Source organism: Kogia breviceps, chromosome X, assembly GCF_026419965.1.
Source record: "Kogia breviceps isolate mKogBre1 chromosome X, mKogBre1 haplotype 1, whole genome shotgun sequence".
NCBI lineage: Eukaryota > Metazoa > Chordata > Mammalia > Artiodactyla > Physeteridae > Kogia > Kogia breviceps.
In genome coordinates, this window is record NC_081330.1 from 27,312,016 (window position 1) to 27,384,104 (window position 72,089).

At 38.9% G+C, this 72,089-nt stretch overlaps 1 protein-coding gene across 2 annotated transcripts; it reads left to right on the forward strand.

Annotated features, from left to right (window-relative positions):
• The first annotated feature begins 7,793 nt into the window (after positions 1–7,793).
• Positions 7,794–40,691, forward strand: CUL4B (cullin 4B). Of its 2 annotated transcripts, none has more exons than XM_059050060.2 (21): positions 7,794–7,979; positions 8,719–9,270; positions 11,345–11,460; positions 21,413–21,516; positions 22,505–22,574; positions 23,331–23,404; positions 24,204–24,366; positions 24,646–24,735; positions 25,036–25,118; positions 25,750–25,817; positions 26,737–26,855; positions 27,460–27,652; positions 28,973–29,077; positions 29,571–29,681; positions 30,112–30,203; positions 31,315–31,422; positions 32,275–32,388; positions 33,335–33,440; positions 34,546–34,718; positions 37,039–37,191; positions 39,298–40,691. In XM_059050060.2, exons 1-21 carry the CDS (start codon positions 7,952–7,954, stop codon positions 39,391–39,393), a joined length of 2,718 nt encoding a protein of 905 aa, XP_058906043.1. In that variant the 5' UTR covers positions 7,794–7,951; the 3' UTR covers positions 39,394–40,691. The 2 variants fall into 2 exon arrangements, with proteins under 2 accessions (XP_058906043.1, XP_058906044.1); XM_059050061.2 differs by having other exon boundaries at positions 7,795–7,979; positions 30,112–30,197.
• The last annotated feature ends 31,398 nt before the right edge of the window (positions 40,692–72,089 follow it).

Here is a 72,089-nt window from a genome sequence, read left to right on the forward strand (position 1 = left end):
GCACAAAAGCAGCCACAGAAAATATGTAGATGAATGAGTATGGCAGTGTTCCAATAAAACGTTCTTTATAAAGATAGGCAGCTGGCTAAGTTTGGTCCACTGGCCATCATTTCCCAAACCCTGCTCTAGTTCGTCTGAATTCCTGTAGCACTGTCCGATATTGCAGTCATACATGCATCTGTATCATCTCATTTCTTTCTCATTATCTTATTTCCCATGCCTCATCACCCCTTCCTCCTGCCCTTTGTGATTCTAAGCTCCTGTATCTAATGATGAGCCCACTTGTCCAATGCCTGAACCAGTGTGGCTCAAAGCAAGAATTATTATCAGTAGACACAGCTCCAACAGCAAGTAGGGTATAGAAGTAAGGCCCAGTGCTAAGAGGCCTAGGAATTGCTGTACCAGATTTGAGACTGGGATGCTGCCTTGATTTCTGTCCTGAGCACTCCAGGGTTTCTGGTTAAGACTGAAACTACTCCCGAGAACTAGTCTCCTTGCAATTTCCTGAATATGCCTTATTCTCTCTCACCTTCAGGATTTAACTGTGCTCCCCATTTTCCTTTTTTGTGCCCCCCCCTGCTCCTTCCCACTCCCCTTTCCTGGCTAATTCCCACTTACCCTCTGGGATTTAAATTCACTTTCTCTGGAAGCTATTCTTAACTCCCCACCCCTACCCTTTCTCCACCCCACCACACCCTACTTCCTAGGCTGTGCAGGTGTCTCTCCTCTGTGTTCCTATTACCAGCCTTTATCTGCTCTGTCCTGTAGTTGTATGCCTCGCCCCACTAGGCCAGTTGAGAACTGTTTGAGGGCAAGGATTGTCTTTGTATACTCAGTGACTGCATCATGATGGGTCCTTGGGCAAGGTTTGTTCAGTGTTTGCCTGGATTTGGCTAGGAGGAGCTGGATTCAACCTTTGGTGAAGACCAGCCACTGGCTGAGGGTCCAGCCAGGGAATGGACTGATTTTCTATAACCAAATTGCCACTCTCTCTTTGAAGGTGCATTGCTTGGTGCTGTGTTCTGTGTGCTTGATGATGGCCTGAACTAAATCCAAGCTTGGGCTCCTTTTGGGCACTGTGCTTTGGCTCATCTCCATAAAGGAGTTGTTTCATTATTCCTCATTTTTTCCTCCTGGTGAGTGGGGCTCTGAACGTTTTTTCCTAACTTGTCTATTACTTGAAACATTTTTATGGCATGTCTCCTTACTAAATTATTAACTATGGGAAGTACTGTATTTGGAGTTAGAGAAAAGCTGGGTTTGGTTTAAGTCTGTGCTTTGTGACTTTGGCAAGTCATTTTAACCTCCTGCCCTGAGCATGTTTCTCATCTGTAAAATGGGGATGGCACTTGACCTATTTCACAGTGTGGTTATGAGGATAAAATAAGATTGTGTGTGAAAGTGCTTTGAAAAACTATAAAATCAACTGCAAATGGAATTTCGTATTAGTTCTGTATTCCCTTATGACATCTAGCACCATGCCTTGACCAGAGTAGTTTGCTCAATACATTTTTGTTGAATGACCAAATGAATTGGCAAGAGAGATAATGCTATCTGTGGGAATAAAGAACATTTAATAGAATCAGGAAAAACAGATCATTTGGCAATAGAAACATCCATATGGTGAGTGATAATTCAAAAATTGGGCATTTATGGATAGCTCCAAACCTACATTCCCAATGTCTGCTCTTTGTTTTGCTTATTTTAAAAATTTAAATTTTCTTTTAACATGATTTTGGCAGCTGAGATAAGCTGTCAAATTTGACTTGATGCTAAATATGCAGTGCTCTCAAAGCAGGGTTGCCCCCAGGCAATACTGTGAGGTCAGCAAAATGTACTCTCAGAAATCTTTCCTCCCTTGATGGTAACTTTCCTCCCCTACCCACATTGCAGTGCCTACACATAGTTCTGTTTACCTCCAGGCACTTAGGACTTTTGTATTATCCTTTGTTCCCAAGAAGCATTCACCTAAAAGGGTCAGGAACTAAGTTTCCCTGGCTAATTTGCATTTGAAAAAAGGATTCTTAGAGAAGGCGGCTATTTTTATCAAAAGGAATGAATAAATAATTAATTGTGAAATTTCAGGCATTAAAAGGAATACAAAGGCTTATCAGCCTCATTCAGATCACAGTGGTACTTATTTCACCTACAGCTGTAGCCTCAACCCTGGAGTTATGTAGAATCACCCAGACATCTTCTTAAAAAAACTGATAATTGAGGCCCTACTCACCGAGATTCTAATTCCGTTGGACTAGGTGCAGACCTGGGCAAAGGTGTTTTTTAAAAAACTGCCCAGGCAATTCTGTTGTGCAGTTAGACTTGGGAACCTCTGATTTAAACCTAAATTGGCCCTGCTCTTAAGAAAAGCTGAAGCCATTGGAAGATCAAACCTTAAAGCAGGGTGGGGGTGGAAGGGCTGTGAGAGTCATTGATAAAGTGAACAGAAGGTTAAAAATAGGCCCAGCAACTCCATAATAAGCAAGTGCTTGGCAGCACCAAAGGAAGAAGTAATCTGTGACTGATCTGTCCCCCACTCCCAAACCCCCAGGGGAAACTGCCTGCCCCTAACTGTTGGTCCTTAAAAATCTACTTTCCAGATGGTTCACAGGTTATGACAGTAGATAAAATCTCTGAGATAAGGACATAAGTACTCTAAATGGTTGATGTACCCAACTCAGTAAATCTTCAGTTGATGAGATAACTTTACATAGAAGAGAAATGATTTTGTTAAAAACATGAGATCTGTGTTATTTATTTACATTTTACTGAACGCCATAGGTTCAGCATTTTTTTGTTTGTTTGTTTTATTTTGCGGTACGCGGGCCTCTCACTGTTGTGGCCTCTCCCGTTGCGGAGCACAGGCTCCGGACGCGCAGGCTCAGTGGCCACGGCTCACGGGCCCAGCCGCTCCGCGGCATGTGAGATCTTCCGGGACCGGGACACAAACCCGTGTCCCCTGCATCGGCAGGGGGATTCTCAACCACTGCGCCACCAGGGAAGCCCTCAGCATTTGTTTTTAAGTTCCTTGCTTTATAAAGCAACTCCAGGATGGACAAAGGGTGAAGTCACATTGTGTAGCTGGATCATCATTGCTTAAGCTTTAGCCTCCTCGGTCATCCCCTAGCAGTCCCTTGCTACTGATAGCATAACAAAACCCTTATTATGGTATAATGTTTACTATGTAACCACTGCTAGGTTTGACTCCTCCGTATTTCCCTCCTTCAGAGATGGTGCTTCCGAAAAGTGGGTAGAGAACATGGACCAGCTTTTACCCAGCAGTTGTCTTTTCTGGACACATTCTTAAACAATGCTTGCTGCAGGTACATCTTTCTGAGCAAGCAGTTTCTCCTATTTTTAAGAAAAATCCCACCCGTGGATAACAAGGCTTCAAGGAGTGACTGTTCACTGACAAGCCCCTCCTCAGAGATGTCTGGAGAAGACCCCAAACCACGCACCCGGGGGAATCTCCATGATCAAAAAAGGGAAACTGGTTACACTCTGCCTTTTTGGAGAGATGCCTACAAAAATGGGGGAATGGACATTAGATAGTCCTCTGTCTTTATTTGTATCTCTTCCTTTATGCATATACTTACCTTTATAAACAGCTACAGATTTATTTATTTACTTGATTAAAAGAAGGCCAATAATAATTGTACCTTATCTGGCAGCACTGTAAAGTTTTATTAATGTTTCTAAGATATGAGTTGAACTCACCAGATGAAAGATTCTGTATATGGAATATGTTAAGTACCCAATCGGGTTTAGTCTGATAATGGCCATAATTGTATGGTGTCCTACATTGCACGACTTGATTATTGTGGTTTCATCGAGTTAACCTTGAAAAATGTATTTTAATGCTGAGAATGTCTTTAATGTTGGTTGGCAAACATTTGGGTATATAGAATATAAGCTTATGTTTTAGCTAGCCCCAATTAGTCAATTCTTGATGTAAAAGATGTTTTACAAAGCAATGTGGGTTTTTCTTCCTTTTAAATTGGTCCAAAGTTCCAAAAAGACACAAAGTCCTGGTCTTCATACATCACATAGTAATACCTAAGTTGGTTTGTGCCACAAAATGTAAATGTTACATTTAAAAAATTATATAGGGGCTTCCCTGGTGGCGCAGTGGTTGAGAATCCGCCTGCCGATGCAGGGGACGCGGATTCGTGCCCCGGTCCGGGAGGATCCCGCGTGCCGCTGAGCGGCTGGGCCCGTGAGCCATGGCCGCTGAGCCTGCGCGTCCGGAGCCTGTGCTCCGCAATGGGAGAGGCCACAACAGTGAGAGGCCCGCAAAAAAAAAAAAAAAAAAAAAAAAATTATATAAATTACATATCCATATTAAGATGTGCTAAATATGTGAGAATTGACCTGGCACAAAATAAATTAAGACTGTAAAATGTCAAAAGGAAGTTTTTTAAAAATAAATAATTATTAATTAATAGAAATGTATTTATTTATTTTATTTTTGGCTGTGTTGGGTCTTTGTTGCTGCGCACGGCCTTTCTCTAGTTGCGGCGAGCAGGGGTCACTCTTCGTTGCGGTGCAGCCTTCTCAGTGTGGTGGCTTCTCTTGTTGTGGAGCACAGGATCTAGGATGTGCGGGCTTCAGTCGTTGTGGCGCACTGGCTTAGTTGCTCTGTGGCATATGGCATCTTCCCGGACCAGGGCTCGAACCCGTGTCCCCTGCATCGGCAGGTGGATTCTTAATCACTGCACCACCAGGGAAGTCCTCAAAAGGAAGATTTTTATTAATCACTAAGAAAAAAAAAGAAAAAAATATTTTCCTACAAAACTCACTTAAGGATATTTCATGGAAAACTTAACTAGTAGGTTAGACTACTGGGTCATTCAAAGTGAGCTAGAGGGCTTCCCTGGTGGCTCAGTGGTTGAGAGTCCGCCTGCCGATGCAGGGGACACGGGTTCATGCCACGGTCCGGGAAGATCCCACATGCTGCGGAGCGACAGGGCCTGTGGGCTATGGCCGCTGAGCCTGCGCGTCCGAAGCCTGTTCTCCGCAACGGGAGAGGCCACAACAGTGAGAGGCCCGCATGCGGGGGGAAAAAAAGTGAGCTAGAGCTCAAGAGTCAAGTACCTGTGCTTTTAGAGCTAGCATGTAATGTGGAAGACTAAAAGGCTTAGATAACTGTGTCAGATTGGGAGCTATTATTACTACCATGTAGTTGAATATTAACAGGATTCAGCTATCCTGTATGTTAGTATAAAAGTTCATCTTTGTATGGTACTAATTTTTGTAATTTTTAAAATAGCTAGCATTTCCATACACCCTTCTAAGGAATATAATTACATGAATTAGAACAAGGCCTACTTTTTCTTTCTTTTTTTTGGTCTTGAAAAGTCCCTGGTTAAAATACAAATCCTCCTAGAAAGGGTACCACTTTGGGCCATTATTAGCTGGCCCATCCATACACCCTTCTAAGGAATATAAGTACATGAATTAGAACGACGTTTATCATTGTCCTGAAAATTAGCCAGTTAATCCTCCCTTATGAAGACATGGCATTATTTTATTCTCATTCAATGAAATACTCAACTCAGTAAGTATTTATTCTGCATTTACACAGTTGTTCAGCACCATGTGAAATGTGAGACACAATAAAAGAGGGTTTAATATTTTCGGATACCTTCCCTGGCCTTAAGAGTTTACAGTCTCATTTTGGACAGGAACAACAACACGGTACATTCAAAACAGGTAGGAGTCCATCTTCCCCCTTTGAGGCCTCTTATCTCTCTTCTCTGTGGCCCTGGGGCCTTAGTTCCATTAGAGCCTTGCTTTCAGCCTGTTGTCATCAAACAGCGCAAAGCTGATAGTGGCCCAAGTTGGTGCCTTTTCTAGGAGGATTTGCTTTTTAACCAAGGACTTTTCAAGACAAAAAAATGAAAAGTGGACCTGTGTAAACAAAATTAAGAAAACTGATTTACTCTTAGGGTTCTGATTTGTCTATCTCAAACTATACAAACTGCTTTTACTCCATCCATAATCCTGTCACTACCCTGCTTTTAAAAGCCCAGTTTGGTCTCCATACTGTCTACTCTAGCCTACAGGGTAGACTCCAAAATTTTTGGCTTCACGTTCCAGACATCCTTGAGCCTCATTTTTCTTATTTTCAACCAGACATACTACTTTCCAGCCTCACTGCACTTTCCATTTTTCCATAACAGGCAGGCCCTTTAACAACTCCCTGCTTTGCCCGTTTCCACTGCCCAGGATGCCTTTCACCCTCTCTCCTCTTGTCTTTTTGGAAACTTCCTCTTTGAGACCCAGCATAAACCTCAATTCCTCTGTGAAGCTCTTTCTATTCCAGAATTCTCTCAAATGTCTTGTTTCACCTGTTGCAGCAGCACTTTGTATGTTAGTTATAGTACTGTTATAGAAATTAGTTTTGAGACTCTTCTCCCTCTGGCTTCTTGATGGCAGGACCTGGTATAGTGTCTGGCATACAGTCTTTCAGTACATGCTCCTTGAATGTTTCTGCAGTTAGAAAGATCAACAGGTTGGCAAATTTAGTTTTATTTGACATTGTGTTCTCCTACCTCCCCTCCCCCCCAATACCTTCAGGTTAAATAAAAACTCCTAACAGGGGATTTACACGGTTTATTGTTGCTAATTTAACCAAATTTAGAGGTTTGTTCTTAGGATTACTTCATTTTAAAATTTGCAGTCATGTACTATATTGGTAGAAAAGATTTGACTTTTGCCAATATTGTTCTCCTAAAATGTCTTGAAACAAAACGTATGAACCAGGATTTGGTAAAAAGAAGTGGCTTTGTTTAGTTTGTAAATTACTGGGTTAATGACTGATGGGGGTTGGGGTTGGTCCTGGGAATTGTGTTAGGGAGAAGTGTTAGTTACCTTCCTGTTTCTTGGCCTTAGAATGCACCCTTAACTCGGGCTTCCCTGGTGGGATAGTGGTTATGGTAAAAGAAGTGGCTTTGTTTAGTTTGTAAATTACCGGGTTAATGACTGATGGGGGTTGGGGTTGGTCCTGGGAATTGTGTTAGGGAGAAGTGTTAGTTACCTTCCTGTTTCTTGGCCTTAGAATGCACCTTTAACTCGGGCTTCCCTGGTGGGACAGTGGTTAAGAATCCACCTGCCTATGTAGGGGACATTGGTTCGAGCCCTGGTCTGGGAAGATCCCACATGCCATGGAGCAACTAAGCCCGTGCACCACAACTACTGAGCCTGTGCTCTGGAGCCCGTGAGCCACAACTACTGAAGCCCTCGTGCCTAGAGCCCGTGCTCCGCAAAAAGAGAAGCCACCATCAATTAAAACCCAACGCAGCCAAAAAATTAATTAATTAATTTTTAAAAAAGAATGCACCCTTAACTCTAGCCAGCCATCTTAGAAAATGCTCCTGGTAGGAAGGTAAAAGGATTTGCAACTACATTACTGAGAAGGGTATCAAAACACTCAGTATTGGGTCAGCTGTGTCCTTGACATAAAAGAGAAACAATTTATATAACTCAGCCGAATGAAAAACTCATTTTTCTTTCTATATAAGCTCTTTTTCTTTTCCTTTCCTATCTTAACATCATGACATTCCTCCCTAGCATTAGGCATAATGGCATGATTCTGTTTTCCTCCATTTCGGGTTACTCCTCTCGCCTTGCAACCCCTCCTTATTCCTTTATCGCTTTCAAAGTTTCCATTCTCCGTTCCCTTACTTTTACTCCCTCCCTCTTTTTTCCCAGCTAGCTCACCCCGCCCCTCACCGTCACCACCTTCCCTCCCCTTCAGGCTCCTTCCCGCTCCTTCTCCCGCCACCACCCCTCCCCGCCCGCCTCGCGTTCGGGAAGCTCCAATCAGGAGCTCCGAAGGTGTCTCGAAGGCCCGCCCCCTCCTCCCTTTCCACTTCTGTGCCCCCCCTTCTCCCTCCCCCACCCCACCCCCACTCAAGTCCTGCGGACCTGGGGGCTTCAGGATCTGGGCGCTATGAAAAGTGTCTGCTCAGTCACTTCCGGTAAGGGCGTTGCGGGGCGAAGCTTCCCGCGGGACCATTTAGGAGGGGGTGGAAGTAACCGGTGGGCCGGGGGAGGAGAGTGCTGCCTGGGAAGGGGAGCGGGAGAGGGAGGGGGAGGGAGAGCGAGCGCGAGCGTCTCCGGCGCCTCAGCGGCCCCTTTCCCGCCGCCTCCCTGCAAGCCAGCTCCCCCGCCCCCCGGCCGCCTGCAGTGCTGCTCTCCACCCCCCACTCTCGCGGACTAACACCGCCCCTCCCTCGCCGCCGCGTGACCGGAAGTGGCGCCATCTTTAGCTTCTTGTGCTATTGACAATAACAAGCTCCGGTTCTCTCCCCCTCCCCCCTCCCCCCAACCACGGCATCTCCCCTCCCAGAGAGAGGGAGAAAAGGAGGAGGAGCTGCAGCCTCACAGACTTACTGAGTCGCTCCTGCAGAAAGGGGGGAGAGAGACCGAAAAGCAGGGGAGGGGGACGGCACGGCCGTTTACCTGTCTGCCTCCTCATTCGCTCTCCCCCCTTGTTCTGCTCACTCCTGGTGTCAGCCTATCCTCCTTCCCAAACCCTCCCATTCCCCCCGTGGAGCCCCCCCTTCACTTTCCTTCTCGTCCTCTGTGTTTCTCCTCTCTTTCTTCCCTTCCCCCTCTAGCATTGCCACCTTCTCTCCTACACGCACTCAGGCATATAAACGTAGGTTTTTGATGCTCGTCTGCCTGTTGACCCCGCTATTTTCATGTTTCCAACAGGTTTTTCTTCCCCCAATCCCTCAGCTGCTGCTGCTGCTGCTGCTCAGGAGGTCAGATCTGCCACTGATGGTAATACCAGCACCACTCCGCCCACCTCTGCCAAGAAGAGAAAGTTAAACAGCAGCAGCAGCAGTAGCGGCAGTAACAGTAGTAACGAGAGAGAAGACTTTGATTCCACCTCTCCCTCCTCTTCCACTCCTTTACAACCCAGGGATTCGGCATCCCCTTCAACCTCGTCCTTCTCCTGCCTGGGGGTTTCAGTGGCTGCTCCCAGCCACGTACCGATACAGAAGAAGCTGCGTTTTGAAGACGCCCTGGAGTTTGTAGGGTTTGATGCGAAGATGGCTGAGGAATCCTCCTCCTCCTCCTCCTCATCTTCACCAACTGCTGCAACATCTCAGCAGCAGCAACTTAAAAATAAGAGTATATTAATCTCTTCTGTGGCTTCGGTGCATCACGCAAACGGCCTAGCCAAATCTTCTACCACCGTCTCTAGCTTTGCTAACAGCAAGCCTGGCTCTGCTAAGAAGTTAGTGATCAAGAACTTTAAAGGTAACCAAGGCCAAAATCCATAATCACCTAAGGATTTGACACTTGAGTGATCACGTGCTCTATTTATGTTAATATATTAAACAGTATAGAGGTGGCCTAATGTTTTATGCATTATCAATGAGGTGGAGGGAGGTCCTTTTTGGGTGGAGGGTTCATTTTCCGGGGGTGTTTAGTATCCTTGTGCTGAAGCAGACACCAGGTGTTTCTGTGCAGTATTTTGAGGTCTATCTCAGCCTATTGTATCTAATCTGTTATTCCTTATAACATTGACAATCGATATGATTGATCCGGATTTTACAGGTGAGAAATTTGTATTCTAAAAAGGTTTATTTATTTCAGGTGCATAGTGAACCTTGGCACTGCTGGGATTTTTATTTTTATCCTTCAGTAGGCCACGTTATCTAGTTCCTAGAAATGCAGGTAGGACTAGTGATTTTTTTCATGTTCAAAGAAGATTTATAATTACATTTATAACATTGAATACTACACTCTTGAAACTCATTGTGGAAGCAATAGTTGGAGAAAAGTATTTATGATGTCTTCATTTCTTTCCAAAGGTAGGGTTTGGAAGTGAAAATACTGTGTATACACAGTAGTAATTCTGTGTAACACTAGTCTAAGGATAGGAACAATTACATCTTTTTTTTTTAATTACTGAAATGGGTCTTAAAGTACTGACCTGCAGCTTTTAGGAAAATTTGTTCAAGTTTTTGAGATATGTGCTTGAGAGTATTGTGAATGCATTGATGCAAATGTAAAATCAACAATTTTTTAAAATGTAATTGAGCTGAATTACTTTTTAATCTCTCGAGTGTGTTTTTGTTTCTCTGAATTTTTCGACACCCTTAACTGGCAAGTAGTGGATGCTAAAATGTTTATTAAATGGGCAAGTAAAATGAATGAACTAAAGTAATATTTACCAGATCAGTGCCTTGTGGCTAAATATTACTATTGAGAAAATTAGATTCTCCATGCTTGTATTTTCAACATTAGTGTGGAAATCAGTAATATGCTCTATTTTGTCTTAAGTATAGTGTTGTTTATTTTTAAGCTTTTCTTTTTTCTATCACTCCTCTCCCACCTCCAGGTTCTCAAGTGTTGTAATCTTTGATTTAATAGTAGACCTTTCTGAAGTAAATATGAATTGTAATTGACTAATTTGTTTATTGTTTTATTTAAAATATATTAATTTAATAGCCAAGGATTTTTAAAGAGATGAGCTATGACCCTAATTGCATTTGTATACTGGTTTCAGAGATTTTGTTTGGGATTTTTTCTCCCCCTCCCAAAATAAAAACACATTATTAAGGTATCTGGATGTTTTAATTAAAAAAATACTCATCACTGGTCAATGAAGTTTAAACTAAAGCCTGGATTAAGATGTTCCTTTCCATTCAGAAAGTGCTACATAGGTTCTGGAGTTGTTTGGATGTTTTAATTTTTTTATATTTCACTCTGCTTATAAACGCAGTTTAAATTAAAACATGAATTAAGATGTTTCTTTCCATTCCTGTAGATGCTACATAAATAAGGGAGTCAAACAGACCTGAGTTAGAATCCCAGTTTTACCATTGACTAGCTATGGTGACCTTGGGCAAGCCTTACTAAATGAGTCTTCCAGCCTCAGTTGCAAAATAGGGGTAGTAATACTTTCCTTAGGACAGTATTAGGAAAATTAAGATGTTTATAAAGTACCTTGTACATAGTAGACACTCAGTATTTTAAATTTCAGGTACAAAATTCATGTTGACTTTGGTTTACACATGATGGAATAGAATCAGGATTGTTATTTTTTTATTTGTCATTCTTGAGTTTTATTTTTTGAATCAATTCAGTCAATAGCAGAAAAAAACCCCTCACCTTCAGTTTTAATTAGTGAGTCAAAATGACTTACACAGTATTCTGGCATTTCAAATTTTATTCGTTATACTAAGTCTAAAATAATGATTAATAGTTAGATATAATACTTATAACAATTTATCCTTAAAGAGCAGTAATACTAGTATTTTATGGTTCTTTTCATTACTATATCCTACATATTATTCTGATTATCAACCTTTTACATATCATCTAGATAAGCCTAAATTACCAGAAAACTACACAGATGAAACATGGCAGAAACTGAAAGAAGCAGTGGAAGCTATTCAGAATAGTACTTCGATTAAGTACAATTTAGAAGAACTCTATCAGGTATGTATTAACTTGGATTACCAGATTTGGTTAGCGTAAATTGAGGTGCAGTGTATATGGATTTTACTTTCTGAAATGGGCGCTTATGTAGATTTTTGGTTCCCTTCTAATTACGATTTCTTGATTAATATATGCACTCTGTTTTATAATCAGACCATATATTCTGACCTAAGCTATGGGTACAGGCTTATTGGTATAAATTGGGCTTATCTTGGACCCTTCTAATTAGGATTTACAGTTAGGAGTACCTTGCTGTAATAAGTTTGACCTATAATAGAATCCTATAGCCTGTATCCCAAAGATGATTTCTGGTGACATGTCATTCTGTTGTGATACTTTTTTTTTTTTTTTTTTTTTTTTTTTGCGGTACGTGGGCCTCTCACTGTTTTGGCCTCTCCCGTTGTGGAGCACATGCTCCGGACGCGCAGGCTCAGCGGCCATGGCTCACAGGCCCAGCCGCTCCACGGCATGTGGGATCTTCCCGGACCGGGGCACGAACCCGCGTCCCCTGCATCGACAGGCGGGCTCTCAACCACTGCGCCACCAGGGATGCCCTGTGATACTTATTGATAAGTGGTATTACCTATATAGGAAAGCCCTCAAGAAATGCAGATATTCTCCATATACTTTATTTTGCGTCTTTGCTGTTAGCATACTTTTGCCATTTCTTTCTGTTTTTCTTTATGTTTGTCTTTTCTCCTGGTCTACAAGACATACCTTAGCCCAAAGGTGATCAGCAGGTTGTAGTTCAGCAACTTGGTCTGAGGTTCAGGTTTGTTTCTTTTGCTTAACAAATGGATCTGTATTTGAAGTGTTGAACTTAAATATACAATTAAGGACGATTCCTGATTTAGACTTCTTGCTACCAGGATACTTTGACCTACTGTATTTTTGCCACAACCAATTCAAGAAGTTACTTTCCATTATAGCATCAGTTTCATATTTTAAAAAAATCCAATGGCTTGAGTTTTTGTATTGATGAGTACTTTGTAAGAAATTATGTTGGTTCAGTTTATCAGAATTCGTAGTTTTCATCTATTCATTTTAGTTGTAGAGATAGTATGGTGACGGACAAATAGTGGATTAGGAGTCAAAAGACAAAGGGATCTAGTTTTGGCTCTATTACCCTTGTGGTGTTGGGCAAGGTACTAAACCTCTCTAAGCTTCTGTTTTCTCCTTTGTAAATGGGGGAAGAACTCCTGCTCTATCTACCTCACAGCGTTGCTTATAAGGGGGAAGAACTCCTGCTCTATCTACCTCACAGCGTTGCTTATAAGACTCAAATAAGATGTTTGTGAAAAGCACCTTGAAGCACTATGATAGAAATATAAGTTGATGTTATCTCTAGTTAAAGTTTTTCATAAGGCACAGTATGATTTTTTCACTTGTAATATGTCAATTGAGATCCCCAGTTTCTGTTGCTGTTTAAATTTAATGCATCAATGCATGCCAAACACACAGAACGGTGCCGAATACATAGTAATGATGCTGTGTAATATTATAAGCATTATAATGTTATGTAAGTGTCAGGTAGTAGTCAGTAGTAGTACTAAGGTATTAAGGATAAGCCCATCTCATATGGCTATGTTGGTATAGTACACATGTGGCTCCTGAGTTGTACAGTAATAAAAGTAGAATTACAGCTGGAAAGGCCTTAAGCGATGATGTGGTCCAGTATTTTTTCTTCGTATAGTGTGACAGCCTACAAAGTAGGATTATCTCATTTAAGCATTTATAGAAACCCTTTGTGAAGTAAATAAGGTAGTAGTTATCATCCCTACTCTATTGATGAGGAAATGGAGTCTCAGGGACTCCAAAGTCTAGAGTCGCATATTGGCAGAGCAGGGGACTTAAACCGAGATGCCCAAGTTTTTAGTCCAGTGCACTTTCACTAATATGCCACAGCACTTCACATACCTCTGTAGTGCAGTATTTGAAGCAAATAGTCTTACTTTAGGAAAAAAAATTCTGTCATCAAAGAAGGTAATTTTTTTTGGCTTCCCTGTTGACGCAGTGGTTAAGAATCCACCTGCCAGTGCAGGGGACACGGGTTTTTTTTTTTTTTTTTTAATTTATTTATTTTTGGCTGTGCTGGGTCTGTGTTTCTGTGCGGGGGATTTCTTTAGTTGTGGCAAGCGGGGGCCACTCTTCATCGTGGTGTGCGGGCCTCTCACTATCATGGCCTCTTGTTGTGGAGCACAGGCTCCAGCTGCACAGGCTCAGTAGTTGTGGCTCACGGACCTAGTTGCTCCGCGGCATGTGGGATCTTCCCAGACCAGGGCTCGAACCCATGGCCCCTGCATTGGCAGGCAGATTCTCAACCACTGCGCCACCAAGGAAGCCCCGGGGACATGGGTTTGAGCCCTGGTCCAGGAAGATCCCACATGCCGCGGAGCGGCTAAGCCTGTGTGCCACAACTACTGAGCCTGCGCTCTAGATCCCACGAGCCACAACTACTGAGACCCCGTGCCACTACTGAAGCCTGCATGCCTGGATCCCGTGCTCTGCAATGGGAGAGGCCACAGCAATGAGAGGCCCACGCACTGCAGTGAAGAGTAGCCCCCACTTGCTGCAAATAGGAAGAAGCTCACACGTAGCAATGAAGACCCAACGCAGCCAAAAATAAATAAATAAATTAATTAATTTTTAAAAAGAGGGTAATTTTTTTTCATTCGTGCATGTATATGGTGTTTCTTTGGATATGCTGGTGTACAGCATCTTTAATTTCAGTAATGTGTTACTTTACGTATTTCATATTTCTGACATTTTAAAAAAATTTTATTTATTTATTTGGTTGCTCCAGGTCTTAGTTGTGGCAGGTGAGCTCCTTAGTTGCAGCTCACGGGCTCTTTAGTTGTGGCATACTAACTCTTAGTTTCAGCATGTGTGTGGGATCTAGTTCCCTGACCAGGGATCGAACCTGGGCCCTCTGCATTGGGAGCTCGGAGTCTTAACTGCTGCGCCAACAGGGAAGTCCCCATATTTATAACATTGATTGTAGTTGCTAATGAACTCTATTTACTTTACCTTGAATATTTTTCTAGAGCTTTTGGGTTAAAAAAATATTTTTCCTGATAAATTGATTCTGTTAAATCCCTTTGTGTTTCAAGAGCTCATAGCTCACATTTTTGTGTTTTTCCTTTCTTGTACTTCAGAATTTTTACCTGCTGTTGTTCAGTTGCATTTCTTTAGCCTAAAGTCAGTGTTACAACTTTTCACTCTCTGCATTTTTCATAATATATTACTTCTGTGATGATAAGTTCCAAAGCATTTGTTTCTAGCTCTTTCGCTGTTTTTGAACTTAATTTTATAAATGCTCCTTGGGATTGTTCTCAGAAAGATTATTTTGAGGTGTTCAAGTTCAAAAAAGAGGATAAAAGGATAAAGGGAGTAAAATTACTTGATACCATCTGGATTTCAGGTGCTTGTTTGATTTTTAAAAGGTTGAAATGTAATTTAAAAGTACTCTTCTAGGGCTTCCCTGGTGGCGCAGTGGTTGAGAGTCCACCTGCCGATGCAGGGTACACGGGTTCGTGCCCTGGTCCGGGAGGATCCCACATGCCGCGGAGCGGCTGGGCCCGTGAGCCATGGCTGCTGAGCCTGCGTGTCCGAAGCCTGTGCTCCGCAACGGGAGAGGCCACAACAGTGAGAGGCCCGCGTACCGGAAAAAAAAAAGTGCTCTTCTAAAATTGAAACAATATAGAAGTATGTAGTGTACCAAACAAAAGTTCTCCAAACTCCTCATCACCCCCCACCCCCCCACCCCCCTTCCCTGAAGTAAACACTTACTTGGCATATGTCTATGCAAAACTTTTTTCTTTGAGTGAAAAACCATTTTGCTTTAAGGCTTAAGCATGGAAGTCTTGCCTAGTGTGGTTTGCATATACTACCTCATAAGTTTTTAATTTCTAGAAAAGAATGTGCTGTTCTGAGTATATTTGCAGTAAGTAAACGTTGTCTTTTAAAAGTGATTTAGGGCTTCCCTGGTGGCGCAGTGGTTGAGAGTCCGCCTGCCAATGCAGGGGATGCGGGTTCGTGCCCCGGTCCGGGAAGATCCCACATGCCGCGGAGCGGCTAGGCCCGTGAGCCATGGCCGCTGGGCCTGCTCATCCGGAGCCTGTGCTCTGCAACGGGAGAGTGCGCAGCGGTGAGAGGCCCTCGTACCGCAAAAAAAAAAAAATAAAATAAAATAAAATCTTTCCTCCACAACCTTGAAATCCTGTTAAGAGTGAGGCAGTTGTTCGTGTTGGTTTGGGTTTGTTTGTTTGTTTGCTTGTTTGTTTTTGACTACAGATAGGAGTATGGTTAAATGCACTGACTTTTTTTTTCTTTCTTTAAAATTTTTATTTATTTATGGCTGTGTTGGGTGTTCGTTTCTGTGCGTGGGCTTTCTCTAGTTGCGGCAAGAGGGGGCCACTCTTCATCGCGGTGCGCAGGCCTCTCACTATCGCGGCCTTCCTTGTTGTGGAGCACAGGCTCCAGACGCGCAGGCTCAGTAGCTGTGGCTCACGGGCTTAGTTGCTCCACGGCATGTGGGATCTTCCCGGACCAGGGCTTGAACCCTTGTCCCCTGCATTAGCAGGCAGATTCTCAACCACTGCGCCACCAGGGAAGCCCAAATGCACTGACTCTTGAGTTGTTCAGCCTGCCTTAGATTTGAGATCTGCCACACATGATAACTTTGGGTGAGTTACTTCTCTAAACCTTGGTTTCCTCATTTGCAAAATGGGGAGACTACCTATATGGCAGGGTTGTTTAGTTGTAAATAAAATACTGCAAAAACATACTTACAACACTGCCTGCTGTATGTCCGTGTCATCAGTGATGATGATGATAAGTAGTATTTGAGTCTTTAAAAAAGGTATCTTTAAGATTATGTTTTATTATACAGCTCTAAAGCCACACATGTTTTTAAATTCTAAATCCACACTGGGCCAGAACAGCTGGCTGATAAATAGATTACATCCCAAATATGCATCAGGAAACATCATTAGCCAAATTGAAAAAATAATAGAAAAAGAGAACTGTCTAGGAACAGTGTCCCTCTGCACTGCTCAAGGATGTGTCTTGTTTTTATATGTGGTATCTTAATAGTTGGAACCTTGGTTTTGGCGTGTGACTTTTTTACTAAGTGATATTTTAAGTAATGGGATTATTTTCCTCATGTTCTCAGCCTTGTGTGAATAGCTGTATAGTGTTTTTAAATTAGCTACCTTTTTTGGAGCTGGTTGGTTTCTGTATGAGTGTTACAATTATTCTTAGTATAAATTTTTAGCTATTATCTTTGAAGGTAAGCTTAGTCCATACTTCAATTCCGATGAAAATAATTTCATCATTAATAATGAGAACTCTTGTTTGGTTAGCTTTTTTGTGAAATAAATGTTAAATAACGGAGCCTTTCAATTAATGATTCTTTCATCAAGTACATGACCGCAAGACTGGAAGCAAATAGTGCATCCATCTGAGTATAGGTTATTTTCCATTGTAAAATCGGGTTTCTTAAGCAGTCAGTGGAGAGCAGGTAGTGAGATTCTTAGCAGAGGTGACAAGCTATTATATTCTATGTTGATGACTAGGTATTGTGTTCTGTAAGTTTAACCATTGATGTGTTTAAGCTTAGTCTGTCATGTTACTATTACTCCTCTTTTTACTGAATTATTAATACTATCCCTGCTATTTATCCCAACTACAAATTCTTAGTTCTTGATAATTTGTCTTATTTAAGCTCTTTTTACTAGATGTAAAAAGAGAAATAATTTAGGTTTCATTGTTCGGCTTCCTTTCTGCGAATTCTTAGTTTTTGATATATTTTGATTATCTTTTTTTTTTTTTTTTTTTTTTTTTTTTTTTTTTTTTTTGTGGTACACGGGCCTCTCACTGTTGTGGCCTCTCCCGTTGCGGAGCACAGGCTCCGGACGCACAGGCTCAGCGGCCGTGGCTCACGGGCCCAGCTGCTCCGCGGCACGTGGGATCTTCCCGGGCCAGGGCACGAACCCGTGTCCCCTGCATCGGCAGGTGGATTCTCAACCACTGCGCCACCAGGGAAGCCCTGATTATCTTATTTTAGGCATTTTTACTAGATGTAAAAAGACATAATTTTGAGTTTTATTGTTGTATCAGTTGTTGAAAAGTTTTGTGGTATGCTTTTCTTTCTTTCTTTAAACATTATGGTTTGAAAAATAAGCCCCAACCTGTTAGGCCAGTGACCAGAGTTCAGCACCCTGGTGGGAATTTAATTTCTTAAGTGTCTGTTGTTGCTAAATCAGAAAATTTTCCAGATTTCCTCCCTTACCATTTATTTTCACATGCTTTGTAATTTTTTTGTATTTTTTATCCTTATTTTAATCCTCTTCATTTTTTTATTCTAGTCTTCTTACCCTCATTTCCACTCTTTTCCTTGTCCCAAATGCAAGCTTATGTGCCTTTGCTGTTTCTAAATCTTATATTCTGCAAATTTCAGGAACTATAGTTTTGCTATTTCATTTGCTACACGTTTATATTTTCTTAGGAGTTTTTTTTTCTTCAGACAAACGGGTTTGATGCAATGTATGAATTTTGGAGGGAAGGGGCTGGGATTTGGAGGAATAAAATTTAAAACCTTATTAGAATATTTTTATCTTATATCTGACTACCTGCAAAAAGGATTTAAGGCAGCATATTTAACCAGTAGTGATTGGGAGCTTAAGTAAAAATATAGTTTGATTTAAGAGACTTATAGAATTATCCAGAATGTTTAATACAAGTAGTTACCTGTGAAACAAGGTTATATTAGTAATAATTATACCAGATCAAACTTCCAGGGATTTCCAGGGTGTTTAGTCAAATGTAAAATGATACATTTCTAAAAGTGCTTTTCAGAGATCTGGAATAAAATAGAGTTTACCTCAAGCTCCTCGGTAGTGATTTAACACTTATTCATGTGTCTATCCCAGCGCCTAACAGGACAGAGTACTTAGTAAACACCCCATTCTTGTTGAATCAGTGACTGCGTGACTTCTTACTGTGTGCAAAGCTGGGCAAATGCCATGGGCATATAGGGATCACTTAGTCCTTGCCCCTAAGACGCTTATATTCTAGGAGGCTCATGAAATTAGTAGTTTGTGACCAGCATTTTTTAAAAAAGGTAAAATAGAAAATATTGGAGTACATCACACATAGTAATGGTAAGTACAGTTTCATGAAGATTTTGTTTCAGTTACATAAATTTTATGTATAATGGATTGTGACATAAAATGTGTATCTTACTGTGGCTTGTCAAAAACTTTTGGAAGCCACTGTTTTAGGCACACATGATTGCTCCAAACAAACCTTGCTTGAAAGTTAGCAAAGCAGAGTATTTAGATCACGGGGTATGTGGAAGATTATAGACAGACATGAGAGTAAAATAATGGTAATATTGAGCCTTGAATGCCATGCTAAAAAGTGTGGTGGTGGGGAAGATAGGGTTTTATTGGGGGAGGCAAGTACTTAAGTTTTTTGAATAGTTAGTATATTCATCTGGTTCAAAGCCCCAAAAGTATTACAGAGCATGTAGTAAAAAGTTTCACTTCCACTCCATCCTCCAACCCTGCTCTCCAAGCTAATTCCCCTCTTGACAAACATAATTGGGAGTATCATTCCAGAAATGATTCATGTGTGTATAAACAACTGTGTGGAGTTTTAAAAATTAATTTTCTTTCTCTTTTGTTTACATAAATGATAGTAGACCATGCACCACACCATTCAGTCCTTTGTATTTTTTTTTTTTTTTTACCACTTACGGGATTTCTCCATAAATGGTACCTGAAGAGCTTGACGGAAAAGTTCTTAAGGAATGGAAATTACTAGATCTGATCTATATGTTAAGCAGTCAAGGCTAAATTAGAGAAGCAGGATATTCTCTTCCATCTTGACCTTCAAGACTCACCTTAGATCCTCCTGCCTTTCCCTTTCCTTCTGTTGTTGCTTCTCATATCTTAAACCACTCTCCAACTAAACACAGGTGAAGCTGTATGCATATGAAGACCAGCTTAATTCTCTTATTCCTCACTATTCCCATAAGCTCTTTATTTCCCCCTGGGTCTTTGGGACTCCACCTCTTGTGCTCTGGAAGCCTTTCCTGACTTGCCTCTGCCCTAAAGATTGGGTTAGGGACCTCACCTCTATCTTATCCCCATCATAGAACCCAACACAGTGTATTGTAATTATATGTTTTCTGACCAGTTTTCTCCTTATGCTGTAAGCACCTTCTGTGTGCAGGACACATTGCTAGTTATAGGTACATTAGGTTTTTTAATATTTACTATATTCACCTGGTTCAAAGCCCAAAAAGTATTAAATAACATATAGGTGCATGAGCACATGGTCTCTTTCTGTCATTAAGGAGAGTTGGGGGGACAGGATATACACATTAAGAGATACAATATTGACTGAGGGACAAGTCAGTGTGGTATGATTGGTGATAGTGCCAAATGAGTCACTGGTAGTCAAGGCAATTAAGGAAAGCTTATTGGAAGAAGTGGAACCTAGCTGAGTAGTAAGGGAATATGGTATCTTGTGTAAGAAGATAAATGATGCAATGAGAACTAATATATGGAAGAAAGAATAACACAGCAGAAGGGAATGGTGAAGTAGGACTTGGAAAAGTACTGCAGGTGGGAAATGTGGAGAAGGTGAAATACAAAGACAGAATCTAAGCAGGAAAATGAGAAATGCTGAGAAAATTAGTCACTCAAAAGGAACACCAAGATACAATGAGAAGACTACTAAAGGAGGAAGGGAGAGAGTCCATAGAGGACTAATGTGAACCAGTCAGGCACATGAAATAAACATAAACACACCCTTAGGCATTTGTGGTCTGACCCAAGGCCCCATGGAAAGTGGTGGCCAGCAGAGAGCCTCCTTAGCTGCTATATCTGAGTGGTCTGCTGTTTCCTGGTAAGGTGTAGTGCCTTTCCTCCTTTGGTATAAGTGGTTTCCTTTAAGCTTTCTTTTCATTTGCTAGTTTATTGCTGGACCTGCATGCTGGGAATATGACTTCCAACTACATATTTATAAAATTCCACTCCAACCAACAGGACTTGGATGGTCCCTTAGAGTCAATTTTAATGGAATTTTTGCCTTCTGTTGTGGTGAGAAAAAAATCCTGGTGTTATACTTAAGTCATTACTAGTTGGAATTGTAGATTATATCAGAGTTCATCCAAAGAGTTTTACCATGCCTGTTGTATTAAATTTGAAAGTCTTTTGATGCACATAAGAAACTCACTGAAATCTCAAGTTTGTCCTTTTGGGATCTGAGTATAAAAGACCAATTCAACTATTAGAATGAAGTAAAAATTCAGTATTTCTTTAGTAATTAATGTTTATCCCATTGTGCAAATTTTAAAACCTCTATTTATTTAAATATTCTTAAGCTGCAATGTTGGAGAAAAATCCTTGTGTATAATTATATCATACTCATTATAATACTGCTAGCAATAAATTCTGCATTGCTCTGTTCAGGAAAACCAAAGAAAGTGTAAATAAATTTTATTTCAGTGGTGGTTGGACCACCCAACCCATCTAATAAACAATTGGTGAAATTACTTTCAAACTCAAAATGGAATTCTGCTTATGAAAACAATTAACATTTTTGAGAACAAGACAGAATTTATATGTAGCAGTTGTTACAAATTGGTCTTCACAAGGTGAGAATTTGGCTTGATTCCCTCCATCCTTAACCTGTACTGCCACAATAAATGTATTAATTTGTGTGTGTGTGGGGGTGTTGGTATAGTACACTGGTTATGAAAAAAGTTCACTACCTATGTTGATATTTTGCTATTTTACCTTGTGTTTTAAATGGACGAATAATCCTTTTTAATAAGCTGACATGGTAGAAATAACAAATAATAGGAATTTGATGTAAATAATCAAGAAATCCCCCCACCCCGCCCCATTCACTCTGTAAGAAAGTGTGTTTAATTTTGCAGGCTGTGGAAAATCTCTGTTCTTACAAGATTTCTGCAAACTTGTACAAACAGCTGAGACAGATTTGTGAAGATCACATCAAAGCACAAATTCATCAGTTCAGAGAATATCCTTTTAAAAACAAAAAACCTTGTATTTTCATCTATCCCTCCCTCTCTGTCCCTCACTTTTAAACCCAACTTGAAATGGAATGCCTGTGTTTTGTAGGTTTATTTTTGTTCATCTTGCCTCTAGAGTAAGAAGATGCAAAATTTGACTTTTTATCTCTAATTAGGGTCCAAATCTACATTGTACTATTAATGTAAATAAATAAAATGTCTTTACTCTTTTTGAGGAAAGATAATTGGGAAATAATAAACTGAAAACACAATGCTCAGTTATGTCTAAGACTTGTTTTTTGTTGTTTTGGCCTAGCGGCTTGCAGGATCTTAGTTCCCCGACAAGGGATTGAACCCATGCCCCCTGCAGTGGTAGTGCAGAGTCTTAACCACTGGACCTCCAGGGAAGTCCCTAAGACTTGTTTTTTTGTTGTTTGTTTATTTGTTTCGTTTTTTTTAAAGACAGTTTTTTTGTTTGGTTTGGTTTTTGTTTTTTTGCTGCTTTGGGTCATTGCTGCACGCGGGCTTTCTCTAGTTGTGGTGAGCGGGGGCTACTCTTCATTGCGGTGCTCGGGCTTCTCATTGCAGTGGCTTCTCTTGTTGTGGAGCACGGGTTCTAGGTGTGTGGGCTTCAGTAGTTGTGGCACACAGGCTCTAGAGCGCAGGCTCAGTAGTTGTGGTGCACGGGCTTAGTTGCTCCACGGCATGTGGGATCTTCCCGGAGCAGGGATTGAACCCGTTTCCCCTGCATTGGCAGGTGGATTCTCAACCACTACGCCACCAGGGAAGTCCTACTAAGACTTGTTTTTAGAGGTATTTTTTTTAGTGGGATCTAACATGTTTTTACAGTTTAAGAAGTAGCATTTTGTTTCATAATTAAGTGCTGTTTAGTTTATTTAGTTTGTAGGGCATTCTGTATTTAAGACAAATGTGCTCTTACATTGCATATATTACTTGTACTAAGCACTTTAAAAATATCCTTAACGTATATCTCACGGATTCATTGGATAGTGTTCTTTTTCTAAAGAAGATCGATAGATGTTGGCAAAACCATTGCAGACAAATGGTAAGATGGAAAAAGCATTACATTTCAGCTAAGTATTGTCGTTAAAATAAGTTTCTTCAAATAGAGGAATGCTAGTTTTAAAAGCTTTGCAATGGGGGGACTGAAACTAATTTTGGTTGAGTTTTCTATTTTAAAACTGCAAGTTACAGGTAAACCAGTATTTTAGAATGACTTGCACCTTATGATAATTTTGATTTTTGTAACACTTAAGCAAAAAGTATTTATCTCATTTAAAAAGTTACATTTTGCCTGTCAGTCTTGATGGCTATCCCACTCACTATTTGGTTACTTGTGCCTTTTGGTTCTGCATTTTAGCTTATTCAGATCACAACCTTTTCCTTTTCCCCTAATCTGGTATTATTTTAAACCTTATATTCTGCAAATTAAAAATCTTAAAATCCATCCCACCCACCCAGAATCCCATGTATACAATTTAAGGCAGTTTCACCCTGACCACTGTTGCTGAGGAAAAATTGTATGCCCCTTTATTTTGTTTTTATTTTTAGTTGCTTCTCAGATTGCAAAGAAGTCATAGACCATTTTAAGTGTCTTTTTTTTCTGGAAACTACAAGAATTAAGGTTTATTAATAGTTTAATAAAAATGGTGTGGGCATATTCTCAGGTAGATGTGTTTATCTGTATGTTTGATCCTAGTAGTCTAGTATATATACAAGTAAACTCTGCTATCTTATTTTATAAAATATTTCAGCTTCACAAAATATAACAAATGGTTTGATTTCTTTTTTTCATTGGCAGATCATGATCAGGAGCATTTTTTTGTTTCTGGATAGGACTTACGTTCTTCAAAATTCAATGCTACCCTCCATTTGGTAAGGATACCAGAAAAAAATTATGAAAAGATTTGTAACAAATCATAGTCAAATCTTAATTACACTAATAGAAAAGAGTGATACTGTGAATATTCTCCTAAAAATTCATATTTGGCTTCTAGACTTCTGTTTATAGCAGTTTTACCTTGTTAATTATGTTTTGCCTATGCTAATATTGGAGATAGCTAACATTCCCTGGGCATATAATAACTTATGAAGAAGTTTCTTTGTTGGCCAAGGGGATTAAAGTTTGCTCTGGATTGTCTGAGTGTGCATCATTTTGTTGCTGATCAAGAGTTCACTCATTATCTTTTAACATTATTGTGGAAAATTCCATGTATACACAAAAACTTCAGAGTATAATGAGCTCTTCCCCCCACCATGTGCCTAGCATCTACCTACAGCAATTATCAGAGTTTACTGATTTTTGAGTACTGAAGCCAGATGACAAATGAGCAATTAAGCCTTCATTACCAGTACAATGAAGACCATTTTATAGCTTTGAACTAATTTTGCCTCTTGATTTGACCAAGGTAAGAAATCCACCAAAGAAAATAATACAATAAAACTTAGTTATGGAGGAAGATGGGAATTTAGCTTCAGTTTTCATTAAAGACAAAATGAGTTTCCTGTATACTTTAATAATGTTATTTAAAATTAAATGTGTGGATTTTATACTTTTACAATTGCTGCTTCAAAGCCTGGAACCCTAATTAACATGTGGTGAGAAGTTAAGCAAGCCTCTCCAGAAGTGGTATTGTTGTCAATTAATTTAGATTATATATTTTTTTTATTTTAGGGATATGGGACTGGAGTTATTTAGGGCTCATATTATAAGTGATCAGAAAGTCCAGAATAAGACAATTGATGGCATTCTTCTTTTGATTGAGAGGGAAAGGAATGGTGAAGCAATTGATAGAAGTTTACTCCGAAGCCTTTTAAGCATGCTCTCTGATTTGCAAGTAAGTCAACTACTTCACTTACTACAGAGCTGATTGCTGTCCCTAATTTGATGTTTAAAAAGCAAGCTCAGGGAATTCCCTGGCGGTCCAGTGGTTAGGACTCTGTGCTGTCACTGCTGAGGGCCCAGGTTTGCTCCCTGGTTGGGGAACTAAGATCCCACAAGCCCCGAGGCATGGCCAAAAAAATAAAAACCAAACTCATAGTGCTGTTCCCATTAAGGGCATTCAATAAACATTTATTGGATAATTGAACTCTTTTATTTTGTTACCCCTTTCCAGATTTATCAGGATTCTTTTGAACAACGATTTTTGGAAGAAACTAACCGACTCTACGCAGCTGAAGGCCAAAAATTAATGCAGGAAAGAGAGGTATTTAAAAATCGTGATTAATAAATCCACTGTGTCTCACAATAGACCCTACTTTATTGAACATAAGCTGCCCTTTGCATTTATCTTCCCAACATTATGCTGCTTTTCTCTCACTTAGGTGCTCCTTTCTTTTCTCTCTTCTTGAAGGCCAGAATTCTGGATCATAAACTCTACCTATAATTTTACATATGATTCAACCCTGTCACATTTGACAGGGCTGCTCCCAGGATCTTTTGGACTTGACATTTTCTGAATGAGTTATGGGGAGGAAAACAATAATATAAAAAACTATCTTTGTAGGTTCCTGAATATCTTCATCATGTTAACAAACGTCTAGAAGAAGAAGCAGACAGACTTATTACTTACTTAGATCAGACCACCCAGTAAGTATTACATGCTCAGCCTAATAGCCTTAACCTGTGTTATTGAATCACTTAAGGCACTTCGGGCATCCGCAAACATGTTAGTAACTATTTTCAGGTGTCTTGAGTCTTTAACAATTGTTTTCATAATGCAACCTTCAAGTTGTTATTTTCCCTACTTAATTAGCTTTAATCAAGGATTTGATAATTGGTTGTCTATATGTGTTTAGGATGTAACTAAAAAATAGTATTACAAGATGATGTGATCTTTAAAATCTTCAGGCCGATTAAAATTCGGTGGGTGTTCATAGGAGAAAGTATTTCTGTGCTTTCCTAAATATTACCAACCAAGAGTTCCTGTAAGCAGCACAGATAAATTCTTTACTTTCCTAGTGAAAGCAGAGAAATTTGGGAAAAGCCAGCCATAGCAAGACCCTTAAAGTATTTATTTCATGATGTAACAAATTCTGAAATATGCAATGTTTTCCTTCTAGGCATAAAGTAGAATAACTCTGAGCACAATAAATTTATACATAGAAATAGGAATATTGAAATTAACATATAATGAGCTATTTGATTTTTCCCCCCAGGAGAGACTATAAATTTTCAGCAAAGTCAAAGTCAATAATTCTAAACTTTTTTTTCCTTGTAGAAAGTCATTAATTGCTACTGTGGAAAAACAACTTCTAGGTGAACACTTAACAGCGATTCTTCAGAAAGGTAATTGGTAATTTACAAATAGGAGATTACTTTTAAAATGGTAGCAGCAAACAAGTAGAAAAATTTTTAAAGATTGCCCTTTCAAAAGTTTGGTAGTGTGTGGCTGCATTTCTGAGGAGGGACACAACCCCTTTTCCCTATTCATCACAGTAAACTTTCAGGAGGTGCCTGTTTCCTTAACTTAAAGATACGGGGAGTGAGATGAGAGGAGACTACCAACTCCAGTAAAGAAACAGTGGGAATTGGGGAATTCTTGATTTAATTTTTAAGACTGCAGTAATAAGGAAATGTGTTTTTTGCACTAAAATGTTTTTGTTTCTAGCATATAAAACCAAGGACTTCTATAATCCTAAGTGATCTATGAGTATACCCTGAATTTTACTTTGACAATGCTACATATAGGCAAAAAAGTCTTACCTTTCTCTCCAGCCATCTTTTCTTTTGTTTAAGGTATTTTAGCATATTAATGCAGTTGCACTTTTATTTCATTCTGAAAATCAAATACTTTAGAACTTCATTTAAACTTGGCCTATTGATGTATCGTTTTTGATATACCACAGGCCATATCCAATACTTTGAAATATATTGTATACTAATGCAAATATAATGTGGCTATTGCACATATGAGGTATTTATAATGTGTATTTATGTAAACCAAGTTTTATAAGTTGGTTTATACATCTCATCTACTATGCTAAATGGTACAAACCATTACACAATTTTTGTTTTTATATAAAGTTCCCTATAGTTAGTTTTCACTTGGAAAGGTGATTGTTTCTTTGAGTTTAATTCAAAGCACATCTCTGTATTAAAATCACAGACTAGTCATAGTTCAGACCAGTATCATAATAACTTAGTTTTCATTAAAATATCTGACATTTGTGTTCACTTTTTTAATACCAAATGTTTCAAAATTCAGGTTTAAATAACCTCCTTGATGAAAACCGAATTCAAGATTTATCTCTCCTGTATCAACTCTTCAGTAGAGTTCGAGGTGGCGTTCAGGTTCTCTTGCAGCAATGGATTGAATACATTAAGGTATTAACATTAACCTGTTTTTATTTTTCTCTCATGGCTTATAATCTATACATCTAGAGTACATATCAGCAAGAATTTCTTATTTGTTAGATCCTTTTTTTGTAAGTAATGGGCATTTTGAGAACAGTCAACCTGAGAATGATAGCTGTGTGGCAAATTAGCAATGAAACAGTTCTCTTCTTGATGTCTGATGTGATTTCTAGCTCCAATAAAATATAGCAGTGAATTTGGAAAAAGGAAGAGGGCTTTTTTTGGATCCAAATTTCTTTCCTTTCTTTGATCTTACACTGAAGGCAGATTGCTGTTTTTTAAAAATTCAACCCGACTTCTTTAAAAGTAGGAAAAAGACCCTAGAGACTTCTACAATAATGCCCCATTATGATATTATATAGCCAGTGGCCATTACTTATTTTATTACTATAGATGAATGGTATCAGTCTGGATGTTTTATAACCTTATTTTTTAATTTTCTTGACTTCAAAGCCAGCTTTATCTTAATTTTTTGAGATTTTAAAGTATGTGTATCTACTTAAAATATGATTGGGGGGATTGTTTTCATTGCAGATAATTAAATTCTAATAAAGAGTCATTTTTGTTTCTTTAGGCATTTGGTAGCACTATTGTAATTAATCCTGAAAAGGATAAAACCATGGTTCAAGAATTGCTGGATTTTAAAGATAAGGTTGATCATATAATTGATATCTGTTTCCTGAAAAATGAAAAATTTATCAACGCCATGAAAGAAGCATTTGAAACATTCATTAACAAAAGACCAAACAAACCTGCTGAACTTATAGGTATTTCTCCAGTCCCTTTTCCCAGTTCCTTAATGTTCTTCTTTTACTCATAAAATTCCAGTTAACCTGAAATTTTGACAAGGTTTTGTATATTAACACCTAATTTATTTGGAGTTGCATACTTTGTGGTTTCTAAGCTGGATGCAAGGAATAAGTCCTTCATGCTAAAGAATATCTCAAAACCCACATGTCAAACATGGTCGTTCTTTGTAAGACCCTATTTACTTTTACTTATAAAAAACTTGATAGCTGTTTTACAAGCCTCCTGCAATTTAGAGGTGAGGCAGGGTGCCATTTCTTGAGGCCCACACATAGGGCTACAGGAAAGGATAGCACAGAATTACAGTTGCCAGTGAGCAAGGTAGAATGTCCAGGATGAAAATAAACCTAATAATCTGGGCCCATTTAGAGTAAAAGGTGTGGTATACTTCAGTTCTCAGTTTTTCCCACCTGGGTACCCCTTAATGTTGAGGAGGAGGTAGCTGAGAAGGTCCTTCGCCAAAAGGATGAATTTTTTTTTTTTTTTAATTTTTGGCTACGTTGGGTCTTCGTTGCTGTGCGCGGGGTTTCTCTAGTTGTGGCAAGCGGGGGTTACTCTTTGTTGCGGTGCGTGGGCTTCTCATTGCAGTGGCTTCTCTTATTGTGGAGCATAGGCTCTAGGCGCATGGGCTTCAGTAGTTGTGGCACGTCAGCTCAGTAGTTGTGGAGCACGGGCTTAGTGGCTCCGTGGTGTGTGGGATATTCCCGGAACAGGGATCAAACCCATGTGCCCTGCATTGGCACGTGGATTCTTAACAACTGTGCCACCAGGGAAGTCCCAAAAGGATGAAATTTTGTTGGTTTACTACTTACCCTTAAAATGTTTGCAAAATTTGCCTCCTACTCTGTAATGTATCTGGTTTGTTTTAATAGAAAAGGGTTTAAGATTGCCTACCATCAGTGTAAAGTGAATACTCCAGAAGATGTGCCATGTCTTTCAGTGGCTTTGATGACCCCAGCACAGGGCTGTATACACCCCCCACCGCCGGGGTACCCATATCCCACATATCCCATTTTAGTAAGCATCAGTATGGTAGAAAGTACGTTAGATGTGGAGCCAGAAGACTTGGGTTTGAGTTGAGGCTCTTGTATTTTTTAGCTCTGTGACATTGAACAAGTCACTTGATCTCCCTGACTTTGGAGACTGTTTTAAAAATGCATGTATACATGTGAAACATTGAAAAAGTCAAGCATATCATACTCCTATTTGGTATTTATAGTGTGACCAGTACCTCATGGATACCCATGATCACTAAACAACAAACTTTCCCTCCATTTTAGCTAAGTATGTAGATTCAAAGCTTCGTGCAGGCAACAAAGAAGCTACAGATGAAGAACTTGAGAAAATGTTGGATAAGATTATGATTATATTTAGATTTATCTATGGTATGTATTTTTGTTTTAATATTTTTCTTTTAAAACAAAGCACTCAACAGAGAAACTAGCGAGTATAACCAACCTAGAAGGTATATTTATTTGGGGGCTAGCTGTTTCAAATTCTGTACATTCCTTGCATTTAATTTATTGGGGTACTTGAGGAATGTTACTTAATTGCCTTGTGCTTTGACTTTTCCACTATTAAGAGCCTTGAATTTTGCTACTTACTTTAATCTCTATAGTATTGATGCTAAAGCTACTAGTTGACTAAAGCTTTTCTAAAGAAAAGTTAATTCAGTCTTAATTCTTTATAGCAAAGAACTTTTGAAAGGTTTGGCACAAAAATCTACCTCTAATGTTTCTTGAATTTAGCAAGCTTGGATAAAATCTATAAATTTAAATAACTTGGAGTAATGGTACGATTTATTAAGCACTTTGAGCCAATTTTGTCAAAACCTTATATTGGAATATTATGAGAGTTGTGTTTTATTATTTAACATAGGCAAGGATGTTTTTGAGGCCTTCTATAAGAAAGATTTAGCCAAGCGCCTGTTAGTTGGGAAGAGTGCATCTGTGGATGCTGAAAAATCAATGCTGTCCAAACTTAAACATGGTATGTTTGTCATTCTTTCTGTTCCTTTTCTTCTTTGATTTCTGAGAGAAAATGTTAGCTTAGTTTTTACTCTTTTCAGTCAGTTGCCTCTTTTGTCAATCATTGCATGTTCTTATGATAAAAACGTAAATTGAGTAAGCTCATTAGGTTTCCAACCTATTTACATGTGCAGAGCTGTTGTGATTTAAAAAAAAATAAAGCATTGTTCTTTTATTATTTGTATAAAAGTTTCCCATTTATCTTATGCCTAAATAGTAGATAAGGTTACTACAGGATTAAAGATTTGACTCTGAATTAGTGGGGCATACACTTTGGGGTAAGGATTTTTTTGGTCTTATGAATAGTTACAGATCATATTTCATGTTTTCAATTCTAAATTCTGTGTTTTTACCACTTTAAAACACTGTAAATGTACAAACATCTTTAATAGAATGTGGAGCTGCTTTCACCAGCAAACTTGAAGGAATGTTTAAAGACATGGAACTTTCTAAAGACATCATGATTCAGTTCAAACAGGTAAAAGTGAGTTAAACTCTTACTTAATTCCTCCAACTTAAATGTATTTAGTTATCTCCTTACTTTGGTTTGTACTGAAGAGGATAAATAGAAACATGTATTTGTTATAAATACTTCATAGCAACTTAGATGATAGTCACAGTAGAGGAAAAAAATCACGAATGAAATGCAAGTATATTTGACCTACTTCAAAGTTTATTCTCAGTATACACCCAAGATAACACAAAAATAGAAGTAAAATGTATTGAACAGAAGTAAGGACAAGAAAAGCTGTAGCTAGTGAGAACAGGGCTTCTAGCATCTAATCACTGTTGGTGAGTTGCATGTTCAAAGCTGGTGATGGGGAGGGCGGAGAAGTGGCAGGGTGGTTGTATAAGTCCTTTAGGGACATTGGGAATGAAAAGCTAGATCCATAGTTTTGCAGATGTTGGTAGAAGCTGGTTTTGAAATATTTGAGATTATAGGTAATAGTGATAGCAAAGTAGATTTTCCTCTCCTAGGGTTTTAATAATGACTTCTTTACCACTATATTGCTATGGTGGGAAATGAGAGTGGAAGACTCAAGAGAAAGATAAGGGTCAGTAGATCATGGGTCCTGTAGTAGCTACAGAATAGGGTTTATTTGCTTTGCCCTTTCCCCTTCTTCCTTCCCCATTTCAGGTCACCCCCTGCAAACAGGCAGTGGAGCAAGTGAAAAACTGGAGACTTGGGCTGGCTGGTGGGGTGTGAGGAATGGGGGTTGCTGCCAGGTTTTCCAAGCCACATAGGGGTCTCCAGAGATGGGGACTGCAGGTGGTATGGGGAAAAGAATGGAGAAGAAATCCTATAACAGCCCAGTCGTATGTGAGAAATTATTTATTTAAGTCATTAATGCCTCTAACAGAGCACGTGATCTTTGTGTGCCATTGTAGCAAAATGTTACCCAGTGTACTTTTCTAGAGCACTTAATATAGGCTTCATTTATAGTCCTTTTAATAGTTGCCTTTTATTTTAAACATTGTCAGTATTTGCATGTAGTTTTGTAATGGGGACCTTCTTAAATGGGTCATTATTATGGCATGAAATGTATGCACTTTTATTTTTTAAGATCTCAGTGTGTGTGTTGATTTTATTGTAGTATATGCAGAACCAGAATGTACCTGGGAATATTGAATTAACTGTGAATATCCTGACGATGGGTTATTGGCCAACATATGTGCCTATGGAAGTTCATTTACCACCAGAGGTAAGAGTTGCTGTTTAGGACTTGAGTTATAAGCATAGAAATACATGACATTTCTATTTTGCTTATCATTGAAAAATATGTACTTTTAAAAGTTTGTTGTCAGTAAGCACACCACCACCAAATGTCAACTGTTTTTTAATACTTTACTCTTTTATTTAAATTACTCTTGTACTTATATCATTAGAGCATAGCTAAAGATGCCAAGTTTCTGAGTTCAGGGCTAAGTTCCTGACTCTTCTTTCAGTTCCCCAGATTGTACCCATCACTCTGTCCGGCTCTCAAAAATTCTTGCCCGTATATCACCTGGGGGTTGAACTGCTGAGTGATGGTGCTTGAGTAAATCCATCCTAACTCCTGGGGAAATGTCTTAACCCAGGACTGAAACTTAGAAAGGTTTAAGGCTAGAGAGATACATACTGAGAGTCCTCCGTGGAGATAATCATGGAAGCCCAGGGAGCAGATCTCCCTCATTAAGAGGGAGAATGTGGAAACAGGAAGAACAGGCCTAAGGCATAACTTTGAAAAAGGCTCACATTTGGTAGGTGGTAGGAAGAGGTACCTGTGAAGAAGCAGTAGTGAGATAAAGGAACCAGCATGTTGCAGAGACACAGAAGACATTGGAGATGAATGTTTCAAAAGAGGGGATGATAAAATGTTGCAGACAGATCAGAGTGTAAAGACTGATTAATGCCGTTAGATTTGGTGGTTATTACCTTACATCAAAATGATCAGTGGACCTGCTCTGTATAGTCTTTAAAACTTCCAGAAATTTTTACACGAGGTAAATATAAAAAGTGGTGAACGTGATATTGGATACAGAACTTAAATAAAGCTTTGTTTTATTTATTGTAGATGGTAAAACTTCAGGAGATTTTCAAGACCTTTTACCTAGGCAAACATAGTGGCAGGAAACTTCAGTGGCAGTCAACCCTAGGACACTGTGTGCTAAAGGCAGAATTTAAAGAGGTAAGTGGATGTTCCCCAAACTTAGTTTTCACCATCCTTTTTTTTTTTTTTTTTTTTTTTTTTGTGGTACGCGGGCCTCTCACTGTTGTGGCCTCTCCCGTTGCGGAGCACAGGCTCAGGACGCGCAGGCTCAGTGGCCATGGCTCACGGGCCCAGCTGCTCTGCGGCATGTGGGATCTTCCCGGACCGAGGCACGAACCCATGTCCCCTGCATCAGCAGGCGGATGCTCAACCACTGCGCCACCAGGGAAGCCCTCACCTTCATCTTTGATATTGAGGTCATCCCTCTTAATTTGAAGGTTTAAGGTGTTTTATAAATTTGTCCTAAATATCTGCATGACATAGTGATAGCTTGTCACAGCCCTGTGTATATTATAAGAATGTGGTCTTTTCCACAGTTGATTGGGCCCTGCTGCAAAACCAAAACCAATAACCCTTTTCTCCCACACCCTTTCCCCACCTGTGGATGCAAAATTCACGCTGCCACTTCTTGACAGGAAACTTATTTTCTTGTTGCTGGGAGCTAGAGAATAGAGTGGGCCTTAAGGGGAGCAGTTCTCATATCTAATTTCAAAAAATCCTACAGCTTTTCATGACTAATCTGAATCAGACAAGTTGAAAATGCATTGAAATAGTGATTTCTTGTTGCTCATGATAAATATCTGTAATGACACATAAAACCCACCTATTAATTTTCATTGCTTTGTTGTTTTAATTATAAGGCTTAAAAAAAGACCTGTAGAAAGGTCACCCAATCCTTCCTCCTGTTTTAGGTAGGATCACACCTAAACCCTACACTGAACATACTGGCTTTTCTGGATAATGTTAATCCGAGTTTCTAAATCCACTAATTGAAAAATGCTTTTCCAGTAAGAGATTAGTTATTTGATTAATTTTCATGCATTTAAAAAAAAATGATGGCTAAACACTGTTGTTTCTCCAACAGGGTAAAAAGGAACTCCAGGTCTCTCTTTTTCAAACACTGGTGCTGCTAATGTTTAATGAGGGAGAGGAGTTCAGTTTAGAAGAGATCAAGCAGGCTACTGGAATAGGTTTGTGTTGAATCGTTTGATTAGCATGCATTATTCAGTGTCCACTATGTGCACTCCACTTGGTTAAGAGCTCTGGGGGACTAAAAAGGGATAATCCCCCTCCTCAGCACTTATAACCATGGGGAAAGGGAGAAATGACACTTAATTTCACAACTAGTAAGTACCAATCTGTGGTGCTGACAGAGTGTGTTAGGAGTTCAGTGAAGCAAGAGATAACTATGGACTGGCACAATTGGGAAAGCCTTCATGAAGGAGGTAGGACTTGGGCTGGGACTTCAAATTTAAGTTAGGGAGAAGGCATATGTTGCAAGAGGAAATACCATGAGAAAAGGTGTGGAGGAAGGAATGAGCACAGTGTGGGCAGGAGTCATAAAATGTTTAACTGCAGCATAGAGTAGTGAGATAACAAAGTTAGCTAGGTAAGATATGGAGAGCCTTACAAATCTAGCAAGTGAAACATACATTGTAGGATCTCAAGTGTGTGACATATTGTAAGTGACTTATTTGGGCAGCTTGCCTATAATCAATAGATAGTAGGGCAGCTTGAAGGATGAAGAGATTCCAGTCCAGAAGCTAATGGGGTAATTCAGGCATAAAGTGATAACGAACTTAGACTAGAATGAGGCCAATGAGAAGAGAGACGAAGCATCTCTGAGGAAGCAACTACTAGATATGTGGAGGATGAAGGAGAGGGAAGAGTTAAAAGATGATTCCAGGGTTTCTCACCAGAGGAGGTTGGTAGCTTCGTAACTAACAATTGGAAAGAAGACAGTTTCATGGGCAAGATGATGACTAAAATGTTGGACATACTAAAATTGATAGTAGAGGAGCCAGCTAGAGGTATCCTTTAAATGTAGGACTGGGGAAAATGAGATGTCATTTCTGAAGATGTGGTGGTTATCCACTCGGAATGATAATTGAAGCCTTTAGAGGACGACCAGGAAAAAAGCCATTGGATAGGACAAAGAGGAAGTTGTTCATGATCTTGGGGAAAAAAGGAAACAGTTTTAATAGATGGGTGGGGTAGAAGCTAGACTGAGGTTGAATGTAGCTGTGCGTGTTGATGAGTTAGTAACAAATAACTAATCCACTCTTTCTTCTTCAGAGGATGGAGAGTTAAGAAGAACACTGCAGTCATTGGCCTGTGGCAAAGCTCGAGTTCTGGCGAAAAATCCAAAGGGTAAAGATATCGAAGATGGTGACAAGTTCATTTGTAATGATGATTTCAAGCACAAACTTTTCAGGATAAAGATCAATCAAATTCAGATGAAAGAAACGGTATTTCTTTTGCATTCTCCTCATTCTAATGTACTGGAATTATATATGTTCATAATAAAGATTTGTAAAGAAGATTTTAGCCTAGAATACTATCACTAACATTAACATTATCTATGCCTATATCTAGCTCAGTGTATTTCAGTATATGATTTTGCAGGTTTTGAGGGGGTGGGGGTGTACACAATTGGGCCTGATAGTTTTATATCCTGCTTTTTGTGTGTTTAACATTAAGACTTTAGATTTTTTAAAAAATTTATTTATTTTAGGCTGCATTGGGTCTTCGTTGCTGCACACAGGCATTCTCTAGTTGTGGCGAGTGGGGTCTACTCTTTGTTGCAGTGCACAGGCTTCTTATTGTGGTGGCTTCTCTTGTTGCGGAGCATGGGCTCTAGGCGCGCGAGCTTCAGTAGTTGTAGCACACAGGCTCAGTAATTGTGGCTCGCGGGCTCTAGAGCGCAGGCTCAGTAGTTGTGGCGCATGGGCTTAGTTGCTCCGCGGCATGTGCGATCTTCCCGGACCAGGGCTCGAACCTGTGTCCCCTGCATTGGCAGGCAGATTCTTAACCACTGTGCTACCAGGGAAGCCCCAAGTCTTTAGAATTTTTCCATGCCATTGAGCATCTTTATAAAATGGCAGATGGCCACACAATATTCTTTTACACAGCTATGATAATTTATTCAACCAATGTCCATTGTTGGGCACTTAAATTCATAACTTCTTAGTATTGTAAATAAAACAGCAAGATACATCTCTGTACCTAAATCTTAATCTCTCTGATCCTTTCCTTAAGAATTTATCATGGAAGCAGATTTTTTGGGTTAAAGAATGTGAACATTTTAAGAGTCTTAATACATTATGCCATTTTGTGTTCTAGAAAGATTGGACCAATTTACACTGTCTAATGTGAGTGCCCGTCTTACTGTGCCCTTGCCAGCACTAAAGATTATATTTTCTTTTTTTTAATCTTTGTCAGCTTGCTTGGTGAAAAATTGGAAGGTTTAGTTAGTGTTTCTTTGATCAACAGTGAATATTTTGTTTGTCTTTACCATTTGAATTTGTAAGGCTTTTATTAAGGAAACCAACAACTGCAGCATTTCCTGAAACCAGTTGGTTTCAATTCCAACAAGGTTTAATGCAGTATTTGAGAAAAAGTTTTATAATAGGGATAGAAGTCAAGGTCGCAAACAAGTTCCTATCTGTTAACATTCACATCAGAGGCATGATATTCCCTTAGATTACTGTGTTATTTTAAAACCTGTGCTGTATCAGAAAGAAACTAACTGCAAAAAGCCCAAACCTAGGGACTTTCCTGGCAATCCAGTGGTTAAAACTCTGTGCTACCACTGCAGAGGGTACAGGTTCGATTGCGGGAATAAAGATCCCTCATGCTGAGTGATGAGGCAAAAAAAAAAAAAAAAAGCCCAAACTACTCTTTTATTTTAGGTGCTAAAGAGGAACATTCTTGCTTTAGCATTAGAATTGATTAACTGACTTTTTTTAAACTGTGCGTTTCTGATTTATATATTACAAAATAAAAATTAATGAAAAGAATTTAGGACTTCCCTGGTGGCGCAGTGGTTGAGAGTCCGCCTGCCGATGCAGGGGACACGGGTTCGATCCCTGGTCCGGGAAGATCCCACATGCCGTGGAGCAACTAAGCCCGTGCGCCACAACTGCTGAGCCTGTGCTCTAGAGCCTGCGAGCTGCAACTACTGAAGCCTGCGCTCCTAGAGCCCATGCTCTACAACAAGAGAAGCCACTGCAATGAGAAGCCCACACACCACAACGAAGAGCAGCCCCCACTCGCCACAACTACAGAAAGCCTGCGCAGCAACGAAAACCCAAGGCAGCCAAAAAATACAATACAATAAAATAAAATGTTAAATAAAAAGTTTGACACTGGTTAGCTTAGCTAGTTAGTATCATACTTTGAGTCAGATGTCAGAATCAGTCAGTTTTACAGATAAACTAATGTCATACAGAAATCTGGTCAATAACCTCTTGTGACACGTTAAGAGTTTGAGAAGAGAGTAAAAGAAAATGATAAATTCTGCATCAGCTGTCTTTCTAGAAAAGCAGCTCAAAGATGGTATTTTTCTATTAACTAATATTGGCGTTACTTCATTGATATAGGACATTAGGATAGATGGGAATTGTGTTTGTGGGGTTTTTTCTGTCCTTATCTGTATTTATAAGGTTTCTTTTGATAGTTCAGCATACTTAAAGCATTAACTGTGTCAAGTCCCTAAAATGTACAATTTGTATAAGTAATCAAGTTTCACTTCAGGTACAGTTCCTAAGTTTAAAACTTTTTTGTTAGGTTGAGGAACAAGCAAGCACCACAGAAAGAGTATTTCAAGACAGACAGTATCAAATTGATGCTGCAATTGTTCGAATTATGAAGATGAGAAAGACACTTAGCCACAATCTCCTTGTTTCAGAAGTGTACAACCAGTTGAAATTTCCGGTAAAGGTAGGTACTTCTGTATTTTATTATTGAGCTGCTTATATATATAAAAATATTGAGTTTATTATATATAAAAATTAGATTTTTCAGACACAAATCTTACAAACATAGAATAAAACCTCAAGACCATTTGGAGGGACAAAAGTTTTCATTTCTTATGCTCATATATATGATTCCAAAAAACCTTTGTTGGCATATGTGGGCAGCTGTGACAAAAGGGGAAAACAATTTATAAAAGCTCCTATACCTGAAAGTTTAGCTGCTAAGTGAATCTTTGAAATTTTCAAGTTTATTCACTTTATTTTTTTGAGCGTCTTTGTTATTTTTGTTTCTGCTTTCTCCTTGAAATACCTATAGCTGTTTGACAGATTTGGTTATTTTAATTAAGTTAAATCTGTTTAGTTAGCTTGTGTAAGTGTCCATTAAAAACTATACCGATAACTAGTAATCATTAGGCATCTTTTTTAAAGCTTAGCGGTAGTTCTGGCAAACAAATTAGTTGTCACGTGGACATGTGCCATTATAAATGTCCAGTAATAAAGCGCCTTAGACAATGTGGTGTTGTACTGGACTGTATCTCATGTTTTAGAAGATTTCTAAACTCTTGTGATGATAAACACTTGGTAAAGTTTGGATAGACTCTTGGCTGTTAGGGTTCTCATGAGCTTTGGGCCTAGGTAAGTCATTTCACCTTTTGAGCTTGTTTCCTCTTTTGTAAAATGGAGATGATAATAGTACTTATCTTGTAGGATTACTGTGAAGCTTAAATGAGATAATATATGTAAAAACTTAGCACTGGGCCTGGCACATAAGTGCTCATTAGCTGTCACTGTTAATAAGGTAGGCTTTCTCGCTCCTCCAAACCTAATACTGCCTCCTCATTATCACACTCTCACCCTCATGTTCTGCCTTAACAATCATTTCACCTCTCGCCAGAGAGATCACTGATGCTAGCTAGCTAGGGAAGGTAGAGGATCACTGTAATAAATATTGTGCTGATATTCTAGGTCTTTCACCATAATTAAGAGAAAGTCATTTTGATTTTCAAATCTTGGAATTCAAACTTTGGTGAAATTTTGGCTGCCCCATCAAACTACTTTCCCTCTTTACCTTTCTTGATCAAGTAGCCATTTTACACAATCTGAAAAACTGTTAGCAAGCAAGATTATATTCTCTTTATAGGCTAGATACAAAAGACAGTGGAATTTTGTTACCCAAGAGCTAAGAATGCAATCATGAGAACAAGCTATAAGCTTTCTCAATGATTTTTCAATAAGTAGGATTCAAAAATTCAAATCATTTATAGCAGGTAACAGTTAAACCTTAAACCTGAAATACAAAGATCTGAATTATGAGATGATACTTCACTTATCAAACCATTTTGTTGTAGTATTCTTGTAAATAGTGATTTCCATAGTACATTTTTAATTTAATTTATAAAAATGCAACCTGACTTTGAGAACCAGCTTTTGTCCAAATTTAGGGTCTACTTATTTTCTCAAACTTTCTTGGCAAAACTAAATAGTGTTCTGTTTCCTTAAACTATCATGTGTTCCTTTTGTGAAGTTATGGTAGTCTTTTGTATTTGTGCAGAGAATAGCTGGTTCTTAGAAAACCTCTTTAAAATAGAAAAGTAAAGTATTGTATAACAGTATGACAGGGGACTTCCCTTGGTGTTCCAGTGGCTAAGACTCCCTGTTCCCAGTGCAGGGGGCCCGGGTTCGATCCCTGGTGAGGGAACTAGATCCCACATGCCACAACTAAAGATCCTGCACACAGCAACAGACCCCTCGTGCTGCTGCAACTAAGACCCAGCACAGCCAGATAGATAGATATAGATAGATAGGTAGATAAATACATAAACAGATAAATAAGACGTGACAGTGTATGCATAGTGTAAAAACATTTTTAACCTGGTTTATTTTCATTATACTTTCCTCTTTAAAAAATCAAGGAGATTTAAAAGATAAAAATTAAAAAATATTAAGGAGATTAAATACATTAAATCAATGAGCCAAAACTGTTCTTTTTTTTTTTTTTCATGGGGTATTGGTAAATGGGCTTGAGCCAGTGATTATGAGCTTTGCACTGAAAGTTTGCCTTCTCTTACAGCCTGCTGATCTTAAGAAGAGAATAGAATCCTTAATTGACCGGGACTACATGGAAAGAGATAAAGAAAATCCAAACCAGTACAATTATATTGCATAAAATGTTGGCCTTGGAGCATTTGGTGTCATAAGCAGTAGCCAGTGGATAAACTAACCTGTTATTATTTGACTTCTTTTATACTACCAATGACCAAATGAAGCAGTGTAATGGAAATAGTTGAGTGACTTTTCAGTGGTTAACATGCCCATTTAAAGAGTAATACTTACCTTTAAGAAGAATGTTGTTGAACTCTTTGCATGTTATTTAGTATGATGTGCAGAAAACTTAAGAAAGTACCTGGTCTTCATGATTCCTATTTGGAACTGGGGAAGAGGTCCCTATGGCTATTAAAAAAAAGAGGAGGAGGGGGGTTCTTATACACCATTAATTATGAAGCAAAAGGTTTATTTGCTTAAAATGTCATTTAAAGATACTTAAACTGCATGCAAACTTTATTTACTGTACAGAGTTCTGGATGTATTTATCAAATAGAAAAACCACCCTGGACTTGGTTGTTCACCTGTTTTGTGATTTCCCTTGAAGAGAAAAATAAGTTGTCATAGCTATTGATATTTTACTAAGTAATGTTCTGTTACACTGAAAGGGATGTTTTAAAAATTTTTATTTGGAAACAAGTTTTCAAGCAGAGGGACGGTTGCTTACATAGTCTTGTATACACACATCCTAAAATGTTCCCATGGGATGTGTGTATATGGTTCAGCCCTGAGTTTACTGTGCTGATTAACAGGTACTTATAAAAATAGCTGAAATAGAAAATTGCTGGTCAGTTGTACTAGAAGAACATGGTAGGAGAGAAAAATCCAACTCTTCCTTCATATTAAAAATGAATATAATATGAACATCACAAAAGAGACCAAAACCTATGTGTTTTGTAACTTTTTACAAGAGCAAAAATTCATAAACTAGTTTTCAGCTTCCTTTAGACTTTAATGTTGTTTGGACAGTTATGTCTTTAACTTGGACCAATTGTAGATTGTTACAGGCTTTCTGGGATTTAGCATTCCTATTTTCTCTACCAAAGTTTTTTATTGGAAGCACCTCAACTCTCCTTTTTGTTGGCATATAAGCATTTCCTATCATCCTTATTTTAACTTCCTAAAGCCCTAGATAGAACTAGACCCTTCCTCATTTCCCCCATACACCCCCTAGTTGGGAATTACAAATTCTGTATTATGCTGATCTTATTCCTTTCAAAATTGCTTGAAGATAAAGAGTTCTCATAGCCACTGGACACCTGTTTTTCAGGGGAATGTCCTAGGATTGTTCATACATAGAAAATAGCAAAAGCATTGTTTTTCAAATTGATAATGTGAGTAAAAGTCTTCTCTTTTACATCAGTGGTGGTTTTTGTTTTGTTTGGTTTTGTTTTTTTGTGGTACGTGGGCCTCTCACTGTTGTGGCCTCTCCAGTTGTGGAGCACAGGCTCCGATGTGCAGGCTCAGCGGCCCAGGCGCTCCGCGGCATGTGGGATCCTCCCGGACCGGGAAGCGAACCCGTATCCCCTGCATCGGCAGGTGGACTCTCAACCACTGCGCTACCAGGGAAGCCCCATCAGTGGTTTTTTGTTTTGGGGTTTGGGGTTCTGTTTTGCTTCCTTGTTTGTTTTTCCTTGAAGCTTTGAAGGGAATTGATCTTGGAGAAAAGCAGAATTTTTTTTTTTTTTGTGGTACGTGGGCCTCTCACTGTTGTGGCCTCTCCCATTGCGGAGCACAGGCTCCAGATGCGCAGGCTCAGCGGCCATGGCTCACGGGCCTAGCTGCTCCGCGACATGTGGGATCTTCCCAGACCAGGGCACAAACCTGTGTCCCCTGCATCGGCAGGCGGACTCTCAACCACTGTGCCACCAGGGAAGCCCAGAAATTTTGTTTTGATTAAAAAAAAAGTCAGAACTGCTTTAATGTTTTTTTGCAACAGTGTATTTCCTTGACTATTTGGAACCATTAAGAAGAATACCTAGGTCCTAACCCTCAACTGAGACTTTTGGCTCTTGTGTTTGCTATTGATTGTTTTCTTGAGTTCTCAAAGACCTGTGACCAGCTATTTTTTTTTTAAGTTGCCTGTTTTCTTTATAATTGCATCAAACTTACACACTGTTGTCCAACAGTATGTGGTATTTAGAATGCCTTCCTATTTTTGAGCAGCCATTGCCTGTATTTTCTTAGAGCCTCCCTGGTTTCCTTAACTGAGCTTATTTGACAAGGAAATGCAGCTATTTTGTTTGTCCTCTCTCCATACTGGACCATATAAGTCAGTGTTCTAACTCAACCCTGGTGGTCTGTGAGATACCTAGACTGTTCCACCAGCGTCGATAATTACTCTTAAGGAATTTTTAGGTAGAATTGGTACCATTAGGAGACTCTTGGTGTTACCTTTGTTATCTTGAAAGCTGGTCCCTTCCCTGAGGCTCTTAATTTTTTGAAAACTTGATGCTATTTCAGCTGAAAAAATTGGTGAGACTATTAAACAAATTGAGGGGAGCTGTTTAAGAAATTGAAAAGTGATCGCAAACAACATTGGATAATTGTGACTTTCAGTTCTGTATCAGTTGAATTTTTGTGCTCTTTTCCCTGTGTACGTGGTGGTTCTATTTTTCTCCAATAAAACTTTTATTTAAAAAAAGTTTCTGGAGAAGATCTTTAAAATTCAAATATTGTAAGAATATTAGAATACCACAGAACTTAACATCTTCTTCCTAATGATTTCTTTAATGAATTCAACAGTTGTCAATTTTGTTATTTTTTAAGTTTCTCTTTAATTTTTTTTTTTTTTTTTTTTTTTTTTTTTTGTGGTACGCGGGCCTCTCACTGCTGTGGCCTCTCCCGTTTGAGCACAGGCTCCGGACGCGCAGGCTCAGCGGCCATGGCTCACGGGCCCAGCTGCTCCGCGGCATGTGGGATCTTCCCGGACCGGACCACAAACCCCGTGTCTCCTGCGTCGGCAGGCGGACTCAACCACTGCGCCACCAGGGAAGCCCATCTCTTTAATTTTTTGTGGTGGTTTGATGGTAATGCTGTAGGAATGTGGAGGGGAAGGTATGGTAACAGATGATTCCTAGTAATCCTCAAGGTGAGTATTTATTCTTAAATGTTCTATTTTAGAAAAATCAAGTACAAGTAGAAACATTGTTTCATCCAAATCCTCAAAGTCAAGTAGTTTCATAAAGTCAGTATGAAACTAGTCTAGATTTAAGTTGAGAAGGATTGGTGTTAATTCTTTAAATACTTACTAGAATTCATGAAGCTATCAGGTCCTGGGCTTTTATGGGGAGTTTTTTGATTATTGATTCAATCTCTTAGTAGTTTTTTTCAGATTTTCTATTTATTCTTGAGTCAGTTTTAGTATTTTGTCTTAAAATAACTACCCTGACTTTTGTCTAGTATTTGCTTGGTATATCTCTTCATTGCTTAACAGCCTTTTCTTACATTTTTATATTTTAGGTGTGTCTCTTCCATATTAGATGGATTTTCCCATCTTTCCCCTAATCTGACAATTTCTGTCAATTTTTTCATAATATACATTTATTTTTTATTGAGGTATAGTTGAAGACAATTTATGTCCTTTAACTGGAAAATTATATCAATTTGCATTTGTTTCTAACATCTTACTGGTTGCACTTTATCTCTTCTAATTTTCTTTGCTTTTTCTCCTTTCTCAGCTTTAAAAAATACATATTGAGTTTTGTTTATTTTGTTTATTATTCCATTTTCCCCACTACTTATTTGGAAGTTATATTCTTTTTCTATTCTTTTACTGATTACTCTTGATATGTTAGCATGTATGTTTAACAAAGTCAAAAATATCTAAATTTTCCTCCCAATTAATATAAAGATGTTAAAACACTTTAATACTGATCACCTCTCCCCCAACTTAACACAGTGTTGTCCAGTGTTTTAGTTTTGTCCTCTTTTTAAAAATGAACACCACAAATTAAAACATTAGGCTTTGCTCAAACACCACCTTCTCAGTGAAGCTTACCATAGCCATTCTATTTAAAATTTCAACTTGCCCACCAACGCCACCACACACACACTACCGATTCCACACTCACCCTGCTCTTTTTCCTTTCTTACATATCATTTGTTAACTTTTACATACTATGCAGTTTACTTGTTAACAATACTTATGGCATATTGTCTGTTTACTCTGCTAGTGTAGAGTTTAAGCTCCATTAGGGCAGAGACCTTTGTTTTGTTCATTGATGTATCTCAAACACTTAGGAAGTTTCTAGCCATAGTAGGTGCATTAGGTTCCTGTGGCTGCTGTAACAAATTACCACAAATGTAGTGGCTTAAAACAACAAATTAATTCTCTCAAATTTGTAGAGGCCAGAAGGCAGAAATCAGCTTTACTGGGCTGAAATCAAGGTGTTCGCAGGGCCACTCCCTCTAGAGCTACATTTCCTTGGCTCATGTCCCCTTCCTCCACTTTATTTTATTTTTGTTTTTTTGTCCCTTCCTCCAAGTTAAAAGCTGGTTTCATAACATCTTTTTTTTTTACTGTTTTTTAAAAAATGTATTTTTATTATTTATTTTATTTTTGGCTGTGTTGGGTCTTCGTTGCTGCGTGTGGGCTTCCTCTAGTTGCAGGGAGCCGGGGCTACTCTTCGTTGCAGTGTGTGGGCTTTTCATTGTGGTGGCTTCTCTTGTTGTGCAGCATGGGCTCTAGGTCCTTGGGCTTCAGTAGTTGTGGCATGTGGGCTCAGTAGTTGTGGCTCACGGGCTCTAGAGCACAGGCTCAGTAGTTGTGGCACACAGGCTTAGTTGCTCCACGACATGTGGGATCTCCCCAGACCAGGGATCGAACCCGTGTCCCCTGCATTGGCAGGCAGATTCTTAACCACTGTGCCACCAGGGAAGCCCTCAACCATTATTTTGTTTTTCAAATATTGCCTCTCCTCCATTCTTTCTCTTTTCTCCCCTTGGAACTAAGTCAGACATGTAGAGGTTCTTATTTTATCCTATCTCTCATATTTTCCATCCCTAAGGCTGCATTCTTGGTAATTTCTTTAGAACTGTTTTCCAATAAACTAATTCTGTCTTCAGTGCCCAATTTTCTCTTTAATTCACCCACCAAACTTTTAACTTCAACAGTTTATATTTTTTATTTCTAAAAGTCTTATTTGTTTCTTATATAAATCTGCCTAGTCATTTTGATAATCTGCTGTTGCTTGCTCATTTTTGTGGTTCTTTCTTTTAATTAAATATTTTTCTTACACTAGTAACTTTGTATCCTGTATCAGGTAATTCCAATATCTAAAGCACTTGGGGGATATAAATTTGTTTCTTTTTTTACAGAGAAGTTCCTTATATATGTTAGATCATCAGTGGCCAATAGAAATATAATGTGAGCCATGTGTAATTTTAAATTTTCTAGTAGCCATTTTTAAAAAGCCAAAAATAATCAAGTGAAAATAATTTTAATATATTTTATTTAACCCAATCTATTAAGGTTCTCCAGAGACATAGAACAAGTAGTGAGTGTGAGTGTGTGTGTGTGTGTGTGTGTGTGTGTAGAGAGAGGTTTATCATAAGGAACTGGCTCACACAGTTATGAAGATTGAGAAGTCCCATGATCTGCAGTCAGTAGAGCCAATGGTATAGTTCCAGTCCAAGAAACCAGCAGACTAGGGAAACAAGAAGAGCTGTTTCAGTTGGAGTTCAAAGGCAGAAAAAGACTGATGTCTCACCACAGCAGTCAGGCAGGAGGAAATTCCCACTCACTCATGGGAGGGTCAGCCTTTTTGTTCTATTCAAGCCTATGATTGGATGAGGCCCACCCACATTAGGAAGGGCAATCTGCTTTACTCAGTCTACCAATTCAAATATTAATCTCATCCAAAAACACCCTCACAGACGACACCTGAAATAGTGTTTGACCAAATATCTGGGTACACTGTGACCTGGTCAAGTTGACAGATGAAGTTAATCATCACAGCCATCATAGCCAAAGTATTTCGTTTCAACATGAAATCAATATAAAAATTAATAGATTTTACATTTTATATGAAGTCTTCAAAACCCAGACTATTTTATACCTCCAGCCCATCTGAATTTGGATTAGTCACATTTCATGTACTCAATAACTGCATATGACTAGAGACAATTGTATGATACACTGTAGCTTGACTTTTTACACTTTTTAAAAAGTAAATTTATTTTTTGGCTGTGTTGGGTCTTCGTTGCTGTGTGCAGGCTTTCTCTAGTGGCGAGCAGGGGCTACTCTTTGTTGCTGTATGCAGGCTTCTCATTGCGGTGGTTTCCCTTTGTTGCGGAGCACAGGCTCTAGGCATGCAGGCTGCAGAAGTTGTGGCGCACAGGCTTAGTTGCTCTGTGGCATGTGGGATCTTCCCAGACCAGGGTTCAAACCCGTATCCCCTGCATTGGCAGGCGGATTCTTAACCACTGTGCCACCAGGGAAGTCCCACTTTTTACACTCTCATAGGTGACTTCTGATGTACGGAAATTTCTTAATTTAGTCAAATTTATCAATCTTTTCCTTGATGTTTAGAACATTTTTGTATCTTGTTGAAAAAGTATTTCCCTACCACAAGGTCTTAAGAATATTTTTTTGTTATGTTTTTATTGAAGTATAGTTGATTTACAATATTATATTAGTTTTGGTGTACAGCATAGTGATTCAGTATTTTTACAGATTATACTCCATTAAAATTATAAGATAATGGCTATAATTCTCTGTGCTATACAGTATATCCTTGTCACTTACGTAGTTTATACATAATAGTTTGTGTCTGTTAATCCCATACTCCACCTTGCCTGTCCTCCATTCCCTCTCCCCACTGGTAACCACTAGTTTGTTCTCTATATCTTAGTCTGTTTCCATTTTGCTATGTACATTCATTGTATTATTTTTTTAACTCTGCATTTAAGTATTTGTCTTTCTCTGACTTACTGCACTAAGCATACTAATCTCTAGGTCCATCCATGTTGCTGCAAATGTCAGAATTTCATTCTTTTCTTATGGCTGAGTAATATTTCATTGTATATATATACCACATCTTCTTAATCCAGTTGTCTGTTGATGGACACTTGGGTTGCTTTCATATTTTGCCTATTGTAAATAATGCTGCTGTGAGCACTGGGGTGCATCTTTTTGAATTAGTGTTTTCATATTTTCTGGATATATACTCAGGAGTGGAATTGCTGAATCATATGGTAGTTCTATTTTTAGTCTTCTGAGGAACCTCCATACTGTTTTCAATTGTGGCTGCACCAATTTACATTCCCACCAACAGTGTAGAAGGATTCCCTTTTCTTCACATTCTCACCAGCAATTGTTATTTGTAGACTGATTGATGGTAGTCATTTTGACAGGTGTGAGGTGATATCTCATTGTTTTGATTTGCATTTCTCTATTGGTGATGTTGAGCATCTTTTCATGTTCCTGTTAGCCATCTGTATGTCTTCTTTGGAAAAATGTCTATTCAGGTCTTCTGCCCATTTTTTATTGTTTTTTTTTTGATATTGTATGAGTTGTTTATGTATATTTTGGATATTAATCACTTGTCGGTCATATCATTTGCAAGTACTTTCTCCCAGTCCATAGGTCGTCTTTTCCTTTAGTTGATGGTTTCCTTTGCTCTGCAAAAGATTTTAAGTTTAATTAGGTCCCATTTGTTTATATTTGCTTTTATTTCTTTTGCCTTTGGAGACAGATCCAAAAAAATACTGCTACGATTTATGTCAAAGACTGTTCTGCCTATGTTCTGTACTAGGAGTTTTATGGTTTCAGGTCTTACATTTAGGCTTTAATACATTTTGTGTTTATTTTTGTATATGGTGTGAGTCTCTTGTAGGCAACATATTCAAGTGTATTGTTTTTTTATCAAATCAACCACTCTCTGTCTTTTGATTAGAGCATTTAGTCCATTGCCATTTAAAGTAATTATTGATAGGTGTGTACTTACTGCCAGTTTATCACTTGTTTTCCAGTTGTTTTTGTTAGTTCTTCTCTGTGCATTTCTTCTTCTTTTTGTTTCTTCCCTTATGGTTTGATGATTTTCCTTAGTAGTTTGCTTGTGTACCTATCTTTTTAGTTTTTGTGTATCGTTGGTTTTTTATTTGTGGTTACCATGGGATTCATATGTGTTGGCCTATAATATATCTACTAATTTTATTTTTTAAACTTTTTATTTTACTTTATTTTATTTTATTTTTTTGGCTGCGTTGGGTCTTCGTTGCTGTGTGTGGGCTCTCTCTAGTTGTGGCGAGCGGGGACTACTCTTCGTTGCGGTGCGTGGGCTTCTCATTGTGGTGGCTTCTCTTGTTGCAGAATACAGGCTCTAGGCGTGCAGGCATCAGTAGTTGTGGCACGCGGGCTCAGTAGTTGTGGGCTTGTGGGCTCTAGAGCACACACTCAGTAGTTGTGGCGCACAGGCTTAGTTGTTCTGCGGCATGTGGGATCTTCCCAGACTAGGGCTTGAACCTGTGTCCCCTTCACTGGCAGGTGGATTCTTAACCACTGCGTCAAAAGGGAAGTCCTATATCTGCTAATTTTAAACTGGTAGTCATTTAAGTTCAAAAACATTCTAAAAGGTCTACATTTTTTAATCCCCTCCCCCCATTTTGTGTTTCTGATGTCCTATTTTATATCTTCACGCTTATCCCTTAACTGCTTATTTTATAGTTGCTTTTACCATTTTTTGTCTTTTTATGTTCATACTGGCTTAAGTGGTTGCTTCTCAGTCCTTACTGTATATTTGCCTTTCCTAGTGGGATTTTCCCTTTCCTATACATTTCTTCTTATCCACTTAGAGAAGACCCTTTAATGTTTCTCTCAGGGTAGGTTTAGTATTGATGAAGTCTTAGTTTTTGCTTGTCTTGTTCTTTATCTCTTTTTCTTTTATAAATGGTAATCTTGCTGGGTACAGTATCCTAGGTTGCAGGTTTTTCCCTTTCAACACTTTGAACATATCATGCCACTCCCTACTGGCCTGCAAAGTATCTGCAGTGAAATCAGCTTATAACCTTATGGGGATTCCTTTGTATATGATTTTGTTTTTCTTTTGCTGCCTATAGAACTCCTGCCATGCAGCATGCAGGATTTTCCCCGACCAGGGATCCAACCCATGCCCCCTGCAGTGGAAGCCGGAGTCTTAACCACTGGACACCAGGGAAGTCCCAAAACCTCTTTAGTTATCTTTAACTTTTGCCATTTTAAATATGATATGTCTTGGTGTGGGTCTGTTCGGGTTCATCTTGTTTGGGACCCTCTGTGATTCCTGTATAGATATGTTTCCTTCTTCAGGTTTGGGAAATTTTCAGCTATAATTTCATTAAATACATTTTGAATCCCCTTTTCTCTCTCTTCTCCTGGGACCCTTACAATGCAAATGTTGGTACACTTAATGTTATCTCTTAAATTGGCTTCATTTTTCAAATTTTATCATCTTAAATGTAATATATAAAACTTTTAGGAAAAAAAGGAAAAATCTGTGGGGATTTATGATTAAAAAGTTCTTAGATATCAAATCAAAAATGTGATTCATAAATGGAAAAAGTGATACATTAGACTTAAAGTTAATTGAGCATTGTTATGATTTTATTTTATCACTTTTGGTTTATTAACTATAACTTTTGTTATTTTAGAGATTGCTTTAGATTTTATAGTTATACATCTTTAACCTGTAATATTCTACCTTTGGGTGATACCAGTTCACTTATAAGAATCACGCAATAGTGTGCTTCCATTTCTCCCCTCTGGATCTTTATTCATTTTATTTTTATGTATGTTGGAAACCACACAAAACACTGTTCTTGTTTTTAAGTCAAATATCTTATAAAGAGATTAAAATGATTTTTTAAAATCTTACATATTTACCCATGGAATTACCACTTCCAAAGCTCTTCATTCCTTTGTATAGATCCAGATTTCCATCTGGTATCACTTTTCTTCTGAAGGACATCATTTAACATTTCTTTTAGTGGGGGGTCTACTGGTGATGAGTTCTTCCGGCTTTTTTATGTCTGAACGTATTTCACCTTTGGTTTTTTGTGTGTATGTGTGATTTGAATTTTATTTTATTTATTTTCATACAGCAGGTTCTTACTATCTAATTTACACATAGTAGTGTATATTTGTTGATCCTAATCTCCCAATTCATCCCACCACCATCGCCCACCCTCCTGCTTTCCTCCTTTGGTGTCCATACATTTATTCTCTACATCTGTGTCTCTATTTCTGCCTTGCAAACTGATTCATCTGTACCATTTTTCTAGATTCTACACATATGCATTACTATATGATATTTGTTTTTCTCTTTCTGACATACTTCACTTTGTATGACAGTCTCTACATCCATCCACATCTGTACAAATGACCCAGTTTCATTCCTTTTCATTGCTGAGTACTATTACATTGTATATATGTACCACATCTTCTCTATCCATTTGTCTGTTGATGGGCATTTAGGTTACTTCCATGACCTGGCTATTGTAAATAGTGCTGCAATGAACATTGGGATGCATGTGTCTTTTTGAATTATGGTTTTCTCTGGGTATATGCCCAGTAGTGGGATTGCTAGGTCATTTGGTAATTCTATTTTTAGTTTTTTAAGGAACCTCCATACTGTTCTCCATAGTGGCTGTGTCAATTTACATTCCCACCAACAGTGCAAGAGGGTTCCCTTTTCTCCACACCCTCTCCAGCATTTGTTGTTGGTAGATTTACTGATGATGCCCATTCTAACTAGTATGAGGTGATACATCATTGTAGTTTTGATTTGCATTTCCCTAATAATTAGTGATGTTGAACAGCTTTTGATGTGCTTCTTGGCCATCTGTATGTCTTCTTTGGAGAAATGTCTATTTAGGTCTTCTGCTCATTTTTGGATTTTTTTAAAAAATATTGAGCTGCATGAGCTGTTTATATATTTTGGAGATTAATCCTTGGTCCGTTGATTCATTTACAAATATTTTCTCCCATTCTGAGTGTTGTCTCTTTGTCTTGTTTGTAGTTTCCTTTGCTTAGCAAAAGCTTTTAAGTTTCATTAGGTCCCATTTGTTTATTTATTTTTTTAATTTCCATTACTGTAGGAGGTGGATCAAAAAAGATCTTGCTGCGACTTGTGTCAAAATGTGTTCTCCTCTGTTTTCAGAGTTTTATAGTGTCTGGTCTTATATTTAGGTCTCTAGTCCATTTTGAGTTTATTTTTGTGTATGGTGTTAGGGAGTGTTCTAATTTCATTCTTTTACATGTATCTGTTCAGTTTTCCCAGCACCACTTATTGAAGAGGCTGTCTTTTCTCCACTGTATATCCTTGCCTCTTTTGTCATAGATTAGTTGACCATAGGTGCCTGGGTTTATCTCTGGGCTTTCTATCCTGTTCCATTGATCTATATTTCTGTTTTTGTGCCAGTACCATATTGTCTCGATTACTATAGCTTTGTAGTATAGTCTGAAGTTAGGGAGTCTGCTTCCTCCAGCTCCGTTTTTTTCCCTCAAGACTGCTTTGACTATTCGGGGTCTTTGGTGTCTCCATGCAAATTTTAAGATATTTTGTTCTAGTTCTGTAAAAAATGCCATTGGTAATTTGATAGGGATTGCATTGAATCTGTAGATTGCTTTGGGTAGTATAGTCATTTTCACAGTATTGATTTTTCCAGTCCAAGAACATAGAATATCTCTCAATCTGTTGTTATCATCTTTAATGTCTTTCATCAGTGTCTTATAGTTTTCTGCATACAGGTCTTTTGTCTCCTTAGGTAGTTTTATTCCTAGGTATTTTATTCTTTTTGTTGCCATGGTAAATGGGAGTGTTACTTAAATTTCTCTTTCAGATTTTTCATCATTACTGTATAGGAATGCAAGAGATTTCTGTGCATTAATTTTGTATCCTGCAACTTTACCAAATTCATTGATTAGCTCTAGTAGTTTTCTGGTGGCATTTTTAGGATTCTCTATGTATAGTAACATGTCATCTGCAAACAGTGACAGTTTTACGTCTTCTTTCCCAATTTGTATTCATTTTATTTCTTTTTCTTCTCTAATTGCCATGGCTAGGACTTCCAAAACTATGTTGAATAATATGATGAGAGTGGACATCCTTGTCTTGTTCCTGATCTTAGAGGAATTGCTTTCAGTTTTTCACCACTGACAGTGATGTTTGCTGTTGGTTTGTTGTATATGGCCTTTATTATGTTGAGGTAGGTTCCCTCTATGCTCACTTTCTGGAGATTTTTTATCATAAATCGGTGTTCAATTTTGTCAAAAGCTTTCTCTGCATCTATTGAGATGATCGTATGGTTTCTATTCTTCAATTTGTTAATATGGTGTATCACGTTGATTGATCTGCATATATTGAAGAATCCTTGAATCCTTGGGATAAATCCCACTTGGTTATGGTGTCTGATCCTTTTAATGTGTTGTTGGATTCTTTTTGCTAGTATTTTGTTGAGGATTTTTGCATCTATATTAATCAGTAATATTGGTTTGTAATTTTCTTTTTTTGTAATATCTTTCTCTGGTTTTGGTATCAGGGTGATGATGGTACCTTCATAGAACGAGTTTGGAAGTGTTCCTTCCTCTGCAATTTTTTTGGATGAGTTTGAGAAGGATAGGTGTTAGCTCTTCTCTAAATGTTTGATAGAATTCACCTGTGAAGCTGTCTGGTCCTGGACTTTTGTTTGTTGGAAGATTTTTAATCACAGTTTCAATTTCAATACTGGTGACTCATCTGTTCATATTTTCTATTTCTTCCTGGTTCAGTCTTGGAATGCTATACCTTTCTAAGAACTTGTCCATTTCTTCCAGGTTGTCCTTTTTTTTTTTTTCAGGTTGTCCATTTTATTGGCATAGAGTTGCTTGTGGTAGTCTTAGGATGCTTTGTATTTCTGCGGTGTCTATTGTAACTTCTCCTTTTTCATCTCTAACTTTATTAGTTTGAGTCCTCTCCCTCTTTTTCTTGGTGAGTCTGGCTAATGGTTTATCAATTTCGTTTATCTTCTCAAAGAACCAGCTTTTAGCTTTTTGATCTTTGCTATTGTCTTCTTTGTTTCTATTTCATTTATTTCTGCTCTGATCTTTATGATTTCTTTCCTTCTACTAACTGGGTTTTGTTTGTTCTTCTTTCTCTAGTTCCTTTAGGTATAAGGTTAGGTTGTTTATTTGAGATGTTTGTTGTTTCTTGAGGTAGGATTGTATTGCTATAAACTTTCTTCTTAGAACTGCTTTTGCTGCATCCCATAGGTTTTGGATCTGCGTGTTTTCATTGTCATTTGTCTCTAGGTATTTTTTGATTTTCTCTTTAATTTCTTCAGTGATCTCTTGGTTATTTATTAACGTATTGTTTAGCCTCCATGTGTTTGTGTTTTTTACCTTTTTTGCCCTGTAATTCATTTCTAATCTCATAGCGTTGTGGTCAGAAAAGATGCTTGATATGATTTGTTTTCTTAAATTTACTGAGGCTTGATTTGTGACCCAACATGTGATCTATGCTGGAGAATGTTCCATGTGCACTTGAGAAGAAAGTGTAATCTGCTGTTTTTAGATGCAGTGTTGTATAAATATCAATTAAATATATGTGGTCTATTGTGTCATTTAAAGCGTGTGTTTCCTTATTAATTTTGTTTGGATGATCTGTCCATTGGTGTAAGTGAGGTGTTAAAGTCCCCCACTGTTATCGTGTTACTGTCGATTTCCTCTTTTATAGCTGTTAGCAGTTGCTGTATGTATTGAGGTGCTCCTATGTTGTGTGCATATATATTTATAATTGTTATATTTTCTTCTTGGATTGATCCCTTGATCATTATGTAGTATCCTTCCTTGTCTCTTGTAACATGTTTTATTTGAAAGTCTATTTCATCTGATATGAGTATTGCAACTCCGGCTTTCTTTGATTTCCATTTGCGTGGAATATCTTTTTCTATCCCCTCACTTTCAGTCTGTATGTGTCCCTAGGTCTGAAGTGGGTCTCTTTTAGACAGCATATATATGGGTCTTGTTTTTGTATCCATTCAGCGAGCCTGTGTCTTTTGGTTGAAGCACTTAGTCCATTCACGTTTAATGTAATTATCGATATGTATGTTCCTATTACCATTTTCTTAATTGTTTTGGGTTTGTTTTTGTAGGTCCTTTTCTTCTCTTGTGTTTCCCACTTAGAGAAGTTTCTTTAGCACTTGTTGTAGAGCTGGTTTGGTGGTGCTGAATTCTCTTAGCTTTTGCTTGTCTGTAAAGCTTTTGATTTCTCCATCAAATCTGAATGAGATCCTTGCTGGGTAGAGTAATCTTGGTTGTAGGTTCTTCCCCTTCATCACTTTAAATATGTCATGCCACTCCCTTCTGGCTTGTAGAGTTTCTGCTGAGAAATCAGCTGTTAAACCTTATGGGAGTTCCCTTGTATGTTATTTGTCATTTTTCCCTTGCTGCTTTCAGTATTTTTCCTTGTCTTTCATTTTTGCCAATTTGATTAGTGTGTGTTTCGGTGTGTTTCTACTTGGGTTTATCCTGTATGGGACTCTCTGTGCTTCCTGGACTTGGGTGGCTATTTCCTTTCCCATGTTAGGGAAGTTTTCCACTATAATCTCTTCAAATATTTTCTTGGGTCCTTTCTCTCTTCTCCTTCTGGAACCCCTATAACACGCATGTTGTTGCGTTTAATGTTGTCCCAGAGGTCTCCTAGGCTGTCTTCATTTCTTTTCATTCTTTTTTCTTTATTCTGTTCCGCAGCAGTGAATTCCACCATTCTGTCTTCCAGGTCACTTATCCGTTCTTCTGCCTCAGTTATTCTGTTATTGATTCCTTCTAGTGTATTTTTCATTTCAGTCATTGTATTGTTTATCTGTTTGTTCTTTAATTCTTTTAGGTCTTTGTTAAACATTTCTTGCATCTTCTTGATCTTTGCCTCCATTCTTTTTTCGAGGTCCTGGATCATCTTCACTATCATTATTCTGAATTCTTTTTCTGGAAGGTTGCCTATCTCCACTTTATTTAGTTGTTTTTCTGGGGTTTATCTTGTTCCTTCATCTGGTACATAGCCCTCTGCCTTTTCATCTTTTCTGTCTTTCTGTGAATGTGGTTTTTGTTCTACAGGCTGCAAGATTGTAGTTCTTCTTGCTTCTGCTGTCTGCCTTCTGGTGGATGAGGCTGTCTGTGGTAGCACTTCCTCTTAATGTCTCCAGTTCACTTCTTTTCTTCCAGATTACCAAACTTAGTAGAGCCACTGGCGCTCAGTCCTCTCCTGCAGTCTGCCAAACCTCCAAAATGCCTTTTTTTCCCCTGTTTGCTTTTAAGTTTTTCTCCTTGCCACATGTGTTGAGCTGTTTCATTTTGATGTTCTTTATGGTGGTGTTTCTTCCTGTTTCTTCTAATTGGGGTTCATTGAGCTTTGGGATCTGTGGGTTTATAGTTTTCATAAAGTTTGGAAAGTTTTTTGCTTTCTTTTTTCAAATATTTTTTTCTGCCCTCTCCCTCCTTTATGGACTCCAATTAGGCCATTTGAAATTGTCACACAGTTCATTAATGGTCTTTACATTTTTTGGTATTTTTCTCTCTGTGTTTCCTTTTGGATAGTTTGGTTTGCTTGTTGGATTATTTTCAAAAGCAGTTTTTATTATTATAAGAATTTTCAATTTATACCTCAAAATGGGTCAAAAATAAATGAACTCTTAAAGACGGGTTAAACATCTCTGCTATCATTTGCAAATTGATATATCAGTATTAATCAAAACTAAATGATTTAGTGATCATATACATCTGATATGTAACTGTTATTATAAACTACCTTGTTCTGTACAAGTATTCAAGGACAGTGCAAATATTTAATAGAATAGATTATTTCCTCCTTTAAATCATTAATGCAAGTAGCATTTATCTAGGTCACAAACTAAACAGGTGATTACAAGAAAATAATCTCCGCAACTCAAGTTTAAGAGTTCCTATTTAATGGCTATATTTTTAATGTATAGATCCCTTGTCCCTTGTTACTAAGAAGAATGTTTCTGATATATGAACAATTATAAACCAATAAGGGCTTCCCTGGTGGTGCAGTGGTTAAGAATCCACCTGCCAATGCAGGGGACACGGGTTCGAGCCCTGATCCGGGAAGATCCCACATGCTGCCGAGCAACTAAGCCCGCGAGCCACAACTACTGAGCCCACGTGCCACAGCTAATGAAGCCTGCGCGTGCTCAGCAACAAGAGAAGCCACCACAATGAGAAGCCCCTGCACCGCAGTGAAGAGTAGCCCTTGCTCGCAGCACCTAGAGAAGGCCCGCATGCAGCAATGAAGACCCAGCACAGATAAAAATTTTAAAAACCAATAACATTAATTTTCTGAATACCATTTTATACTGTTTTACGTCTTTCAGTTAATAGTTTCAGTTCTCTAAGTAGTATATTTTCAAGAACTCAGAAGTTATAAATTAGGAACCATGAATAAATCATTGTGTAAGATTTCTCAAGCTTTGGAACATGCAGTGTTTATTGTTTTAATGTTTTCTGCTTTTCTAAATCTCCTGCTTGTTTTCTAGGATAAATACACCAACAATAAGAGGGAGAGTGCACTATATTAAATAATTTTTGGTAAAAGAAAAGGCAAACCATATTAAATATGAACCACTTTGATGTGTTTCAAGCAAGATATTTGTAAGCTACATATCTATAATGTAACATAAATCTTCAATTTCCAGCATTATAGCAAACATGATACTTAGAAATGTTAGATGAATGATATTATCTTTAACATATTTAGTATTATGACAGTAAACTCTTCAAGTTCAGGTCAGTAAGAATGTAGCCATCTTTCTGTCACTCCTACAATCAGAGGAAGTATATTTGCTTCCCACACAAATCCCTCCATCCTGTTGCCATAGCTCTTTTTAGTTTTCAGACATATGGCAGACACCAGGTCTAAGGGTGCTGAATTGCCCTAAACACACTTCAGACTTTCAAGTCATCTCAATGGAAGTAACTATCCCAAGGAAGCTTGAGGTGAGAGAGTTACCAACTCATCCACCTTTCCCCTCCCTACCCCAGCCCCCTACCTTCATGATACATAGCATGGCCACATACTTTACAAATAAATATTCAGGAAAATTCTAACCTTTTTTTTTGTATATTTTATACTACAAATAGGATGAGAAGTTTTAAAAGTGGTACACTCAGCCTTGAAATGTTTGTTCAATATGCATGTGTTGATCTTCATATTCAGGTTGGTCCTCAGTCAAAATGAAAGACATATTCCCAAATGATATCCTCTTAAAATAACTAATTTTTAAAAATTAGGTATAGTTGGCAAAATTGTAAGATATTTAAAGTGCATTGTGGTGATTTGATTTGGGTATATATATGTATACTGTGAAAGAATTTCCACCATGTAATTAATTAACACATCCATCACCTCATTTATTTTTTTGTGAGAACATGTAAGTTCTACCTTCTTAGCAAATTTTAATTACACAATAGTGTTAACTATAGTGACCATGGTTTTGCTTGTTTATTTATTTATTTATTTATGGCTGTGCTGGGTCTTTGCTGCTACACATGGGCTTTCTCTCATTGCAGCAAGTGGGGGCTACTCTTCATTGTGGTGCACAGGCTTCTCTTTGCGGTGGCTTCTATTGTTGTGGACCATGGGCTCTAGGCACACAGGTTTCAGTAGTTGCAGCATGTGGGCTCAGTAGTTGTGGCACGCAGGCCCCAGAGTATGCGGGCTTTAGTAGTTGTGGCACATGGGCTCAGTAGTTGTGGTGCACGGACTTTAGTAGTTATGGTGCACAGCTCAGTAGTTGTGGCGCACGGGCTTAGTTGCTCTGCGGCATGTGGGGTCTTCCCAGACTAGGGATCAAACCTGTGTCCCTTGCATTGGCATGTGGATTCTTAACCACTGGACCACCAGGGAAGTACTATAGGGACCATGTTTTATATTAGATTCTCAGACCATATTCATCTTATAGCTAAAACTTTGTATCCCTTTTCCAACCTGTCCCTATTTTCCCCACCTCTGTCCCAGCCCCTGGCAACAATTTTTCTGCTCTCTGTTTCTATAAGTTAGACTTTTTAAAAAATTCTACATGTTACTGATACCATACAGTATTTATCTTTCTCTGTTTGGCTTATTTCTCATAGCATAATGCCTTCAGCTCCATCTATGTTGTCACAACTGGAAAAATTTACTTCTTAATCATAACTGTTATGTTTATACACACACACACATACACACACACACACACACACACACACACACACGCACACCATCTTCTTTATCCATTCATCCGTCGATGAACACCTAGGTTGTTTCCATACCTTGACCGTTGTGAGCAATGCTGCAATGAATGTGGGAGGGCAGATGTCTTGAGATCCTTTCATTTCCATTGGATGTAAAACCAGAAGTGGAATTGCTGAATCATATGGAAGGGCTATTTTTAAGTTTTTGAGGAACCTTTATACTGTATTTCACAGTGGCTGCACCAATTTACATTCCCTCCAACAGCACATAAGTGTTCCCTCTTCTCCACATCCTCATCAGCATTTGTTATTTGTAGACTTTTTGATGATAGTCATTTTGACAGGTGTGAGGTGATATCTCATTGTTTTGATTTGCGTTTCCTTGATGATTAATGATGTTGAGCATCATTTAATGTACCTGTTGGCCATTTGCATGTCTCTTGTAGAAAAATATCTGTTCAGTTCCTCTGCCCATTTTTTGATTGGATTTTTTAATTAATTAATTTATTTATTTAGTTTTGGCTACATTGGGTCTTTGTTGCTGCGTGTGGGCTTTCCCTAGTTGTGGTGAGCAGGGTCTACTCTTTGTTGTGGTGCATGGACTTCTCATTGCGGTGGCTTCTCTTGTTGTGGAGCACTGGCTCTAGGCGCGCAGGCTTCAGTAGTTGTGGCTTGTGGGTTCCAGAACGCAGGCTCATTAGTTGTGGTGCACAGGCTTAGTTGCTCCGCGGCATGTGGGATCTTCCCAGACCAGGGCTTGAACCCATGTCCCCTGCATTGGCAGGCGGATTCTTAACCACTGCTCCACCAGGGAAGTTCTGATTGGATTTTTTAAAAATGTTTATTTGGCTGCATCAGGTCTTAGTTGCAGCACGTGGGTTCTTTGTTGCGGCATGCAGGATCTTTTATTGTGGCGCACGGGCTTCTCTCTAGTTGTGGCGTGTGGGTGCAGTAGTTGACTGGTGCACGGGCTTAGTTGCCCTGCAGCATGTGGGATCCTAGTTCCCCAACCAGGGAACGAACCCATGTCCCCTGCATTGGAAGGCAGACTCCAACTGCTGGACCACCAGGGAAGTCCCTTGATTGGATTTTTTGTTTGTTTTTTGTTTTGTTTCTACTGCGTTGTATGTGTTCTTTATGTATTTTATGATTCTAGGTCTTACGTTAAAGTATTTAATCCATTTCGAGTTGATTTTTGTGCACGGTTTAAGATAGGGGTCCAGTTTCATTCTTTTTTTTGTCAGGTAGTTTCAATTGCTATGCCTTCCAAATCACTAATATGTTCTTTGGTAATGTCTAATTTGCTGTTAATTCCATCCAGGGTATATTTCATATTGCACATTGTAGTTTTTATCTCTATGAGTTCATTTTGTGTCTTTTCTATATCTTCCATGTGTCTACTTAACTTTTTGAACATGTTGAATATAGTTATAACTGGTTTAATATTCTCTGCTAATTCTAACATTTCTGCTTTGATCAATTGATTATTCTCCTTATTACGGGTTGTGTTTCTTTGCCTATTTGCACGTCTGGTTATTTTAATTGGATGCCAGGCACTGTCAGTTTTACCATTTGGGTCTTGGATATTTTTGTACTTCTGTGAATCTTCTTGAGCTGCCTAGTGTTGATTATTTTCTGCTACTCCAGCAAGACCTACCTGTCTACTCAATGCCCTGTGAATCGTGAGGTTTTCTATTCTGGCTGGCGGGAACAGGCACTATTACTGGCCTTATATGAGCACTGAGCATTCTTTCTTCAAATTCTTTCAGATAGTTCTTTTCTGTGTGAGTTCTTTTCCTCACGTGAATGCACTGCTTAGTTTTCTGCTTGACACTTGAAGGGCACCATCTGCTGATCTTTGGAGGTCTGCCTCTGTGCAGTTCTCTCCTCTCTGGTATTCTTTTGTATGTGCTGCAGTTACATTGGAGTCTCCAGATGCTCTAACATCTTTATTGGAGTATAATTGCTTTACAATGGTGTGTTAGTTTCTGCTTTATAACAAAGTGGATCAGTTATACATATGTTCCCATATCTCTTACCTCTTGTGACTCCCTCCCTCCACCCTCCCTATCCCACCCCTCTAGGTGGTCACAAAGCACCAAGCTGATCTCCCTGTGCTATGCGTCTGCTTCCCACTAGCTATCTATTTTACAATTGGTAGTGTATATATGTCCATGCCACTCTCTCACTTAGTCACAGCTTACCCTTCCCCCTCCCCATATCCTCAAGTTCATTCTCTAGTAGGTCTGTGTCTTTATTTCCCTCTTACCCCTAGGTTCTTCATGACATTTTTTTCTTAGATTCCATATATATGTTAGCATACGGTATATGTCTTTCTCTTTCTGACTTACTTCACTCTGTATGACAGACTCCAGGTTGATCCACCTCACAACCAGTAACTCAATTTCGTTTCTTTCTATGGCTGAGTAATATTCCATTGTATATATGTGCCACATCTTCTTTATCCATTCATCCGATGATGGACACTTAGGTTGCTTCCATCTCCTTGCTATTGTAAATAGAGCTGCAATGAACATTTTGGTACATGACTCTTTTTGAATTATGGTTTTCTCAGGGTATATGCCCAGTAGTGGGATTGCGGGGTCGTATGGTAGTTCTGTTTGTAGTTTTTAAAGGAACCTCCATACTGTTCTCCATAGAGGCTGTACCAATTCACATTCCCACTAGCAGTTCAAGAGTGTTCCCTTTTCTCCACACCCTCACCAGCATTTATTGTTTCTAGATTTTTTTGATGATGGCCATTCTGACTGGTGTGAGATGAGATCTCATTGTAGTTTTGACTTGCATTTCTCTATTGATTAATGATGTTGACCATTCTTTCATGTGTTTCTTGGCAATCTGTATATCTTCTTTGGAGAAAGGTCTCTTTAGGCCTTCGGCCCATTTTTGGATTGGGTTGTTTGTTTTTTTGTTATTGAGCTGTATGAGCTGCTTGTAAATTTTGGAGATTAATCCTTTGTCAGTTGCTTCATTTGAAAATATTTTCTCCCATTCTGAGGGTTGTCTTTTGGTCTTGTTTATGGTTTCCTTTGCTGTGCAAAAGCTTTTAAGTTTCATTAGGTCCCATTCGTTTATTTTGGTTTTTATTTCCATTTTTCTGGGAGGTGGGTCAAAAAGGATCTTGCTGTGATTTATGTCATAGAGTGCTCTGCCTATGTTTTCCTCCAAGAGTTTGATAATTTCTGGACTTAAATTTAGGTGTTTAATCCATTTTGAGCTTATTTTTGTGTATGGTGTTAGGGAGTGCTCTAATCTCATACTTTCACACGTACCTGTCCAGTTTTCCCAGCACCACTTATTGAAGAGGCTGTCCATTCTCCACTGTACATTCCTGCCTCCTTTATCAAAGATAACATGACCATATGTGTGTGGGTTTATCTCTGGGCTTTCTATCCTCTTCCATTCATCTATATTTCTGGTTTTGTGCCAGTACCATACTGTCTTGATTACTGTAGCTTTGTAGTATAGTCTGAAGTCAGGGAGCCTGATTCCTCCAGCTCCGTTTTTCGTTCTCAAGATTGCTTTGGCTATTCAGGGTCTTTTGTGTTTCCATTACAAACTGAGAAATTTTTTGTTCTAGTTTTGTGAAAAATGCCAGTGGTAGTTTGATAGGGATTGCACTGAATCTGTAGATTGCTTTGGGTGGTAGAGTCATTTTCACAATGTTGATTCTTCCAATCCAAGAACATGGTATATTTCTCCATCTATTTGTATCACCTTTAATTTCTTTCATCAGTGTCTTATAATTTTCTGCATACAGGTCTTTTGTCTCCTTAGGTAAGTTTATTCCTAGATATTTTATTCTTTTTGTTGCAGTGGTAAATGGGAGTGTTTTCTTAATTTCACTTTCAGATTTTTCATCATTAGTGTATAGGAATGCAAGAGATTTCTGTGCATTAATTTTGTATCCTGCTCCTTTACCAAATTCATTGATTAGCTCTAGTAGTTTTCTGGTAGCATCTTTAGGATTCTCTATGTATAGTATCATGTCATCTGCAAACAGTGACAGCTTTACTTCTTTTCCGATTTGGATTCCTTTTATTTCCTTTTCTTCTCTGATTACTGTGGCTAAAAATTCCAAAACTATGTTGAATAAGAGTGGTGAGAGTGTGCAACCTTGTCTTGTTCCTGATCTTAGTGGAAATGGTTTCAGTTTTTCACCATTGAGGACAATGTTGGCTGTGGGTTTGTCATATATGGCCTTTATTATTTTGAGGAATGTTCCCTCTATGCCTACTTTCTGCAGGGTTTTTATCATAAATGGGTGTTGAATTTTGTCAAAAGCTTTCTCTGCATCTATTGAGATGATTATATGGTTTTTCTCCTTCATTTTGTTAATATGGTGTATCACGTTGATTGATTTGCATATATTGAAGAATCCTTGCATCCCTGGGATAAACCCCACTTGATCATGGTGTATGATCCTTTTAATGTGCTGTTGGATTCTGTTTGCTTGTATTTTGTTGAGGATTTTTGCATCTATGTTCATCAGTGATATTGGCCTGTAGTTTCCTTTCTTTGTGACATCTTTGTCTGATTTTGGTATCAGGGTTATGGTAGCCTCATAGAATGAGTTTGGGAGTGTTCCTCCCTCTGCTATCTTTTGGAAGAGTTTGAGAAGGATAGGTGTTAGCTCTTCTCTAAATGTTTGATAGAATTCACCTGTGAAGCCATCTGGTCCTTAGCTTTTGTTTGTTGGAAGATTTTTAATCACAGTTTCAATTTCAGTGCTTGTGATTGGTCTGTTCATATTTTCTATTTCTTCCTGATTCAGTATTGGAAGGTTATACCTTTCTAAGAATTTGTCCATTTCTTCCAGGTTGTCCATTTTATTGGCATAGAGTTGCTTGTAGTAATCTCTTATGATCTTTTGTATTTCTGCAGTGTCTGTTGTTACTTCTCCTTTTTCATTTCTAATTGTATTGATTTGAGTCTTCTCCCTTTTTTTCCTGATGAGTTTGGGTAATGGTTTATCAATTTTTTTATCTTCTCAAAGAACCAGCTTTTAGTTTTATTGATCTTTGCTATCATTTCCTTCATTTCTTTTTCATTAATTTCTGATCTGATCTTTATGATTTCTTTCCTTCTGCTAAATTTGGGGGTTTTTTGTTCTTCTTTCTCTAATTGCTTTAGGTGCAAGGTTAGGTGTTTATTCGAGATGTTTCCTGTTTCTTAAGGTAGGATTGTATTGCTATAAACTTCCCTCTTAGAACTGCTTTTGCTGCATCCCATAGGTTTGGGGTCGTCATGTCCCCATTGTCATTTGTTTCTAGGTATTGATTGATTTCCTCTTTGATTTCTTCAGTGATCACTTCGTTATTAAGTAGTGTATTATTTAGCCTCCATGTGTTTGTATTTTTTATAGGTCTTTTCCTGTAATTGATATTGAGTCTCATAGCGTTGTGGTCACAAAAGATACTTGATATGACTTCAGTTTTCTTAAATATACCAAGGCTTGATTTGTGACCCAAGATATGATCTATCCTGGAGAATGTTCCATGAGCACTTGAGAAAAATGTGTATTCTGTTATTTTTGGATGGAGTGTCCTATAAATATCAATTAAGTCCGTCTTGTTTCATGTATCATTTAATGCTTGTGTTTCCTTATTTATTTTCATTTTGGATGATCTGTCCATTGGTGAAAGTGGGGTGTTGAAGTCCCCTACTCTGATTGTGTTACTGTTGATTTCCCCTTTTATGGCTGTTAGTATTTGCTTTATGTATTGAGGTGCTCCTATGTTGGGTGCATAAATATTTACAATTGTTATATCTTCTTCATGGATCGATCCCTTGATCATTATGTAGTGTCCTTCTTTGACTCTTGTAATAGCTTTTATTTTAAAGTCTATCTTTTCTGATATGAGAATTGCTATTCCAGCTTTCTTTTGATTTCCATTTGCATGGAATGTCTTTTTCCATCCGCTCACTTTCAGTCTGTATGTGTCTCTAGGTCTGAAGTGGGTCTCTTGTAGACAGTAGATATATATTGGTCTTGTTTTTGTATCTATTCAGCCAGTCTCTGTCTTTTTGTGGGAGCATTTAATCCATTTACATTTAAGGTAATTATTGATATGTATATTCCTATTCCCATTTTCTTAATTGTTTTGTGTTTGTTATTGTTGGTCTTTTCTTTCTCTTGTTTTTCTTGCCTAGAAAGGTTCCTTTAGCATTTGTTGTAAAGCTGGTTTGGTGGTGCTGAACTCTCTCAGCTTTTGCTTGTCTGTAAAGGTTTTAATTTCTCCATCAAATCTGAATGAGATCCTTGCTGGGTAGAGTAATCTTGGTTGTAGTTTTTTCTCCTTCATCACTTTAAATATGTCCTGCTACTCCTTTCTAGCTTGCAGAGTTTCTGCTGAAAGATCAGATGTTAACCTTTTGGGGATTCCCTTGTATGTTATTTGTTGCTTTTCCCTTGCTGCTTTTAATGTTTTCTTCATATTTAATTTTTCATAGTTTGATTAATATGTGTCTTGGCGTGTTTTTCCTTGGATTTATCCTGTATGGGACTCTGTGCTTCCTTGACTGGATTGACTATTTCCTTTCCCATATTAGGGAAGTTTTCAATGATAATCTCTTCAAATACTTTCTCAGTCCCTTTCTTTTTCTCTTCTTCTTCTGGGACCCCTATAATTCGAATGTTGGTGCGTTTAATGTTGTCCCAGAGGTCTCTGAGACTGTCCTCAGTTCTTTTCATTCTTTTTTCTTTATCCTTCTCTGCAGTAGTTATTTCCACTATTTTATCTTCTATGTCACTTATCCGTTCTTCTGCCTCAGTTATTCTGCTATTAATCCCATCTAGAGTATTTTTAATTTCATTTAGTGTGTTGTTCATCGTTGCTTGTTTCCTCTTTAGTTTTTCTAGGTCCTTGTTAAATGTTTCTTGCATTTTCTCTATTCTATTTCCAAGATTTTGGATCACCTTTACCATCATTATTCTTAATTCGTTTTCAGGTAGACTGCCTATTTCCTCTTCATTTGTTAGGTGTGGTGGGTTTTTATCTAGCTCCTTCATCTGCTGTGTGTTTTTCTGTCTTCTCATTTTGCTTATCTTACTGTGTTTGGGGTCTCCTTTTTGCTGCAGGTTCGTAGTTCCCGTTGTTTTTGGTGTTTGTCTCCAGTGGCTAAAGTTGGTTTAGTGGGTTGTGTAGGCTTCCTGGTTGAGGGGACTAGTGCCTGTGTTCTGGTGGATGAGGCTGGATCTTGTCCTTCTGGTGGGCAGAACCACGTCTGGTGGTGTGTTTGGGGGTGTCTGTAGCCTTATTATGATTTTAGGCAGCCTCTCTGCTAATGGATGGGGTTGTGTTCCTGTTTTGCTAGTTGTTTGGCATAGGGTGTCCAGCACTGTAGCTTGCTGGTCGTTGAGTGAAGCTGGGTGTTGGTGTTGAGATGAAGATCTCTGGGAGATTTTTGCTGTTTGATATTACATGGAGCTGGGAGGTCTCTTGTGGACCAGTGTCCTGAAGTTGGTTCTCCCACCTCAGAGGCACAGCACTGACTCCTGGCTGCAGCACCAAGAGCCTTTCATCCACATGGCTCAGAATAAAAGGTAGAAAAAGTAGAAAGAAAAAAAGAAAGAAAGAAAGAAAGAGGATAAAATAAAATAAGATAAAATAAAGTTTTTAAAATAAAAAATAATTAAGAAAAAAAATTTTTAAGTAAAAAAACACAAACGGACGGACAGAACCCTAGGACAAATGGTGAAAGCAAACCTCTACAGACGAAATCTCACACAGAAGCATACACATACACACTCACAAAAAGAGGAAAAGGGGAAAAAATAATATATCTTGCTCTCAAAGTCCACCTCCTCAATTAGGGATGATTTGTTGTCTATTCAGGTATTCCACAGATGCAGGGTACATCAAGTTGATTGTGGAGATTTAATTTGCTGCTCCTGAGGCTGCTGGGAGAGATTTCCCTTTCTCTTCTTTGTTCGCACAGCTCCTGGGATTCAGCTTTGGATTTGGCCCTGCCTCTGTGTGTAGCTCACCTCAGGGCATCTTCTCTTCACTGAGACAGGATGGGGTTAAAGGAGCAGCTGCTTCAGGGGCTCTTGCTCACTCAGGCCCGGGGGGCGGGAGGAGTATGGATGCAGGGCGAGCCTGCGGCGGCAGAGGCCAACATGACGTTGCACCAGCCTGAGGTGCGCCATGCGTTCTCCTGGGGAACTTGTCTCTGGATCATGGGACCCTGGCAGTGGTGGGCTGCACAGGCTCCCGGGAGTGAAGGTGTGGATAGTGACCTGTGCTCGCACACAGGCTTCTTGGTGGCAGCAGCAGCAGCCTTAGCGTCTCATGCCCGTCTCTGGGGTCCACGCTGATAGCCGCGGCTTGTGCCCGTCTCTGGAGCTCCATTAAGCAGTGCTCTTAATACCCTCTCCTCGTGCACCAGGAAACAGAGGGAAGAAAAAGTCTCTTGCGTCTTCGGCAGCTCCAGACTTTTTCCCGGACTCCCTCCCAGCTAGCCATGGCGCACTAGCCCCCTTCAAGCTGTGTTCACGCAGCCAACCCCCCAGTCCTCTCCCTGGGATCTGAGGTCCGAAGCCTGAGCCTCAGCTCCCAGTCCCCGCCCGTCCCAGCAGGTGAGCAGACAAGTCTCTCGGGCTGGTGAGTGCTGGTTGGCACCAATCTTGTGTGCGGGAATCTCTCTGCTTTGCCCTCTGCACCCGTTGCTGTTCTCTCCTCTGTGGCTCCGAAGCTTCCCCCCTCTGCCACCTACAGTCTCCGCCCACGAAGGGGCTTCTAGTGTGTGGAAACCTTTCCTCCTTCTCAGCTCCCTCCCACTGGTGCAGGTCCTGTCCCTATTCTTTTTTTCTGTTTATTCTTTTTTCTTTTGCCCTACCCAGGTACGTGGGGAGTTTCTTGCCTTTTGGGAGGTCTGAGGTCTTCTGCCAGCGTTCAGTGGGTGTTCTGTAGGAGTTTCTGTATGTGTAGATGTATTTCTGATGTATGTGTGTGGAGGAAGGTGATCTCCGCATCTTACTCTTCCGCCATCTTCCCAGCTCCCCCATAATAATCTTATCTTTGTGTTTTGTTAGTGAAATCCTGTGGGACAACAGAACATACACTGGGGGCTTGTATCCAGGGTTCACATGTGGCCCTTCCTCTCTCTGTCTCATGGCCTCTTTGGATAGGTTCTTGGTAACCACTCTCCTATCTCTGGCACCTCAGCTCCCTCCCTCGTCCCCTGCCCAGCAACTAATGATACCCTCTCTCTCCAGTGGGGGCTTGGGCATGGGCACAGGGAGAGTCAGAATCAGATGCCTGTTTCTGTGGAATCTCAGGGTGGGGCATGATGGCAACCATCCCTGCCCCAAGCTGGCAGTTCCACAGTACGTTCAATAGGAGATTCAGATGGGATGAACCTCTTGCCTACTTTCTTCCAGTTACCTACCCATCCTGGCACAGAAGTTGTAATACTCTTTGGGGCTGCCTATCTACAGTGGTTTGGGGTGTCAGACCCATGGGAAGTGGGGATTTCTGGCTCGTCTTCCTGGGGGCACTGATTAAGCTGGTGGTATGAGGGAGAAGCCAACAGCTGGTTTGCTGCAAGCATGTATGTGCATGCCTTGTCAGAGGGCACAGCTTCTGGCTACCTCTGAGGTCTGCACTTGCCCTGCAAGTATCCCACGTCTGAGGGAATGTAACATTAAATAGCACATAAAAACCACGATGATGGGTTAAGAGAGAGAATGTGGAAAAAAGGAAAACATTTTTCCTTTTTTTTAAAAAAATAAAGAATTAATTAATTTTTGGCTGAGTTGGGTCTTTGTTGCTGCGTGTGGGCTTCCTCTAGCTGCGGCGAGTGGGGGCTACTCTTCGTTGTGGTGTGCAGGCTTCTCATTGCAGTGGCTTCTCTTGATAATGGAGCACGGGCTCTAGGCACATGGTCTTCAGTAGTTGCGGCTGGTGGGATCTAGAGTGCAGGCTCAGTAGTTGTGGTGCATGGGCTTAGTTGTTCTGCAGTATGTGGGATCTTCCCAGACCAGGGCTTGAACCCATGTCCCCTGCATTGGCAGGCAGATTCTTAACCACTGTGCCTCCAGGGAAGCCCTTTTCCTGCTTTTTGAATAAGGGCTTTTACTTTTTCATTTTGTACTGGGCTCTGCAGGTTATGTAGCTGGTCTTGATCAGAGGACTCACCTTATGGTTTAACCATCTTTTAGGGATCACTTTTTCTTCATTGCCTGATGTATCTTAAAAAATCATTGTTTCATGAATTTTGTATGTTTTTTTTCTCTCTCTCCGTTTTGCTTGTTTCAGGCAGAGGGTGAATTCAGTCCTTGTTACTCCGTCTTGGCTGGAGGCAGAAGTCTTCTACATTTCCATACATTTATCTTGAGTATTATGCAACTGCATAAGAAAGAGTTCAATATCAGATTAATGGCAAGCTAAACTAATAGTAATATTTGGAATTCTTAGGGATAAACACATCTGAAATGGGTACAATCTCACTAAAATGCAAAACATATAACTCTCAGGGAAATCATTTCAAGAAATTTGACCCGAATCTGTCCTCAGGCTTTAATATCTGCCCCAGTGCCCTTGGACCCTCCCAGCTAGCCCTGGGTTCCAGGATAGCATATAAAGAGTTAATCCACAAATAGGTCATTCTGTTCAATTTCCCTAAAGACACAATCTGGCAATTAATCATATAAGACCAATTTGTCATCAAATCAATTGTCCAAAGGCCTCATAATCCAGAACACAGTGTTTTGAAAGGACACACGAAATCTATCATGCCCCCACATAGCCTGGCCAGGATTGCATTTGAAGAGTGCAGGTCAGCAATGGACAGTTTTCACTGGACAGATTAGGAATGTCGCCAAAAGGCCAGTGCAGTGGGAAGTGCCTAGTAGCTGGGAGACAAAATCCAATGGCCAGGGCCTCTGCTGCTGCTGCTTCCCTTCCTCATCCCACCAAAAAAGCACACTAGCCCCTCGCCCACCTCCCCTCAGGCACATGCTCCTTGGCCATTAAGAATGTCCAACCCTTGCAAAGGCTCCAACCATTAGTGTTTAACCAATCTATGAAGAAGTAAAATTATGGTGAGCTAGAAAGAGCACTACACTTAGAAATAGATTTGAGTTTAGGGAGTTCCCTAGGGGTTGCCTAGTGGTTAGGATTCCAGGCTTTCACTGCCATGGCATGGGTTCAATCCCTGGTCAGGGAATTGAGATCCCACAAGGTACGAGGTGCAGCAAAAAAAAAAAGATTTGAGTTTACTTCTCTATCACTACCTAATGGTGGGACCTTGAGCATTTCTGGGCTTCCCTGTCTTCATCTGAAGATGGGGAAAATAATTTTCTTACCTTCATTTGCATGATTATTGTGAGGATGAAATTAGATAATAGGGAAAACTTGTTGGTGTAGTGTAAAGAGCATGTTGGATTCAACAAAATTATGCTTCCAATTCCAATATAAACACTTTATAGTTGTGTGACTTTAGGGAAGTTCCTTAATCTTTCAGAGCCATAGTTTCCGAATCTGTAGAATGGGATAGTATCTGTCTCACAGGGACATTGTGAGAATTAAGTGAGTTCAAAAGTGCCTGACCTCTAAAAGGCACTCAAGAAATTATAATAAATTACAAAATCTAGATAATATTTTGTAAAATTCTATACAAATGGAACAAGGAGATATGCAATGGGAGGAACTTGCTTTTTTTATATAAAGGATGTAGCCCTTCTTCATAAAGATTGATTATCCTGGTTCTTTGCCATAATGTCTTTTTTTCCCATAACATCTTTAAATTCAAGATTTCACAATAATAGTTTTCAGAGAAGCTCTGATAGTAGTGTCATAAAAGGATTGAAAAATGACTTCCGGAAAGTGGGCAAAGACCTCTAGCTCTCCCCAAAATAAGGTGCTCTAGGAACTAGCTTAGGACACTGATTTCCTCAGACAAAATACATAGTTCTTGACTCTTTTGGCCTCCATAGGCTCATCATTGTTCACATGTTGCATGATCTAGTGTTTGTCCATCAGGATGTTTACTATTCTTCAACTATTCATGTATATTTTTGTGCAGCACTTATAATTTTCATATTCTAATTTCCTTTCTATTGTAACCCTACGTCACTTATTACTAGGACTTTCAACACTCTCACTGCTTTTGTATGTATCAGACATATGTTAATAATGTTCATTAAACTGCTCAAACCTAGGCAAAATCACAGCAAACACATCCAATGAATGCCAATGCCAGAGACCAAAATGACAGTCAATAAGCTGCTGGTGGCAGACAGAGTTAATGACATTTGCCCTCCATACAGCTTTCTGGCTCTAAGAAATGTCTCAAATAGAGGAGTTTCTGTGTATATAGGGAACTTTACTATATGCCAGGCATTGTGCCAGGAGCTGAAATGCAGTCAGGAGCAAGAGAGACCTAGTGTCTGCTCTCCCCAAATTCTCAGTCTAACAGAGGGCACAGATTAGGATATGCGCAACTGCCATGCAGTGTGATGAAATGATGGGGAGCTATGGAAGCACAGAGGAAGGTCATCTAAGCCAGACTTGCAGAGCAGAGAAGACTTCTGGAGGAAGTGAAGTCTAAGCTGAGACCAGAAAGACGAGTAGAATTGAGTCAGGTAAAGATGGAGGGAAGAGGGTCCTATGCAAGGAACATGACCTGTTCAGGGAACTGTATTTCAGTCCTGCTGGATGCAAATTGTGATGAGAAAGGCTGCAGAGGGAAGCCAGAGCCAGGCCACACAGGGCCTTATAACCCATGGGGAGGGAGTGAGGAGTAGTTGGGTGCTCTGGAAGGAGACACCTGGAGTCTCAGCTGTTTATTCTATTGATACTTAGTAGTGTGAACTTGGACAAGTTATTTAAGATTTTAAGCCTCAGTTTCCACATGTGTAAAATGAGGACAGTGCTCTAATAATACTTCATAGGCTTGTTTAAGTGTTCATGAGATAGCACACATACCTAACACATAGAATGTGCTTAATAAATATTAGCAATTATTATTTCTATTTTATTTAATCTAATATGAACTTGACATATTTTGGCTAGTTGAAAAATTGCTGGTCTCATAGATTTGTATAGGATATACGTATGTATGTATATACATAAATACACATATACATACATATCTATTTTCACATTACATTTTTTTCTTCATTTTGTTGATTATGAAACAAGTTTTATACATTGATATAGTCCTATTCAGCCTCCCTTTCTTTTCTAATTTGTCTTCCATGGCTTTATATCTTAAACATTATCATGCCTTCAGTGATAGTATCTTCTGTCTTCCTCAGTCTTTTTGAAACTTGCTGCTTTCTGTATCTTCCTACTCTTTGCATCTAAATTGATAGCCTTGGGAACGAGCGCCCTTTGGCTTTCATCTTGTGTCAGTTCAAGTGACAATGTCCCATTAACTGTGATCTGCAGTCCCTGTGATCTGTGGTTTCTGCTTATGTGCAGAAACCCTCAGTCCCAGAGAACGTGAAGGCTGTTAAAGCTGCAGGTTTCACAATACAAAACCTCTGGCTATTATAAAATTGTCCTTGGCCTTGAATTTTCAACGGTATCACACAGCTACTTATTAACCTACAGTTCACATTATTGTATCCGTACACAAAGATTATTACATATAAAGAGACTTTCCTAGAAGAAAAGGTACAAGGATTTGGAGACCTGGAATCAAGACCTATGTATCAACTATTACTGTGTGGCCTTGGGAAAGTCCTTCACCCAATTAGGCTTCCCATTTTTCAAATGAAAAAGTTAGACAAGATCCATGTTTTGTGGAATATGCTTTGTAGAATACTCTATTAATTTTGAGGTATCACATACACAATCGAGAGAGGAGAGGCTACATTGTCAAATAAATTTGGAAAATGGGGTGTTAAACAAAACAAAAGTGTTTCTTGACTGTAGGAGTTCTCACATTTTGCAGTGCTAATATAGTACGTGTTCTGAATTTGCAAGACATGACTATAGATTCCCAGTGTCGGTTGACTGCAGAACCCTTTGCTGGAAGAGCATCTTGCAATGTCAATATTCTATGAAAAATATTCTTGAAAATGCTGGTCTATGCAGTAATTTAATTTGGTGAATCTTCCTGATCACCAAAGACAAGGTCAGGCAAGCAATGTGCTAATGTTAGGATGCCAAGTCAGTGATAAAGTCTGACAACAATCACAAACATAGCCTCCTAATAATAATAACAAAAATGATAATGATATTTATCAATAATTCAATAATGGTTATTGAGTGCTAGATAAGCCAAGGCCCTATGCCAAGTGCATTATACATGTTATCTCATTTTATACTCACAACAACTCAATGAAAGAGTTTCTGTTATTTTCCCATCTTAAAGATGAGGAAAATGAATTTGAGAGAGATCAAATAAGTTACTTAAGGTCAGAAAGCTACTAAATTGCAGAGCTGGGATTGAAGCCCTGGCCAGCTGCTGCCAAAGCAAATGTGCTAAGTATGCTATAGTTACGGTGATAATATAACTTCTTGTCCAAACCGAGACACTTTTGAGAGTGAAGGGAACTCTAAAAATAACCTTATAATTTT

Excerpts from the sequence above, each read along its gene's own strand:
- CUL4B (XM_059050060.2), top strand. The coding sequence starts at position 7,952 with ATGAAAAGTGTCTGCTCAGTCACTTCCG. Across the intron at positions 22,575-23,330 it reads AAAACCATTGCAGACAAATG|ATCATGATCAGGAGCATTTT; the intron begins GTAAGATGGAAA and ends TTTCATTGGCAG. Across the intron at positions 24,367-24,645 it reads GCATGCTCTCTGATTTGCAA|ATTTATCAGGATTCTTTTGA; the intron begins GTAAGTCAACTA and ends ACCCCTTTCCAG.